At 43.1% G+C, this 72089-nt stretch overlaps 1 protein-coding gene across 1 annotated transcript; it reads right to left on the bottom strand.

Annotated features, from left to right (window-relative positions):
- Nucleotides 1-45759: 45759 nt before the first annotated feature.
- Nucleotides 45760-71080, bottom strand: zgc:100829 (uncharacterized protein LOC445149 homolog). Its single transcript, XM_061739819.1, has 6 exons — nt 71005-71080; nt 69817-70378; nt 61590-61734; nt 61350-61455; nt 57708-57987; nt 45760-46912 (listed from the first exon to the last, which is right to left on the bottom strand). Exons 2-6 carry the CDS (start codon nt 69995-69997, stop codon nt 46701-46703), a joined length of 924 nt encoding a protein of 307 aa, XP_061595803.1. The 5' UTR covers nt 69998-70378; nt 71005-71080; the 3' UTR covers nt 45760-46700.
- Nucleotides 71081-72089: the final 1009 nt, after the last annotated feature.

The raw sequence follows: 72089 nt of genomic DNA, 5'->3' as shown, positions 1-72089 counted from the left end.
GCTTGTGCTCTTACAACGCCATATTAAAACAAATTATAAACCACATTAACACTTCATAAAAACAAAGATCGAGGGATGAGGTCTGAAAGATCTGTTTTGAAACGTGGCTTAATACGTTACGCCACTGAACGCAACCCTTCCTGTCGCCGAGATAGGCAGCAGGACAAAACGTTAAAATAGCACTAATAAATGCATATATTGATCTTGTCCATCACATACATCTACTCACGATATAAATATACATTTTATGGTCACACTTTGTCTGTTGAAAAATGAGCGGATATATTATTTCGGAACCCTAATGTCAACATCTGTTATGAGATTCTGTTATAGTGGGAGGCCCCGCCCCCTCCGGTGTTGTCATGGTAACGTTTTGCCCCGACTGTTAAACAGGAAGTGCTGTACAGCTGATGTCTCGAACGTTAACCGTTGAACGTTAATTAAAGCAGAGACGTTCAATAAACTGTATAGCGTATCTTTGATTAAAGTACTGCTGAAGTGATAGAAACGCTCCATGTCTCCTCTCCATTTATTGAACACAAACAACATCTTAACCCTAAACCGGAAGGAGGTTACCAGAACTTTTGAACTTTTTTAAAAAACATTTTTTAAGATGTGTTTGCATAACTTAAACACACAGAAATGTATTAGCACTATGATATATTATACATTTGATCATCCTTGATCATCCAGGATCATCCTGTCAGACTGGGGAAGCGGTTAAAGGGTCTCTAAATAGCCATGTTAAGTTAATGGGAAAATTTCAAAAGGTGAAACAATCAGTATTTAAAGGGGAAAATAAACTCAGAACTGGTCCAAATAGAATAGTATGACTGTGTATAATACTATCATCGATATCTTAAAGAAATCTGGCCACAAAATACTCGTTAAAAGATTTTGACTGATTGTTTCCAGCTCAGCCCCTTAAATAGGTCTCTGAATATACAAGTCAAACATCCATGATCTGTACCAACAAGAAAATCAAACTTTGTCGTAGGACAACAGTGAAGACATCGTTGGAAAGGTCTTAACCTCAGGAGCAACATATGTCAATATGAGATTTGTGGGCAATTCCTGCTCCCCAGGTGTGCCCTTTGAACCTTGTACCTGTGACACTTTTGAAGGCCTATAATTCAACAACAAAATATGCTAGAGACATGGGGTCAACAGTTTTGGAAAGCTCTGCACCTCTACTATCATGCCCGACAGTAGTCCAATAGGGGGCGCCACTGAATAGGGTCAAAACCTATAAAAAACATGATTTCACCCTCTTACCAATACAAAAGTCAAAATCAGACCGAACAGGCGTGCTTCCCACCCTTAAAAACATATAATAAGCTTGCAAAGTTCGTGATCACAGTTTTATATAAGCGCTAATTCATTGGAACTACAAAAGCTATGACGTAGCACAATGCTGTGTATTGTAACTTGGCGCAAATTGTAGTTCTGTAACCTCTTCCGGTTTAGGGTTAAGATGTTGACATTAGGGTTCCGAAATAATATATCCGCTCATTTTTCAACAGACAAAGTGTGACCATAAAATGTATATTTATATCGTGAGTAGATGTATGTGATGGACAAGATCAATATATGCATTTATTAGTGCTATTCTAACGTTTTGTCCTGCTGCCTATCTCGGCGACAGGAAGGGTTGCGTTCAGTGGCGTAACGTATTAAACAACGTTTCAAGACCTCATCCCTCGATCTTTGTTTCTATGAAGTGTTAATGTGGTTTATAATTTGTTTTAATATGGCGTTGTAAGAGCACAAGCTGTTAAAAATAAGGGCAGTAGAATACAGCAGGTAAGTATTTAATTTAGGAGTGTCATCAAACCACACTTTTAAATTGAAGTACTGCTCTGATCGTCACATATAGACGGGATTACATTGGAAGTGTCATACAATTTGGTGTATTCTATTTGTGTCTGAAAATTTCTCGCTAGAAATGTCATCAAACCATCTTTTAAATTGAAGTATATGCATTTTTAAAAAAAAAAGAGGAATGGGGAAGCCGCTCGCGGTGATCACCTGCTCCTAGCGTCAAATCTAGCCGCAGACGGGATTACATTGCAGCCAATAGGAGCCTATTTGCGCCTCCGGAGTGAGACTGTGTTGCGTCATTAATCATTGTCTGATAATGTCTCTGAATGTTTGCTATAAACACTGGTTTGTGCTACAGGTGTATTTATTATTATACTAAATATTAATATTATGATTCATATAAATAATTAATTAATTTCTGCATTATTATTATTATTATTATTATTATTATTATTATTATTATTATTATTATTATTATTATTATTATCATCATTGTTATTATTATTATTAGTATCATTATCATTATTATTATCATCATTCTTATTATTATTATCATTCTTCTTCTTCTTCTTCTTCTTCTTCTTCTTCTTCTTCTTCTTCTTCTTCTTCTTCTTCTTCTTCTTCTTCTTCTTCTTCTTCTTCTTCTTCTTCTTCTTCTTCTTCTTCTTCTTCTTCTTCTTCTTATTATTATTATTATTATTATTATTATTAATATTACTATTATCATTAGCATTATCATTATTATTCGGGGGGATCCGTCACGTGATCAGGATCCCCCCTGTCACTCTATGACGTAGAGGGGACGCCCAGGGAATCCCCTGTGGTTGACGAAATGGGAGAAACTTTAAATATCGCCTGTCTCTTCTTAAAACAGCGTTAAAAACATGTTTTTACAAACTGGCAGTAAAAACCGTACCTTGCGCGCCAAAAACGCATAATTTAGCCACTATAACAAAGAATAATATATAAATAATAATAATGTCATAAAACGTGTATATATCACGACCACGCCTCCCATTGACTTTGCATAGTACTATATCCGTGGTGGTCAGATTAAAACCTCATTAAAACACTGCTAAAACAGCGTTAAAAACATGTTTTTACAAACTGACAGTAAAAAACCGTACCTTGCGCAACAAAAACGCATAATTTAGCCACTTTAACAAAGAATAATATATAAATAATAATAATGTCAAAAAACGTGTATATATCACGACCACGGATCCCATTGACTTTGCACAGTACTATATCCGTGTTGGTCACACGGAATTATAGCACTTTCCGTGTTGGTACCACGGAAAATAGGTCGTGGGCATTATCCGTGTGTATATCACGACCATGGATCCCATTGACTTTGCATAGTACTATATCGTGGTGGTCACACGGAATTATACCACTTTCCGTGTTGGTACCACGGAAATAGGTCGTGGGCATTTCCCAGACTTTTGTGAGATCAGGTTGCTTTGCATAGTAGGCTACTATATCCGTGGTGGTCAGATTAAAACCTCATAAAAACACTGCTAAAACAGCGTTAAAAACGGGCTTTTACAAACTGACATTAAAAAACAGTACGTTGCGCGACAAAAACGCATAATTTAGCCACTATAACAAAGAATAATATATAAATAATAATAATGTCATAATTCGTGTATATATCACGACCACGCCCCCATTGACTTTGCATAGTACTATATCCGTGGTGGTCAGATTAAAACCTCATAAAAACACTGCTAAAACAGCGTTAAAAACGGGCTTTTACAAACTGACATTAAAAAACAGTACGTTGCGCGACAAAAACGCATAATTTAGCCACTATAACAAAGAATAATATATAAATAATAATAATGTCATAATTCGTGTATATATCACGACCACGCCCCCATTGACTTTGCATAGTACTATATCCGTGGTGCTCAGATTAAAACCTCATTAAAACACTGCTAAAACAGCGTTAAAAACGGGCTTTTACAAACTGACATTAAAAAACAGTACGTTGCGCGACAAAAACGCATAATTTAGCCACTATAACAAAGAATAATATATAAATAATAATAATGTCATAATTCGTGTATATATCACGACTACGCCCCCATTGACTTTGCATAGTACTATATCCGTGGTGGTCAGATTAAAACCTCATAAAAACACTGCTAAAACAGCGTTAAAAACGGGCTTTTACAAACTGACATTAAAAAACAGTACGTTGCGCGACAAAAACGCATAATTTAGCCACTATAACAAAGAATAATATATAAATAATAATAATGTCATAATTCGTGTATATATCACGACCACGCCCCCATTGACTTTGCATAGTACTATATCCGTGGTGCTCAGATTAAAACCTCATTAAAACACTGCTAAAACAGCGTTAAAAACGGGCTTTTACAAACTGACATTAAAAAACAGTACGTTGCGCGACAAAAACGCATAATTTAGCCACTATAACAAAGAATAATATATAAATAATAATAATGTCATAATTCGTGTATATATCACGACCACGCCCCCATTGACTTTGCATAGTACTATATCCGTGGTGCTCAGATTAAAACCTCATTAAAACACTGCTAAAACAGCGTTAAAAACGGGCTTTTACAAACTGACATTAAAAAACAGTACGTTGCGCGACAAAAACGCATAATTTAGCCACTATAACAAAGAATAATATATAAATAATAATAATGTCATAATTCGTGTATATATCACGACCACGCCCCCATTGACTTTGCATAGTACTATATCCGTGGTGCTCAGATTAAAACCTCATTAAAACACTGCTAAAACAGCGTTAAAAACATGTTTTTACAAACTGACAGTAAAAAACCGTACCTTGCGCGACAAAAACGCATAATTTAGCCACTATAACAAAGAATAATATATAAATAATAATAATGTCATAATCCGTGTATATATCACGACCACGGATCCCATTGACTTTGCATGGTAAAATATCCGTGGTGCCCACACGTAATTTTACCAGTTTCCGTGTTGGTACCACGGAAAATAGTGGTGAGAGGTCGTGGGCATTTCACGGATTTTTGTGAGATCAGGTTGCTTTTTCTGCTCACGCCCCGCGATGTGAAGCCCAGACTTGGTTCTGGGTAAATCTCAGACCTTGCTGTTTGCAGTTCTGTCGGTGTCTGTGTTTTGTAATGAGTTGCAAACCCTGGTGCAGCACACAGGGCTGCCGAGGGAGCTGCACCCCCATACCTCCAGGCAATGCTCCAGCGCCGCGCGCTGCTCGTACGCCATGCTCTGCTTCCCTCTCTCGCTTGGCCCTTCCCCATCTGGTCAACACCCCGTCTAACCTCAGCTCTTCGACCCTGCTTACCAAACACTTAATGATCTTCCCTCGTGCAGCCGGAGCAGCATTTACGATCTGCCTTTGGATCTCGTGAGGAGAAAAGAGAAAACTGTAGCAGCAGCAGAATTCACCCTGAAAGAGGTTCATTTCATTAAATCTTTCTTAACCAAGTTTCTTTAATATGAGATATTGAATAGTCAGAACTTCCATGTCAGAACCAAACAGACGACCGCTCCAGACGTTGAATCCTCGGCCAGAAGGGCAATTTCATGTTACCTGATAGTATGTTGTTCAAATATGAAGAAGGCAAATGAGACTTCAGCTCCGGCAGCAGCAAGAATTAGCAGCAAAGTCCAGAAAATCATAGAGGATATAAGGAGAACGCCACCAAGCCAGAATCGAGCTAAACAAGGCAATCAGACTGGTGGGCTTAGGTGCCAGGAATGACTCACGCTACAGGAAAAGACTCGACACTTCTGCTGGGCTACTCACTTTAACCACCTCGGCCTCCTTTATTATGTCATGGAGCAGTTAATCTGCCCTTTCTTCCAGTGCTGTTACTAAAATATGCATTTGGTGTCATTAGCAGTTTCATGACTGTGTATGTACGTAATGATTCATCTCAAATGTCGCGGCCTTTCAGGTGCACGTGTCGAGGTTGGAGGAAGCCGCCCACTGATTCAGCTCTGTGAGCGAGCTGGGCGCCATTGTGATGCGAAGATACCTGAGAGCAGCTGAAACGTTTTAAAAGGAACCCTGGTTATTAAGACTTGTAGTCCCTAATTAGCCACAATTGTTCTCTTATACTAAAATATGTTGTTAGAAACACATAAAATAATCTAATTGCTTTAAAAATCTACAATGTTTATCACATATTTTGACCTGCGGGAGGCGCCATGTTTTACCTGCGTAATGCATTCTGGTGGCGATGACGTAGTCCGGTGGCTCTGGGAAGATAAGCCGCGTTAGTTTCACTGGGACAGGTATCCAAAACATAGTTGAGCAGCTCTCTCCCGGCCGTGGAGGCTGACGAGGGAGCCCATAAGACGTCTCGGTTCAGGCAAACTGGATCAAAGTTCTGTGATGCACGGGAGATCTGCAAAAATGATCAAAGTCGTGCGCATCTTACCAGTGCATTAGGCTACGGCGTCTACAGCGTAGGCTACGCCGTCTACGGCGTAGGGTACGGCGTAGCCTACGGCGTAGCCTGCGTAGCCGTGGCTCTATGAGCCTGCAGCGCACCGCCATCCGATCTCGCCGCCGCCGGGATGGAGACGCCGGTGGGCAGGATGCACGTTTGGGTGAGCATAGCCCACCCCTGCCCCCCCCTAAAACCGGCCTCGGTGACGGGTCCACCGTTTGATGACAGACCAGAGGCTGAGGGGACTGGTCCGGGACTTTGACGAAACGGGAGGCGCAGACTTCACGTCAAATAGGCAACAACATCTTTATTTAATTTAATGCTGGGGTTTTTATTGTAGCATCGGCTATCTGCTAGTTGAAACGTGTAGGTGGGCCGTCACCTTAATGTTTAGCTGTGTTTTGATCTGTGTTTCTGGTGCGCCGTCACCTGTTTAGCTGTGTTTTCATCTGTTTCTGGGTGTCAAAACAGTGTACGGGGGTTAGCAGGAGCGACCGTCTGACGTCACTACCCAGAATGTAAACAACAATGGCGACCTACTAGTTAAATTATATTTTCAAATTTTATAAAAACGAAGACATCAACAAGGTTTTTTATATCACATTGTTATAATTGATACCAACATTTATCTTTTAAGACCTACATGTCTTAATAGCCAGGGTTCCTTTTAAGGAGCACAAACAGGTTTCTGGCAAAATGAGAGGAAATGGAGTTTCTTTGACTTTTATAATCGCCTGTGATGTAAAAAGCAGCAACGTGGCCACTGATTAAAACCCTAACAACGGTTCAGGAATGAAACACTATGAAAATAAACATGTAAAAAAACTAGTTTAACTAATGATAATTGTGATTTAGTGTGTTTGTTTTCACTGAACTGATCAGCTTTAATAGACTTTAATAATAAAAGGTCGATAGTCGTCATGAAAACAGACCCCAGGCTAATATTGCAAATACTTTGTGCTCAGTTATTGTGCATTTGGATCCACAGGTATTGAAACAAACGCATTATTATTTTGCCCAACAAATACTTGAATACATGTTGCAAGTTGACTTCATAGTCTATGATTCAACACAGTAAACTGTTAGTCACTGTTTGCAGCAGCTTCCTGTCTGCATTCACATGAAGTCAGGTTTCAAAATAATGCCGTTCCCTCCCTGTCAGTGCACATGCTGCTACGCTGTCTGAATGTGCGAATGTGCGAGCGCAGCATCGTTATGAGGTCGCAGGACATGTCTGACGGTCGCCAGCCTCAGCAGCGTTCGGAGAGGTCGATGTCTCCACCAACAGTTCCTCACTTCTCAGTGAGCTCAGTTTTCTTTCCTGCAACTTCAGAGGCAAATGGACTCGTTAAAGAATGATGATAATGGTAAAAACAACAGAAAAAACAGTCTTAATGGGGATAAAAGTTGTATTCGTTTGGACTTCCAAGTGGGAAGTAGATATTTAACACATATAGTGTGACATTAATTACTTTCTGTGAACAGACATCCTTCATCGTGGTCGGTTAAGCTAAATTGAGGACATGTATGGATTCCAGGTGTATCGTGCCCATCAGTCGTCCGGTTTTCGCCGTCTGCAGCTCTCACTGACAGCGAGGGAGAAAATAGTCGGGTCTGAGTGGGCTCGCCTCTCACCGGGGGAGACAGATGCTTGTTTGCTGGCCTCATTATGTCAGCAGCTGTCCTGAGCAGGTCAGTCCGCGGCCCGCTGTCCACCTACCGAGCCACCGCCGTCCAGCGCCTGACAAGGGGCGCAACGTAAAGGCTTCTGGATATGCGAGGCGCTTGACAACCTGCTACTTAAAGTGCTGTCACTCGGCCCGTCGGCACACAAGCGCCCCGGCAGCATAAACCTGAATAATGGTGCCGTGTCGTTATTTAGAGTAATGAAATTAGTCTTCAGACCACGTGCACTTACAACACCGTGAAGGTTTGGTTGATACGACGGAGTATTAGGGCCAAACAAAAAAACAAAAAAAGGAAATTACGAGAATAAAGTCATAATGTAATGAGAATAAAGTCGTAAAATTACGAGAATAAAGTCATAATATTACGAGAATAAAGTCGTAAAATTACGAGAATAAAGTCATAATATTACGAGAATAAAGTCGTAATATTACGAGAATAAAGTCGTAATATATTATAAATATATAAATATAACTTCACAAGATGCTCAATATTCCTCATTTTAACACAGGGAGACGAAGCTCTTCCTGTTAGAGTTCTCATAAATTATATTCTCATAATATTACGACTTTATTCTCGCAACATTACGACTTTATTCTCGTAATGTTACGAATTTATTCTCGTAATTTTACGACTTTATTCTCGTAATATTACGACTTTATTCTCGTAATATTACGACTTTATTCTATTACGACTTTATTCTCGTAATTTTACGACTTTATTCTCATTATATTATGACTTTATTCTCATAATATTACGACTTTATTCTATTACGACTTTATTCTCGCAACATTACGACTTTATTCTCGTAATTTTACGACTTTATTCTCATTATATTATGACTTTATTCTCGTAATTTCCAATTTTTTTTGTCTTAGTTTGGCCCTAATACTCCGTCGTAGGTTGATGCTCAGTTTTCCCTTATTTTTTTAAATTTGGAGCTATGAGCTCAGATTCTGCAGGTGCAAGAAGAGAAATGGAACTTGGCTTCAAACAACTTTTTGCTTCATATTTTGATCACAGCAGCTTTTATCTGTTCTTGAGTTATTGCACAGGAATAAAAAGCGTTTGAATTGATTGAGGGTTGTGTGACCACTTTTACCATCTTGCAATGCTTTATTTTTTATTTCTCTGTTGCTTTTATTCAAACCTCTTGAATGTATAACTAAGTAGAAGTGATATCAGTGAAATCTGCATGTCCGTGTGCAGTAACAGCCTATTGCAGTCGTGTTTTTGTCCTGAACGCGTCCGTGATTGCTCTGTATTCCCTCACTGCGGTCCTCAAAGCTGTAATCCCCTTTATTGAAACCCGTGCCACCTGCCGCCTGTGCAGTCCAGCACCCTGGAAGCACTACGGCTGGCGTAGTGAGGGGCACTGCAGCGAGGAGAGAGGTGGGGAGATCATAAAGTCCTTAATTTACTGGTGTTGATGGGCTTTCGGAAATCTCGCAAAGTAGGGGTTTATTTCATGTCTGGGTGCAGCTACAAGGAGGCGACAAGCTGCACGACAGCAGGCGGATGAGACGGGGAAGGCAACTGAATTCTGAACGGCAGCAGCATGAAAACTCACGCGGAGCTTGTTTGTGGCAGCACGCCGTCGCCAGGACTGGCCGCGGCGCCGGCCAGCAAGGCAGCGCCGCGGCAAACATGTCAGCTGGGTGCTTATTGCCCACCGCTCCATGAGCGCATTAGCATTTCATCTCTCCTCGATGCTCACAGCAACAACGGGAGCGAGCGGCGCATTTTAGGGGTATAGAGGCCGAGGGAGCCCGAGCCATGGGGGAGGCGGAGAGAGAAGATGGAGTGAACAGCAGAAAGGAAAGCCAGGGGGGGAGAGGAAGAAGGGAAGATTGAGCAGAGGGAGCGCGAGGCAATTTTGCAAACCTGTGACACATTAATTATTAACAAACTCAGGCTACATGCGTAAACTCTCCCTCCTTGTTCATTCTCTCTTATCCTTTCTTTGCACTCACCTTCTGCAGAAAGCAGTCACACTCTGGAAGTGTGCAAACACACACGTTCATGGACACACACACACACAGCATGTGATGCCCAACGACGTGAAGAGCAGCACATCAGAGGGCTCGGCAAAGGCGTCGGGCGAGGGCCCAGAAGCAGTGACGGACAGGAAGGAAGGAGCCCATGAGCATGATGGGAAGCGGAGAGCGGACGGGGATTACAGACTTGATGTATAATAGTGCTGAGAGGCGGAGGAAGGCGTGAGCTGCGAAGTGAGAGTAAGACAAAGACGGAAACAGCGGGGCAACGAGAGACTGCGGGGAAGCGGAGAGACGCATTTGTTCTCAAAGTCAGTGTGGGGCGGATCTTTGTTTCCAGCTCTTTTAATAAAAGCCGTGTGGATGTGAACGCGTGCCGCTACTGTAACATAAAAGAAAAAAGAGGAGAGATAAATCTGAGGACGTGAGGTTTGAGCTCGTTCCACTTAATTGGTAGTCAGTCCATTTAGCTTTCGATATTGTCCAATCAATCGGCCTGAGTGTGGCTGAGGCGCTCCGTGTGTGTGTGTGTGTGTGTGTGTGTGTGTGTGTGTGTGTGTGTGTGTGTGTGTGTGTGTGTGTGTGTGTGTGTGTGTGTGTGTGTGTGTGTGTGTGGTAATGGGCGCTGCTTGAGCGGTCACTCTGCCCCTCAGGCGATGGTGTGTGTTTGGGAGGGAATGGATCCTCCCCCAGGAGTGCAGGGAGGAGATGCGAGTGGATGTCCTGCCGGTACTTCTGCTGCAGTCTGTCCTCCCTCACAACACCCCGCCGTCCGCCAGTTCGCCGAGACGGACGCGGCATTCACAACAAAGGTCAACATTGACAACCGACATCGTCTCAAACACTCATCAGAAGGAAGGTCCACAGAGTGGGATTAGTTTGGCCTTCTTTTTTTTGTTGTCGTGAAATAGTCTGGAATGATGATGTGAAGCCTGTTCGTGACAATAATGAGAAACCATCCATCCATCCATCCATCCATCCATCCATCATCCATCCATCCATCATCCATCCATCCATCCATCCATCCATCCATCCATCCATCCATCCATCCATCCATCCATCCATCCATCCATCCATCCATCCATCCATCCATACATCCATCCATCCATCATCCATCCATCATCCATCCATCATCCATCCATCATGCATCCATCCATCCATCCATCCATCCATCCATCCATCCATCCATCCATCCATCCATCATGCATCCATCCATCCATCCATCCATCCATCCATCCATCCATCCATCCATCCATCCATCCATCATCCATCCATCCATCATGCATCCATCCATCCATCCATCATCCATCCATCATCCATCCATCATGCATCCATCCATCCATCCATCCATCCATCCATCCATCCATCCATCCATCCATCATGCATCCATCCATCCATCCATCCATCCATCCATCCATCCATCATCCATCCATCCATCATGCATCCATCCATCTTCTGAGTGTGTTTAGTATGAACACACTCAGAGTGTGAAAGTATGAGTGTGAAAGTATGAGCTTCTGAGTGTGTTTAGTATATCTATCTATCTATCTATCTATCTATCTATCTATCTATCTATCTATCTATCTATCTATCTATCTATCTATCTATCTATCTATCTATCTATCTATCTATCTATCTATCTATCTATCTATCTATCTATCTATCTATCTATCTATCTCTACCTATCTACCATTGTGATTATCAAGTATAAAAACAGTATTTTATTGATTCCACTATGATAATTCATGTGATGCTAGCTCGTTAAGAGTTCAGGCCCAGCCGCCCACAGCGCCGCTCAGATCTCAGCGGCTAGCAGCAGCTAACGTAGCCCGGGGCCTCGCGCCTCCAGCCGGGCCGAGCGGGCTGCAGGGAGACGGGTCGGCCCGTCTCTCTCCAAGTCAACACCCCATGACTGTTTCCATTCGGCCTCGGCAGACCATGACTCACGTTACGCTGCTGATCACATCTTTTCAGCTGCCTCCTCTGAAGCCGGGAAAACTTTCTGGCTTTAAATATGCAGCAGGCCCCCTTCGATCCGTCAATACACGCTCAGATATACGGCAGCCAAGTTCTCCTCGAATGAAATGAAATCAAATCACTCGCGGGGAGCCAGCAGCTTGGATGCGTCATCCGTCCGAGGCTGGACGTCTTCCTTAAAGCGCTTTGTTACAGACAACTCACATCTTTAAAAGCACCTTTGTACTGATTCTACTTTTAGATAAATCATTTCTACATATGGAGTTTCTTGCTGAACAGATAGAAACTGTTATCGATATTAGAGATGGGCGGTATGGACTAAAAAATGTATCACGATCATTTCTGGCATTTATCCCACGATAAAAATGACGATAAAAAAAATACCAATTCAACTCCACCTTTTTAACTATAAATCTACTGTATCTCGCTGTCAGATCCGCCATGTTTGTTACACAAAAACGTAATCAACGGGAATTTATCCTCCTTCCTTCCTTCCTTCCTTCCTTCCTTCCTTCCTTCCTTCCTTCCTTCCTTCCTTCCTTCCTTCCTTCCTTCCTTCCTTCCTTCCTTCCTTCCTTCCTTCCTTCCTTCCTTCCTCCATCTTCCTTCCTTCCTCCCTCCATCTTCCTTCCTTCCTTCCTTCCTTCCTTCCTTCCTTCCTTCCTTCCTTCCTTCCTTCCTTCCTTCCTTCCTTCCTTCCTTCCTTCCTTCCTTCCTTCCTTCCTTCCTTCCTTCCTTCCTTCCTTCCTTCCTTCCTTCCTTCCTTCCTTCTTTCCTTCCTTCCTTCCTTCCTCATCTTCCTTCCTTCCTCCCTCCATCTTCCTTCCTTCCTCCATCTTCCTTCCTTCCTTCCTTCCTTCCTTCCTTCCTTCCTTCCTTCCTTCCTTCCTTCCTTCCTTCCTTCCTTCCTTCCTTCCTTCCTTCCTTCCTTCCTTCCTTCCTTCCTTCCTTCCTTCCTTCCTTCCTTCCTTCCTTCACGTACGTTGTGCGTGGATTTAACACAGAACCATAAATCAGCTTTACACAAAAGCGTCATCAACGGGAATTCTTCGTTTTTACCGTGAGATGACAAATTCTTACCGTGGGGAATTTTTTTCACGGTATATCGTGAATGGTAAAATATCACCCATTCCTAATCGATATAATATGATATTTAGAAAAAGCTCAGAAGTTCTTTATTTTTATCAAATCAGACATAATCCTTTGCTTATATTTTGCTGTTGTTGTGCCGACATGAGGCTGACGCTGATGCTGATGCTGATGCTGGGACTCCCGGGTTCACGGAGACACAAACATGACGACTCCACAGTTATCGTGGAAGAGTAAACAACATCCTCTGCAACATATTGTATTTAAAACGATGCACATCTCTCTGTTGCTGCTGCTCAAACACATCCTGCTTCCATCACCAACCTGCAGGCTATGACTCCAAGAATGAAGATGGGGGGGGGGGGGGGTGTAAGATGTTGAGCATCACTGCTACCTGTGGGGAGCGTTGCTGTTAGACGCTAGCTGCCAAACTATAATTATTACAGCAATGAAAACGCGAGCTGCCTGACAGAAATGTGACTCTCGCCTGGGCTTTGACGTAAGCCGGAGGATAGACTTCTGTGTGTAGCCTCCATGAAAACCATACGTCCTCCATGTGACCGTATATCTGCTGTGGATGGACTGATGTCCTCAACAGCCCCGAGCTGTGAGCAGACGGGTCCTGAAACAAGGATCAGAATGAAGATTCTGCGTTGTCATTTACAGACCACATCCAGACTTTGCATTAAGGGTGTCTGATCGCCATCAGATCACGCGGGATGCCTTCGAAGGGGCCGACCCAGAGCTGAGCTGTGACGCTTCTGGTTCGTCATCTCTGCTCACAAGATGCTTAAACTTCCAAAGCAGAGTCAGCCAATATGAACTAAGGGGAACATATGTTCAGGAAAACAAAGACAAGAACCAATGTTAAACAACAATGCATCTCAGTGACAAGAGTTAATCTGTGGAACAGTTTAGATACAGAAATGAAAATGTGTGGCACATTATTACAATTCAAAAGCACCTATAAATACAAAATGATTAATAAATATAAAACACAGGTATAATACACATAGGCATGTACCTATGGACATGTTCATATATGTATGTGTGTGTATGTATGTATATATGCGTATGTATATATACATTTATATATATATATTATATATATATATATATATAATATACTATATGCATGTGTGTATGTATATATGTATGTATTATTGTATTATATACAGTATATGCTATCTATCTATCTATCTATCTATCTATCTATCTATCTATCTATCTATCTATCTATCTATCTATCTATCTATCTATCTATCTATCTATCTATCTATCTATCTATCTATCTATCTATCTATCTATCTATCTATCTATCTATCTATCTATCTATCTATCTATCTATCTATCTATATATATATATATATATATATATACTATATGCATGTGTGTATGTATATATGTATGTATTATTGTATTGTATTATTGTATTGTATGTATATGCTTATATAAATACTGTATGGAATGATATTTATTAGTGACATTGCAGTAGTTTATAAAAGCTAACATTTTGTTTGTGAAAAGGGTAGGGGTCATAAGCTTAGGCTTCAGTCTACACCTTTTGGTTCTTGGTTTTTAACTAAAATTGTATATATATATATATATATATATATATATATATATATATATATATATATATATATATATATATATATATACCAAAATATAACATGTATAACACTGACGATTTACACCTGTACTTTGGGTTATTTGTGTTGTGGAAATTGAAAGGACCAATAAACTAAACTAAAACTCATCTACTGCGATATGCATTTTTCTCAAGAAGTCATGCATTCAAAGCCACAATTTTCCACGGCTGATTTGGAAACACGATACTCACACTAGGTCCGTCCTGTTAACATGGTCGCCAGCAAGTGTGTTAGCGCCATGGCGCCCGCTGCAAATCACGGCAGCAAATCACACCTGATTTCCTGATTGACTGCAAAAGTTGCGCTCTGAAAGGCATTGATTCCTCCGCTTTTCTAATCTCCTTATCGAGTAGCTCGGCAGCCTCCGTCTGTCATTCAGTCAGACCTGACACTCAGAGTCACCTGTCAGAGAGCGAGGGGATCGCCGGATGGCAGGTGAAGGGAAGGGAGGAAGAAGAAACTGATGCTGCAGCAGAATGCAAACTGCTGACACCTTTTTAAACAGTTTTAAAACTTAAAAATGATCTTGGAACTTATATGCAAATGTTTGTTTCTTCCCCTTAATCAGCTGTTACTGCGGTGGTAGTTGTCTGTCTGGGGCCTTGTCGTGCCATGTGTTATATTTTACTTTACGCTGTTGAATCACTAAAGTTTTGCATGTGGTCCTCTCTGAGATGACGTGCAAAATAAACTAGATATCAAACCAGCATGAATCCTCTTTGCCTTCCAGGACAACGGTGGTTTGATGACATAAACACCACCAGGGCCAGATGACAGATGCTGGTGGGGAAAACAGGCAAATATGACAATGAAACTAATGAAAATAAATCAGCCTGCAGTTTATTTCTTTTGCCTTTTCTTACTATTCAGCTTCATCTAATATCAATGATTTGTTTAGTTTGTTACTGATGTCAGATCATGTAGTTTATGCACTTTGTAGTCTCAACGCTGAAGCACCCTGGGACAGATTCAGGGACAGTCTACAAAACTAACGTCATCGTCGTAGGTTACAACTCAGTGAAACTCATTCAAGGACTGATCTTTGTGTGTGGAGGGCTGCTGCTTTTTTCGATTAAAAATAACGATGCATTAGGTGTTTGCACATATAGACAGGAAGATGCATGGGCCTCATTTAAAATGGAGTGCGTAGGAATCATACTAAAAGTGCACGTACGCTCAAAAGCCGAAAATGCCGGGCGCAAAAAAAAATCCGGATCAATAAAACCATGTGCACGCAGATTTGCACGCAACGTTCCTTTATGAATCACAGACCTGCGCAGCTGAATCCGCCTCTAATCCCGCCCTCTACACGCCCATAAATGCATATGGATGAGCCTACTGAGCATGCGCAATGGCTTCCTTCAGCCTGTTTGGCGTCAGAATGAATTAGAAGTAGCAGCCACCGTGACACTGACTTTCACGGAGACAGAGATGTTGTAGATGATGTGGAGGACAGGAAAACCACATAATTTGGTGGTCACAGTAAAAGTTAGAATAACTATATAAATAGTATACAATAAAATAAAGCGAGTGAGTGGCAGCACGCCGTTGCTGCGCTAAACGCCGTGAGTTCCCCGGCGCAACAGGGGGACACACGTCCCCCCGTCTTTTCAAAATCATGTTTTTTTTCCCCTTACTTTTTACAGTTTAAAAACTAACGGTAGGCTCAGCCTTAAATTGCAAATTATCAAGACACTGTATGAAAGCGATACGAGAACGGCCCCGCAGCCCCGCTTCACCCCCTCCTCCCCCCGTCTCCCCTCAGAGCTGCTCAGGGCGGGTTTATGGTCCCGCGTCACCAACGCAGAGCCTACGGCGTATGTGCGCGTCGCCGCGTACCCTACGCCGTAGGCTCTGCGTCGTTTTAACGCGGGACCCTAATTTAGGCACCATACACCTGCACGTAAAGGTTTCACGCGCGCGTAAAACTCATATATATGAAAATAAATCTGAGTCCCTTTAGGGGCTCCGTGGGGCTCCCTAAACGCAGCCCCTCATTTGTTCTGTCCTAAAGCGGGTGAAGAAGAGGCTGCAGCACCAGAGTCCTGACTGACTGAGCTTCACACAGAGGAACACGATCAGCGCTATTTTATTTTATTTTATTATTTTATTATTTTAAGTCTGATATATGTTGTGATGTGAGATGACATTATTAAGAGTATGACATGAATCTGGCTTCATTTCACCACCTCACAGCCTGCGTCGCCAGTTCCCCGTGTCTTAAGTACATTCTTACGGGAGGGTCCTAGTTGCCGTAAAGATAAGCAGATTTTTCGGTTAGTTTTTTCTTTTTAGATCCGAGGATTTACGTAGAAGGTGGCTTCCGCAACTTTCAGGCGCTTTTTCTGCGCAAGCAAGCTTTATAGATGAGGCCCACTCGGGGTGCAGCGGGTCACATTTTAAACATTTAAAACTGACGTATCGAGACACATGTGAGGTCTAAACTAACAATGAACCTTGATGTAACATTTGTTTTTGTTCATTTTGTACATTTTTGTCTGAAAACAAAAATAACGATTAGTAAATTAGTTCTAATGAAACATGTCATATATTGTATTCACGCACCCGCAAAGGACCAAACACGGTTGTTTACACACCTCACAATACACCCTGAAGGAAACATTATTTTACATCACAATGAGGTCTTTTAGGTTACAAAAGCTCCCGTTATTCTTTCAGCAGGGTGTATTGGCATTTCAGTGATTTCCAGGGAGGCAAATGTTTTGTTTCCTGTTGAGATTTGCATAAAAACCATTCTGTTATAGTGGATCGCTGCTGGGACTCATGCTGTGCAGTGCGTATTTTCAGTCCTACACATGCAAAGATATCTGCAGAGTCTGCTTCCAGTTTCATTAATGTGATACAGTCTAGTAAATTAAAGATGTATACTAGATCTCCATGAGGATGTGTCAGCTGTTCAAGCAGATTTTGACAGGGAAATGTTTGAGATTACGCTGCAAACACATGTATTAAAAATCTAATCAGATGTTGACATCACACTTACAGATCTTCATGTGCCGTACATGTGTTGGTCGCAGCATCAATCTGAGCTCAGTGAGTCGCTGCAATCATCTTAACAACTTAATCATGATGGTTCCTGTTGAGAACATCAATAAGTGTGTGTGTATGTATGTATATACTGTATATTTCTTTTTTTCTTTTTTTTATATATATAGAAATATATATATTTTTTGTAATTAATAAAAAATTTTTTTTTTTTTTAAATGTTCTAATATTTTGTTTATATATATATATATATATATATATATATATATATATATATATATATATATATATATATATATATGTATATAAATATATCCCATTAAACATTTCATATACCTACTGATGTTTAGAGGAAAAAAAAACATTCCTTTTCCATTTAAATTTTTGTTTTTCCTGTTTGCGATGATCAACAACGTCTCTCTGTGGAGAGGAGTTTGGAGCCGGTACCTGTTTCCCGTCCAACTCCGCTGCACTCTGTGGTTTTTGCCAATGGAAGCAGTAATGCCATGTTGACTTTTACGCATCAGAAAACCTGGCCGGCCTTCAGCTGGTCAGGCACTTTGCATGACCTGAGAGCGTCACATCACGGTCGTAGCTAAATAGACAGAGAGATAGAGCGTCTTGTGTGGACAGTAGGGAGCAGTGGTGAATGATACCGGTTAACAAAAGTGTGCTACTATTTAAAAGAAAATTAATAGTAAAAGCAACTGTTGAAGTAATAAGAAAGGCTTTTTTGTTTTTACCAAAATCATGATTGAACAGAAAAGTGACCATTTAAATACAAATAAACAAGCTTCATTCATTGTTATGTCTGTACTGTTTTGCTGTTGAACAACGTTCCAGTGCAGCTTGTCCATGAGCATGGAAGGCATTGGGAGAGTCTTTTTCTAACACTAATGCTAAAAAATTTAAATCCTAACAAATAATACAGACAGATGAACTTTTATCATGTTCAGCTCTGAATTTCCCCTCACAGGGTTGGAAGTAAAGTTGCTTTCTCAACAGTATTTACTCTTGTTTCGTCTCTCGTCAGCCTTGTCATTCTTTCGTTTTCTCTGCTTTGCTTCTTCTGTTTCTCGGGTCTCTTAGGCTACATTCACAGCGCCTGCGTGCGCATAAGACACAATGACGTCAAACACAGTTTGTGTGGCGTACAGATGTCGCAAGGATGCAGCAGCAGCAAGCCTGTATGATTTTTGAAGTTTTTGTGCAGTGGAAGTGGACAAATTAATAAATTAGTTATAATGAGAAAATAATATTAAAAGTAGGGTAACATTTTAAACGCAGGCTTTGATATCCGAACAGAGAGGGGTCAGAGGCAGGAGTTGTGGACTGTGACATGACCGGGTTCACTGGAGCACATTTCATCCAAAAATGTCCCGTCACTGCAGATTTGTGATATTAATCACATAACAGTGACATCAAAGATGGAGGAGAGGCGACCTGACAATTCAGACTTCAGTCGCACTGCAAAACAACAGATTTATATCCGATGTAGGACCATGTATGAAAGTGACCCAGGTCTGATGTGAAAAGAAATCAAATTTTGTTTAATTTCAGCTGTTCAGACTGCCAAAAGAAAATCAGATATGGACACAAATGAAAAAATAATACATTTCTTGATTACAAACATTTTTCACATATTTTAAGATCCACATAAATATGAGTTTGGACACTAGGTGATAACTCATGGAGAGGAAGACATTTAATCTGTAAATCTAATTATATGAGATGATGTCAGCTAAAAAACATACCTGGTGTGATCGCCACGTGCATTGAGCCTCACTGAGTTGAATACTTCATACATGTCATTTCAGTGTCATGAAAGCAACTGTACTTCCAACCCTATAAGAGGAATTTCAGGTCTGAAATGATCAAACTTTCTTTTTGTAGCTTCAAAAGGTTATCTAAGACCTCAACATAATCTTTCCCTCCTTGTAAACAGACTCAGGTCACATGTCCATCCCATTCAGTTTTCCGGGTGAACACCCAGATATCTGCGGTCCTCCGCCTGCTGTTGCAGCAGCGTTCCTCCTAACGTCCCTAATCATCCCCTTTGTCTTGTTCCTATTCAAGATGAAGGGACTGTTAAGCACATTAGATTATTTACTAATCTGTAGTTTAGATGCTGCATAGATGGGTGGACTCGGTGCACACCTTTGTGTTACTTTTTATGATTTTGGAGGTATTCTGTATTCTGTTTGTAGCTATTTGACTTTTTCATAGTGATGCCAGACAGACTGGGCCCTTTTCATTGAAGAAATGTACGAGGAACAATAGAGGGAATGCATTGATGTCACTTTCCCACTGGACCAAACCCCTTACTCACACTGAGTGGCAAAAATGGCTGCAACTAGTGGAGAAGACGGGATAACAGCCGATTATTGGCTTAAATTAAAGGCAGTTGGACTTGACAGTGACCCGTACAGTTACCTTAAGAATCAGTGATCCATGGACATTAATATTTGGCCACGAATTGAGTTTCCTGATATTTATATGTACTTAATTTCTACGCCGGGGAAATACACGGAGCAAAGCTTGAAGGCTTACTAAAGTCTTGACGCTTGGTCCTACTTCAAGGCAGGATTTGTTGGTGAAATTAAAGTGATGAGGACACCGAACTTTATGATTTGCAAATCCACGTTTCGGTGCCTGGAATCCAGTTGTTTCTGTGAATTGCAGCGATCCATTTGTCTCTCTTAAGCTTTTTTTTTCGGCAGTCTTTAAAACGGTAACTCCGATTTCTTGCTAAATCTATGAGTAGAGTCGATTGCACAGCAGCTCTTTCCCATTTTAGATGTTTTCTAGTGGCTCAAACTGAAAGTTTACTCTGCCACTCAGTGGGCGTAACCCGCTGTGATGTCGCATCTGTGACGTCATGCGCATTCCCTCTATACTTGGGAACAAACGGACAGATGGACGGATGGACGGATGAGGGACAACGAAAGTGTAAGCAGATGTGGCAGTACTAGCCTCTGGAGACCAGGCTGCTCCTCCGTACATAACTACACAACATTGATTTATTTTGCTGCTTTCAGTTCTGATGTTACGTTGTCAAAAACCACTTGGTTTTCTTTGGATAATTCTTTTTTGCCAGTAAATACCTGCTAGATTTTCATGTTTGTTTTTTGGATGTTTGTTTTTTCTGCATGTTGGTTAACAGAATTCTCTGTTTTTTGTTGTATTTAATTTTTTTTGTCTCTTGTGAATTCTGAGTAGTTTTGCTTCCATATGTCAGACCTAGATTCAGTTTCTGAATGCTCACACCTGCTCCTGATATGTGATTACCTCCTCTGCACATTTACTGCCCAGATTTATTTGTTTTTCACCAGATCATGTCTTTTCACCAGTACTTGTTTCTTGCTCAGTTAGTCATGTTCTTTTTTTCAGTTTCTATTTCCATATTGCCACAGTGACTTGGGTTTTGGTGTGCTTGCCATTAGCATTAGCTTGTTCCTCTAATTATTAGTTTGCATGTATGCTCACTTAAACTATAAGGAAGCAATTGCTTTTGGAGATCTTATGTTTTGCTTTCACCTTGTAATCGTTGCACTGAAATCAATATGCTGGTTTGACTTGTACATTGATGAAAACCCATTTAAAAAAATGTTTTTTGGTTAAATTTTGCAACTAACTAAATTAAGTGATCGAGTTCATTTTACTATTCAGTCTTGCAGAAGAGCCGTTGACATGGAGTTGTTCTTTGCCTTGTGCTGATATAAGTGCAAATTTTTATCAGCAGTTATAAGCTTAGTTCAAAGAGAGAGAGAACACCTGTGCAAGTACTTTAAAAACATATATTTAATTATTAACATATATATAATTCTGCTTTCCCTTTGTATTGAATGCACAATATACATGGTGCTAGCTGGTGTTCAAATTCAGTTCAATTCAGTTCAAAAATCCTTTATTTATCCCTGTAGGAAAATTACTGATCACTTCAAAATACAACAAAACATGGATGCTCCATCCATCATGTTCAGTATACCCTTTTATTATCATTCATGGTCCAGAGATCTGCTTTGAGCATATCCCACCTCCCTTTGGGCAAACGTCAGGGGTACAGCCTGAACGGGTCACCAGTCCATCACAGGACCACATATGGACAAACAACCACTCACACTCACTGCTATGGGCAATTTACAACCACCCGTTAACCTGACATGCATGGTTTGGGATTGAGGGAGGAAGATCGAGTACCAGGTAAAAACCCCACACAAGCAGCCGCATGCAGACTCCACCCATTTCAGCCAGGAACCTTCTTGCTGCGAGACAACAGCGCTAACCACCAAGGCCCCATGCTGCCCTCCAAACATGTTCTGCTGTGAAAATCGAAAACAAAAACAAATTCTTCTATCACTGTTTGAATATCACTTTTCAAGACAAGGCTGTCATAGATTTCTTTCCACAAAGCGTTTCTCTATATAATCTCAAGTGTGTTTCCAGAGCCACATACAGCCACAGCTGTAATTAAACCTCTGCTCTATGAACAACAGGCCCATCTCAAACCTCCCATTTTTAAGAAAGATAATTGAAAAAGGGTTTTTTCAACAGCTTGATAACTTTTTAACACAAAATAACTGCTATGATGCCTTCCAGTCAGGTTTTAGACCACAGCACTTAGACGTAGTGTTTAATGACATTTGTCTGAATACAGATGGTGGAAACATGTCGGTCTTCACGATCTCAGTGCTACATTTGATGAAGTTGACCACAATATTTTACTCAAACGACTGAAGAACTGGGCAGGTCTTTGTGGACCTGTACTAAACTGGTTCAAAACATACTTGGAGAACAGGAAGTACTTTGTGTCAATAGGTAACTTTACATCTGAGCAGACAATAATCTTATTTCAACTAGTGGCAGAGTTGGCTTCAAGAGGAGACTAAGAAAGGAAGTTCAAAAGAAACTGGTTGTTTTAGATTGTGTCTAATGGTTTTAGCTTATTGATTTAATTGAGTTAGGTGTTATATAAATAAACATATTTTCTTGTTCTGCATTTAATTTCAATTCTTAGTATTTTATTTTGCTGAGGTTTTGTGACGTTTCCGGTTATTTTCACTTTTTTTTTATATTTTCTTCTATTGAAATACGTTTCTTTGTTTTTGTATTTGCCTCATTTAGTATGAACTTATTTATCTTTAGTTGTACTTGCATTTATCTTTAGTCTATCTGTTTTTGGTTGTTATTTGTTATTTGTTTTTTTCATTTTCATTTTTTTTCATTTAGGAAAATTCATTTTCTTTTTTTCATTGTTTTCTGCTTATTATTATCTTTATTTTTTATTTGTTTTTGTTTTTTGTCTTGTTTTTCTTTTTAGTTGTTCTTTGTACTTGTTATCTACTTTGTTTTATTCTGTTTAACTAACATTTTATATTGTACTGTAAAAGTTTTATAGAAATGTATACAGTATTTGTACTGTTGGACCCCAGGAAGAATAGTTGCTGCTGAGGCAGCAACTAATGGGGATCTGAAATAAATAAATAAATAAATAAATAAATAAATAAATAAATAAATAAATAAATAATCACATGTGGAGTTCCCCAAGATTCCATCCTGGAACCTCTTCTGTTTAACATCTACATGTTCCCACTGGCACCAGATAAAGAACAACAACTACCATAGCTATGCAGATGACACACAGATATATATTATAATGTCACCAGGAGACCGAGGCCCTGTACAGGCTCTTACTAAATGCATTGAGGAGATTAATGACTGGATGTGCCACAACTTTCTCCAGCTAAACAAAAACAAAACTGAGGTAATTGTCTTTGGAGCCAAAGAGAAATGATCACAGGTCACCACAGAGCTTCAATCTATCTAAAAATTACCAACCAGGACAGAAATCTGGGTGTAGTGATGGACTCAGACCTGAATCTGGAAAAACACTTTAAGGCAATAACAAAGTCAGTCTACTACCAGCTTAAGAATATATCTGGGTTAAAAGATCTTCTGTCTCAGCTGGACCTGGAGACACTAGTCCAACATTCATCTTTAGCTTGATTATTGTAACAGCATCTTTACGGTCCACCTTAAAAGTCAGTCAGACAACTGCAGCTCATCCAGAACTCTGCTGCTCCAGTCCTCACTAGGACCAACAAAGTGGACCACATCAGTCCACATCAGTCCAGATCTAAGGTCTTTACACCGGCTGCCTGTCCCTCAGAGGACAGAAGTTCTGGTGCTGGTCTATAAAGATGTGAATGGTCCAGGACCAGAACACATCAGGGACCTCCTGACCCAGTATGAACCTTCCAGACCCCTCAGGTCATCTGGATCTGTTTTTTATCAGTTCTCAGAGTCAGGACCAGACATGGAGAAGCTGTGTTCAGCTTCTATACTCCACATGTCTGGAACAAACTCCCACAATGCCTCAGATCATCTGAAACACTCAGTTGATTAAAGTCCAGGTTGAAGACTCACCTGTTCTCAGCTGCACCTGAATAAAGCTCTAAATTTGATCTATTCTTCCCTTTTTCTTTCTTTCTTTTTGTTTGAATTTTAAATCATGCTTTTTACTTATTTGAATGGTTAATGTCTCTGTAAAGCCCTTTGAATCACCTTGTTGTTGAATTCTGTAGCTTTCGTGGCAAGGCCATGTCACCCAGCCGTAAAAACAGAGCCACAGTTCCAAATAAAAAATGAAATAAATAAATAAATATAAACCAGCCCTTTAAGGTCACTCTTCCGCAGCCCATCACACATGGATGCCTGTAGCAGACACGTTGTAGCCTACTTGGACAGCGTCACCACGGCTCTCTGCAGGCTCTGCCGCTGCAGCGATGGTCCCAGCGGACACCATCTCCCAGGACTTTTCATTCTTTCAGCTGCTGGCGTTCAAGATAAAAAGAAAGAAGGGGAACAAAGTCACAAGTAGCCACTGGATATGTGCAGTTCTTTACCTTCGTCGTGAGAGCGTAAACCTAATTGTTGAATGTTTATGTAATTATAAACCACCACAGGTGTTCAGCAGCACTTTCATTAGGGGCAAATCCATGGCATTGACCATGTGGACTGTGAAGATGGTCTTTCTGAACCCAATAGCCCCGCTCACCATGGCAACGCTTCCCACTGAGCGGCCCCGCAGCTGCATTCGTTTTCTGCACGCTGCATGCAAACCAGGTCTTTTACATCCTTTACATCAATCAAAAAGTGCACGCACACACTTTCAAACATGTATGTAATCACACCGAAAATGTATTAAGTGGTTCGGTAATATTCAGAAAGTCGTGAAGTGAAAAGGACGTTAAAAGAGCTGTGTCAAAGGGTTTTATTTGTTTGAAGTGCTGGGTGTTTGGTCGGTGACGCCAAGCGAGCAGCTGCGTGGAAGCGGCGGTGCTGCCGCCGCAGCTCGGCCCAGAGAGGCCACGGGCTGTCATCTGGCCAGAAGACCGTTAAAGTCCACCCATTCCCATCGATGGCTTTTAAACAACGTTCAGAAACATGTTTTACTACATCAGCCATGTAAAGTGATGTGCAAAAGTTAGCATTACGCTCTTTTATTCCTATGATGCGTCTTTGTGTAGAAACAGACCTGAATAATGTGCTCATAGTGACAAATACAACCTCAGACAAACAATTTTTCACTGTACCATCACTTAAAGTAATGGTTAAAAATGAAAAGCCAAAAGGTAAAACAATCACGTGAGAAATACAAGTACACCCAAGATTCAACAGTTTGTGGTTTCAGCTTCAGCAGGGATAACTTCCTCATATCGTCATTTGGCCCAACATTAAGCTAGTAAACTGAAGTTTGTTTATGTGCAGTTCTTATTTCAATTGTGTTGAGGTTCGGACTTTGACTTGTTCTTTCCAAAATCTTTAATTCAGCCATTTTGATGTAGATAATTGCTGTGTTGCCAAAGTCCCGTGAAACGGCTGTACTGCTGTTAACTGCAGCCGTTCTGGTCGATATGAGTGGTTGACCAGAGGCGGTTGAGAAGAGTCCCAGAAGTGTCCATCGATTCTGATCCACCAAAAATATATCCCTAATCTGGCGCTACAGCATCCGTTTACACACAACTAATCGACACAAGAATGGCATTAAGAAGTCGATGAATTTTCAAAATAAAAGAACACAAGAGGGCTCTTACTCCGAAACTGACATTACATTAACTTGTGGATAATCAAATCAGAGGGTTTCAGAAGAGATTTCAACCCGAGGCTCAGGGAAGAACATTTTATTTGAAGTGTACCCTGGTGTGAACTGAGGACGAAGCAAAACTGCTGCAAAACTGGACCGGCGTCTCAAATCTTGGTAGGACCGAAGAGTTGCTTGACACAGTTTTAACTAAGCTTTAGCTGCTTTTTTTTTTTTTGGCTTAATATTTGTTGAAAAAATTACACCAAAGTGAGAAATAAGTTGAGATTGGGTTTGTTTCAGAGCCACTGTTTTATTATGAAAGTACATGTACATGCACACACACAAAAACAACGGTAAGACAGAGTGATTTCAGTGCATTTCAGTGTTTATTCTCTTTTGTTTTGACTTGTTTTATTGATTTTGAGCCCAGTGATCCACTGCACTTCTATCAATACACAAACATACTTTAGATTAAGACACAGCTCCCTCATCATTCCTCCAAGATCGCTGGTAAACAATTAATCAGAACATAATTAAATTGACAGCCAAGTTGGAGAAAGGAGCACTTGCCCGGAAAAGCGTCCTTAGTCGCTCACTTTCAGAGGATGTTAAATTAAGCAGACGATGAAGTACATTACGAGGCATCATGAATAATTGAGCTGACCTGGAGCCCTGACCTGGAGCTGAACTGAGGCTTGCTGGGGCCACGACCCGGACGAACTGCTGCCTCATCAACACTCACTTATGAAGATGCTCCATTATGAGATGTGAATATCATCCGTTTGGGGTTTCACCCGTCACAGCGAACGTCCGTGGAAGGTTTATCTAAACCGCCACACAGGTCTTTCAGGGACTGTGATTTGGGGAACAGCAGCAGAGCACACAGGAACCTCTCATACAACTTATGCACCATCAAACATCCTCTATAGCTTATATCTGACCTCATTAAGTTTCAATAAATAAACATGCAATGTTGCAATGTCACCGCCGAGTTTGTGTTGATTAGGAGACTTTGTGTTGGCTTTTTTCAACCCAAATACAAATGATACCAATTCAAAGATGATTAGTTTCTAATGGCAAAATGACAGACCTAGCTATAAAACGAGAAGCAACGTCTATACCCAGATAGGGATATATATATATATATATATATATATATATATATATATATATATATATATATATAGATAGATAGATAGATAGATAGATAGATAGATAGATAGATAGATAGATAGATAGATTTTGCAGATAAACTGGTCAGGATCCAAAGTGTGTATTATTACTATGATGATGCCTTAATTTAGGAGGTGTGATAACAGTTTTAGAGAAGCTTTCATCACTCTTTAAAGTACATCCAAAATGACATGACATGTACATTTGCATACCAAACATTAAAGTGTTTTAAAGGTATTTAAAGGGATATTTCTTGTTTTTCTGACCTGTGGTTGTGCTACCGGCTGTCATTGGTTTGGAGAATCAGGGATCCAACAGCTACTCAGACTGAGGGTCATCTCAAGCAACATTTACCTCATGACTTCCACAGCGAATGCTGCATCGTGGCTTTTACGCTGCATCACATTTGGATGGGACAGTTTCACGGCCTGGATCTGCATAACTTGGTGTGTCGTCTGACACGTGTTGAAACGCGGATGTTCTGCTGCAAAGAACATGTAGCGACAAAGTAAATATCCGTCTGGTCCAAACGTTACACGGCACCAATGTATGTCATTTCATCATTTACTGTAACTGCTGACATTTATGTAAATACTTCATTTTCAATCAATTTGGGTCTTTGACATGTGAATTTTAAAGATTTAAAGATGTTAGTTTTTGTCTTTTTTTGATCATTCTGAACTCCATCCGTCCATCTGTTTTCCATACCTGCTCGGTCTTGTGCGGGGTCACGGGGCCGGCTGGAGACGATCCTGCTGCCCCCGGGCAGGAGGCAGGAGGCAGGGTAACACCCAGCACACGTCAGCAGTCCGCTGCAAGCCCGTCTATCTTAGCTCCCAGTCTGGACCAGACCCAGCTGAAGGGCCCGGCGTACTTGAGAAATAACGTTTCCTTTTTCTGATTTACGTCATGTTTACGGTGAAGCAATAAGATTAGTCCTTTGATTCTTTGCAATTTAATCTCATAACTTTTGAGAAAACAGATCCGTGGAGATACAGTTTTTTTTCTGCCTTACTTTTTCTATAACATTGAAAAAAAAACACTTATTCTGCACTAGATTTACAGTGCTGAGGCAAACTGGGTATTTGTGTGATTGTACATGAATATATGGTACACGTACAGTGAATGTTTTCTACCACACTAAAACCAGCAGGCCTCTTCCCTTCAGACTGGTACCATGTACTGGAGGTTAGCCTCAATGTAAATATAATGACAAAGTTTTTGTTTCCCAACTTGACATAATGTGTATGGCAATGATAAGGATTATTAAAGTAGGAAATGTATCATTAAAGATGATAGAAACCTATTTTCTTGAGGATTTATTGAATCGATTAGTGATATTTTCCATTCTGTTCGATGCACGGCTCTCGATGAACTAATGATAGCTCTCTCTCACGGATTAAAAGCCATTGGACGGTGGTCCGTCTGATTGGTTGGATTAACGTACTGCTGCATAAGAGGTAAACACATACGTACGTGATCAACTGCCAAGGTCCTCTTAAAGTAGATCAAATACACAGTGACACAGACACACACACACACAGACACACACACACACACAGACACACACACAGACACACACTGAGCCCCTGGTTTGTCCCCCTGCCCATTTCCTCTGCAGCCTGTGGTGTTTCCGCTGGGGTGAGACGGTGCCAGCTCCCTCCCTCTGCTTCCCAGTGGGGTCCTGCCTCCCGGCATCTGTCAGGGCAGCTGTCTCTCCTCTCCACTCTGCACTGCACCACACTATGCCAGGCCTCCGCACACCATCGCCAGCCGCACGCGTGCACACTCGTATTAATACGCATGAAGACGAGATGGGAACGTGCCTTCGTATTTTTATTAAGGAAGATAAACTTGCTTTTAACCCCCTCCTCCCCCTCCTCCCTGAAAAAAGATGCAGTAAACTGATTAAGATCTCTTCAGTAGACCTGTTAACACTGTCTTACTCAAGAAGATGCTTCTAAAATGTTGCTTACTTATAAATAACCCTCATGCTCACATATGATGGCAGGATAACTATCTTAATACTATTCAAAGAGAATAAGGCATGAACGTTAGGACGCTTTACTGATAATTAAAACCGGACCGGAGTACGAAACCGTCGACTGAGAGCACCGGGGACGAGCTGCTGTTCTCTCTGGAAAACTGCACGCTGACTGGACCGCGGTGCATTTGTTAGTCATATGAACAAAACTGAGAAAAGACTGGGGATATACCAGCCAAAGGGGGGGGGGGGGGGGAGTAAACAAACTAGAGAGCAGAGATGAAAGAAGGAGGGATGGGGGGGGGCAGCTCAGGTCCAGGTGTGCAAGAAGCTTCACAAGGTAAACATAAAGGAGCTAAGACACACTGTGCTGATAAATGACCCTTGTCCCAGTGTGTGTGTGTGTGTGTGTGTGTGTGTGTGTGTGTGTGTGTGTGTGTGTGTGTGTGTGTGTGTGCGTGTGCGTCAGGAGCAGGGGAGGTCAGGCGTGCAGCCGACACTAAAACCAGAACAATAATATGGACATCGAGGAAGACAGTGGACCAGAAAATGTTCCCCGCGACGGGTCCATCTCTGCTGGCGAATACTCACGCACACAAGATCTGACACACACGCCGTGCACTCTCACAGGTAGCCATCCGCCCACATGCACACACATCTAAGATGTGAGTGCATGCAGACAAAAACACACTCCGCCCCCTCCCGTCGGGGTGGAGGTCCATCCAACACAGATGTAGTCTTGATTAATTGGGCGCAACGCAGGGAAGTGGGTCTGGAAACTACCTGGCAATTTCCTGCAGCCTACCCCCCCCCACCACCTTTCCACCTAAACACCCCCCATCTACACCCTCCCCTCCCTTCCTCTTCCTTCTCAAATTTGGATCACGTAAGTCAGCAGGTGGGCTGCTGGGAGGAGTGTCTGCCGTGCGGCGTTGATATTCTGCCGGCGTCCAGCTCGCTGGGCGCCCTACATTGCAGGCACTCCCTCTGGCAATGCTCGCCTTGGCTCCGGGCTGAGTGCTGGAAACGCTGAGCGTCTGACAGACTCTGTGGTTGCACATGCAGGTACAACACACACACACACACGTATGCACACGACGGATCGCTCTCCATTGGCCAGCAGAGCACATCATAGAGGGGAAGAAAGATGGAGCACTGAACGGAAAGAGATTGCAAAACAGAGGAGTTGGAGGCAGAGAAATGGATACACATACTTTATTTAGCTCACACTTTTGCGGTAAAGCACGTGGATTACCCAGCGCAGCACAGGGAGGCTTTATAATGAAAGCACAGGAAGGGGGCAGCAGCTGGTGGCATGTGTTTGAGCCGGGAGGATAAGACCCCTTGCGTTGGGCTTGCCAGCTCTCGCCGTTTCTCGCTTTCCTCATCTCCAAACGCTCCCTTCATCCTGCCACCCCACCTCCCGTGGAGAATGGAGTCCTTTGTCCGCTCCACTCCTGCCCGTCCTAGCGTTGGGCCGCGGGGGCCGCGGGGCCTGCGGGCCAGCAACAGGACCAGAGGAGGACGGAGCTGAGCCCCTCACGTCCTTGGCTTCAGACCGACGCTGCAGACCAACGCAGGTCCCCAGTCGCCCTGCTGGGAGAGGAAAAGGGAAAATGAGCTAAACGGAGAGAGACGTCAGCAGAGCACTTGGACGACACCAGCGAGAGAGACAGACAATGTAAATGCAGAGTGAAAATGTGCAGCCAAGACCATAGCGCAAGATAAAAAAAAAAGGAGAAATTCAGCGAACGCCGTCCAAGCACAGGAGGCTGCTGACGGCCAACTGTGACTGAGTCGTCTATAAATTATGTTTTTATTTCCTTTACTGCTTTTTAGTGAGTGGAGCAGCATGTTCCCTGTAAAGAAAAGACGAGAAAATGTGTCACATAAAAAATATTACTGAAAATACAGTCCCAGGGTATCGTCACAACTGTCAATCATTTAACTATGAACGATAAAAATATTAGAAAAACAACAACAAAACGAAACTGAAAATGATTGGTTCCCCTTACTAATTGGGTTGCCGCAGAGCCGCCGCAAGGGGTGTGCGAACCGTGCGACCGCACGGGGCCTCGCAACCTTTTTTTTAGTTTTTTCCCTTATAAATATCAACAGTCATGTTCCATTACAGACCTAAATGTGTACTAGTCTGTGCATATCAATAAATATATGTGCAATGATGCGCGTGTCTGTTGTTCAATACAACTGATCAGACCAAGCGCAGACACAAGGTGCTCTGATCCAGACGGGTGGAGTTGGAACAAACTGTCTCACAATGTCGAGAGAACGAGACAGATTCAGGAAATTTCCATCAGGGGATGAAAAAAGAAAAAAAACTAAAGAAAATGGAAGAGTTTAATGCCTCTCTTAAAGGCTCGTTTGATAAATTTGTTACAAAAATCACCGAACCGACCGGGTCTCAAGCAGCCATGGGGCCCCGCGTCGAGGCAAGCCAAATGATGATGAGGCAGGGGAAGGTATCCAGTATTTTGCTAATTAGAGAGTTAAAATTGCGGATATAGACACCCGATCCGACCCGAAAAACCCAAAAATTTCGCACGCGGGCCCCCCCCCCGGCCATTTCGCACAGGGCCTCGCAAATCTCCCAGACGGCTCTGGGTTGCCGGGTTGTAGCAGTTTTGTTATTTAGTTCCTGTTTTATTTTGAAACCCCTGTCTTTGTGTTTCAGTTCTGTCTTGACTTCCCTTGTTCCCTGATTGTCTGCACCTGTGTCTCGTCAACCCTTCTGTGTATATCTGGTCTTGTCTTTCCCTCCCTGATGGTCCGTACAGTTTCCTTCCTCCATGTGTCACATTGGGTTTCCTGAGGTTTTTGTCATGTTCATGTTCTGGTTTTTGAATCCTGCTCAGCCAACACAGCCTCACTCCCGACTCGTCAAAAGCCGACGCTTGGTCACGAGGACCCTTTAGCGACACATACTGACGCAAAAGGTACCCATCTGCATCTCTCTCAGACGCAAGTAGAATACAATTGACTTCAATGTAATCCCGTCTGCGGCTATATGTGACGCTCAGAGCAGGTGATCACCGCGAGCGGTTTCCTCATTCCTCTTTATAAAAAATGCATATACTTCAATTTAAAAGTGTGGTTTGATGACATTTCTAGCAAGAAATGTGCATTTTTCCCCCACAATCTCTCTTCAGTGAGTGTATATCATGCATGGTTTATTAATCGTTTACTAATCCATCCTACTGCGGGTATACTGAACTAAATGCTCTTGTTTGGAAGTCACGTCATATTAAAACAAATTATAAACCACATTAACACTTCATAGAAACAAAATAGATCGAGGGATGAGGTCTGAAAGATCTGTTTTGAAACGTTGCTTAATACGTTACGCCATTGAACACAACCCTTTCTGTCGGCGAGATAGAGCAGCAGGACAAAACGTTAAAATAGCACTAATAAATGCATATACTGGTCTTTTCCATCACATACATCTACTCACAATATAAATATACATTTTATGGTCACACTTTGTCCGTTGAAAAATGAGCGGATATATGATTTCTGAACCCTAATGTCAACATCTTAACCCTAAACCGGAAGGAGGTTACCAGAACTACAATTTGTGCCAAGTTACAATACACAGCATTGTGCTACGTCATAGCTTTTATAGTTCCAATGAATTACCTCTATTATATAAAACTGTGATCACGAACTTTGCAAGCTTATTATATGTTTTTAAGGGTGGGAAGCACGCCTTCAAAATAAAACAGGAACGAAATAACAAAACTGTGACAAGGGTCTTTGGTAGGAAGGACTGCATTGAAAAGTCTTTCAGTTCAACAGCTCAGGGTGATAGTCCAAGTCTGGGATATATAATATAATATAATCATGTTGCATGTGAGAACTGTTGTGTAGAAGCTCAACGTTGAACCTGGAGCCTTGTTTGAGACAGATTGGCTCCAAGTTGCCTGATCCTGCGTACATATATGAAGATAAACACTCATCTCATGTAATCCTTCTCTTATATGTAGAGTGGGTTTGATCATTACGAGCACACACAGGAGGTTTCTGTCAGTCCCAGAAGCACTCATCATTCATTAATCAGGCGTTAATTCCCTTGTTTTACGTCTCTCTTGTCACGAATGCTAAACCACCGCTTCAGTTTAAGGTTGCCAGCATGTGAAAACTAGTTTTGTAGTTCTCTAGACCCCTTTTTTGTGGTCTTGGTCTTGTTTCGGTCTCGGGTCTCTCAGACTCGGATAACTGAGATGCCGTTGCAAGGTGACAGAATCTCGTGGTCACCAGTTCTTCAGTGTAATCTGGCTTCTATAATGGTAAATAATGTTATTTCAAGTCGATAATTGTATCTTTAATATTTAAAATTCAGGTTTCATCTCCAAATTAATTCCAATTTAAATCAGTAACATTTACTATTCATTACTTTTCTGAGGTGGATGGGGGTGTTGGAGGCTGGTTATTCTGTTAGAGGACTTTGGCACTACCGTATTTTCCGCACTATAAGGCGCATCGCATTATAAGGCGCACATTCAATGAATGAGGTATTTAAAAACGTTTCCATATATAAGGCGCACCGCATTATAAGGCACACCAAATATATGGTAAAATACCGTACTATAGTGGCTGGGGTTGAGTTACGTATCTACCTGATGGAGCTGCGCTACAGGAATTGCTACAAAATCCTACAGTAAATGCAAAAAAAAAAACAAGGAGAAAAGTACCGTATGTCAAACTTTATTAACAAAATAAAAACCAGCTTTGCTCCGTCTCGTCAAAGTCGCCACTATGTGAGTCAGCGTCGCTCCTGTTGTCTTGAATGTCTGTGACGATTCCTGACATTTTTAGCGCCGTTACTTCGGCGACACCAACTACATTACCCACAATCCCCCTGACTACATTACCCACAATCCCCCTGACTACAGTAACAGAAATTACCGTAATTATCATATATAAGGCGCACTGCATTATAAGGCGCACTGCCGGTTTTTGAGAAAATTAAAGGCTTTTAGGTGCGCCTCATAGTGCGGAAAATACGGTAGTTAGTAGTCATGTCAATCCTTAAAAGCACTGGAGTCAATCCTCCAATAGTGTAGAAATAGCGGTAGCGCAGTCGCCACACATATCTGATCTCAGCTGATGGATGAAAACATTTATAGTGAGTTCAACATCATCATCCACTTCTCTGTGTTATTGTGCTGCAGTTGAATACAAGCTCATATGGAAACTAGCTGAACCAGAATGGAGCTGATGTTCTACAATCACGCAGGATCAGGAAATAACTAGGTTTCTTTCTGGTCTCGGCCTTGAGCTGAACTAGTCTTGGTCTTGACTTGGTCTTGATACTCTCTGGTCTCGGTAGTGTCTTGGTCTCGGTTTAGGCGGCCTTGACTACAAGTCTAGTGAAAACATCAGTTGTGATGCAAATAATGCAAGAACAGCATAGGTAGTGTAAATCGGGGGGACGTGGAAGGTGTCTATATGTGTATATGTGTTTTCTTTTTTGGGGGGAGGAGGGGGGTGTTTCTGCTTGCTGAGCTCCATTAAGATGTTTTCAGTTCATCTGAACAAGTCAGATAAATTAGCCAGAACAATAGGTTCAATACAGACCTCCACACTTCACTTGGATCACATTCAATAGTGCCATCATTAAATAACCAACACCATAACCCCCCCATGTTGTGTTATTTCTTTCAAGCCGTGTTTTTTAATACTAGCAGTAGTTTTTTAGTGTATATGTTACGGTTAATGTAGAAAAACAGCTATTTTTCAAAATAGCCGGCTAATGTGCAAAATAACCGGCAGGGCGGCTAATGTAGAAAAACGGCAGTAGCCGGTTAATGCTGTGGATGTGTCAGACCTGACACTTTTTCGGGGAGTGTAATGTTAGGCTTCTTCAACAGCCATAAATAGCCTTGTCAACAACAAGCATGTGCAGCATATGGGCTTCTTCCATTGGCTGCTACGCACCAACTGCACTGATTGGCGACTGTAAGTGACTGGTTTGAAGCGCGAATTTCATCCATTCAACTGACCTGTAGGCTATTCTGTAGTGTAGTAACGGACTCTATCTACCAAATGAATTACGATTGCTTAGTTTGTTTTGGTTTCATCAATTTGTGCAAATGGAGGAAGAGGAGAGACCTCATCTCATCATGCGCGCGCTTCAGGTTTGCGCGATTCGGGTTTGCGTGATTCGGGTTTAGGAGCGCACCTTCCATGAGAGAGACGTAACAACTGTTTGTCTGTTTTGGAGGTGGCAAAGAGAAGGTGGGAATAGATCTTTCTTCACAAAGACTGTCACACTGGATATTTGCCAGTACATTTCCCAGACCTATAAGGCTGGTAGAGGTGAGTGCACTCCACTGCGCTTTGCCACCTCGGTGGCAAAGCTCTATTCTGGGGTGCCAATGACGTGATCTGTAGTTTGCATTATTCGTTTTGGAATACTCAATTGAGGAATATACTGTATGGAATTTGGACTCAGAATAATTGCTATAATTGCCAAGGCATGCCACGGTCAGCTCGAGACAATTGTCTCGAGCTGACCGGAGCATCGAGACTGGAGAGATGATTAAAAATGTGATGTCCGCGCACCATGAGCTTAAAAATATATGTACTTTGCAAAAAAGCCGTTTTTCTACATTAGCCGCCCTAACGCCCTGTTATTTTGCACATTAGCCGGCTATTTTACACATTCACCGTTTGGCCAGCTATTTTACATATTCACCGCCCTGCTGGTTATTTTGCACATTAGCCGGCTATATTGCAAAATAGACGTTTTTCGACATTAACCGTAACATATATACATTTATGTGTTGTGTGTGTGTGTTTGTTGGGGGGGCAGCCTAGCTTTAAATCTTAGGTGCCAACATCTGATTCTATTTTATCTATTGTCTCTTTGCTTTGTTCTGCTTTTACTCATTTTTTCTTTTTCTATACTAATTTTTATGTACTATTCCATCAACCTGCCCGGGGACTACAGGTGGAAAATAGCAAAATGCTACAATCTGGCACAATGCATATTCTCTTGTACAAGATTAATGTCTTATTGTGCACTGTCCCTGTTTTGGAGGAAATAAATTACAATTACAATTTCTGAGGAGCGTTATATGAGGAATTTGCTCAACTTTTTCTGTATTTGTTTTAAATGCTCTCCAACCCTGGCTCGCCTGGCCTCCCTCCAGCCACTCCCTCCGCCCAGCTCAGCCCGCCCAGTGCAGCCAACCGGTGTCTAGATAACACGAATGCATGCTTGCACCTTGTCACCTCGTTCTCCGTCGTTTTCATGAAGCACTGAGGAGGATAAACTGACTGTGCAGGAGGAGGCTCCGAGGATCATGGGCTTCTGATTCTTGGCTGCCACGACTGGTGAATTAGTTTCAGTTACAAGGAGGAGAACTGTCCAGGACGCCCCGCGTCTCAGGTGCCGAGGGTGCCCCCTAGAGACGGGGGGAGACATCACCCGCCGACTGATAACCAGTTTTTCTTTTCTATATGCGTATCTATGTTTATCTATCTGCACGTCCTCCTTAAAAGTCTGTTGAAGTATTGTCTTGCAGCACAGTAGAACGAGGCCGGCAACAGCATCCACTAAGCTCCAGCCCGACAACCATCTCCTAGCAACGTGGGTCCTCTGCCCCAGGAGGAATCTGGAGGTCTCTGCTCTGCTGTCACACCGAGCATTTCCTGGAGGGCAATCAGCTCTTTCCTCATCCCTTCCCCGACTCCCTAATGCGCCCGCCCTACCTCTTTGTGCTTCTCTCATCTCACTGCTTCATTCCAACTGGCTAAGCTGTACTGGAAGGAGTCTTTCTCTGGGATGAAAATAACAAGCCCAAAATATTTTTTAACAAAATGGGGGGAAAATAAATTAGCCCGAGCGCTCAGAAAACGGCTTGGCAGGCGGCGAGCGAGCAGAGCAGGACCCAAGCCGAGATCCAGGGTTTTTTCTCGCGGTCTCCTCGGTTTTATTGACTTGTACGTTACCATAGCCGAATTACCGAAATGTACAGACCGGCGTCACTTATTTTGAAAAGATTTCCTGTGAACTCGTGTGAACTTTTCAAAACTCGAAGCAAAAACAGAACAAAAATGTCGTGAGCCTTGTTGTGACACGATTGCAGCGTCTGCGTGTTCCCGCCAGCCACATCACCACAAACCACCGTTCCCACAGTATTCCCATGACTCTTTGCAGCCCCCCCCCCCCGTCTCGGCCCCCGGCCCCCGTCCCTTGAAGGGCCCGTACTTGATCACCAGCAGGCAGGAGGGCTGCGTTGGCGAGCAGCGAGCCGCTCTAGCCCACCTTCCTCACATCTGAGAACCTCTGTGAAATCCTAATCCCCGGAGCAGGGTGAAGCTGCGGGCCCAGCTTGCCTGACCTCTCCGGTTGCCATGGATACAGCGCACTATAAATAAAACAGAGGGGGCTTTTTTTTTTCTTTTTTTTTCGAGCAGTTTGGCAGGGATGTGTGGCCCTGCTCGCTGGTGGGGCTTATTTTCTCTCTCTCTCCCTCCCTCGTTCCGTCTCTCTTCACTCTCATTCTCACTCCCCCTTTCACGTATTCTCCCAGTCATTGAGTGTTCTCTCTTGCGCGTCCTCCCTCTCCAAACCTCGCCTCCGTTGAATACTTTCATTCACACCACACACATCCAGACACCTGTGTTTCAAACCACACCTGTAGGGATACGTCAGACAAGCCATCGCTGCCATGTAAACCCTCAAAACTACTGAAAGTAGACTTGTTACTCTACCTCTGAGAAGAGCTTTTTTTTTTTTGCAAATATTTTTATTGACTTTTTCAATTACAGTACAAAGACACAAAACAGAACAAAACAGAACAAGGCACATTAATACGTACAAGTAGAGATTTAAAGGAGCTTGAGGCCGGATTGAGGCAGAATTTATGAAAAAAATTTGTATACATTTTAAGTTTTCTAGTAATAATGTCAGATGAAGCGTTCCAAACCCAAAAGAATGAGCCCTCTAGTGTATCTCTCCTTTGCCTTGAACAGGCTGTGTGCTGCAAAATGTGCTGCAATTCGGTCCCGAATTTCCCGCGCTGGGCTGCGGATGTGACGTCACATGACGCTGCATGCACGTTCTCCCCGTTCTCCCGTGCCGGCTTCACTGTTGGCTGCAGTACCCCCGACTGCCGTCGTGGTGAAGGGTGGCGCTAGAGAGTCTCATTTCTTAAAAGGAGCCTCATGCTCCTTTAAGTGGTATATTTTACTGTTGTGGAAAATGACTGATTGTCATCATGGCGTTTAGGGAAAAGAAAAGGATAACGTTAATGAGTGACCAAAGATGGAAACACATTGTGTACTTATAGAACGCTCCCACCATCCAAAATGTGATCAGTGACCTTATTAGAAATAAACAATAAGTTGCATATATAAAATAAGAATAGAAAATATATAATACAACCGTAGACTTCAAAGCTGCAATAAAATCCTCCCCCTCCAGAAATGGCATAAAAGAGCCCCAAATCTTCTCAAATGTGTTATATTTCCATTTAACAACATATGTAAGTTTCTCTAAAGCAAGGCATTGCAGTAATCCCTCAACCCAACTCTGCCTACTTGGTCTGTCAACAGATTTCCATGACAGTGCAATTTTATGTTTAGCTTCTAGAAGACAAAATACCACCATCTTCTTCCTGCTATCGTTTAAAGTACAGCTTGCAGGGAAACAACCAAAAATACAGAACTACTGTATTTTCTGGACTATAAGCTGCACCTGCATATAAGCCGCATCCGCTCTATTTAAAAAAAAAAAGATCTGCAAGCCGCAGATATTTATGTTGTTAGATTAGATATATACTACATGTACAGAAGGATTTTGAACTGTAAATAATGTACATGTTTGTACCTAAATAGATCCTTTCCTAACAGTGTCTTTTAACACGGCAGCAACTTTGCTGATTAAAACGAGACAGAACCAAGAGAAAATAACCGGTATTTATTTATCTATTTAGCTATTTGAAATCTGCTTCTACCTACTTCTATCTGCTAAAGAAGAAGTAGCGTATTCTTCTTTACATTTATTCTGTCTTAGTTTTGATTCTAATTCCGGTTAGAGCGCCCCGAGCGGTGGAAGAAAAATCCAAAAAACCTTTGTATAAACCGCATGGTTCAAAATCTATGAAAAAAGTAGCGGCTTATAGTCCAGAAAATACGGTAATCTCTTTCCAAAATACTTGAATGAGGGTACATTCCCAAGCTACCTCTCTGTATACCACACTTGACACAAGTATCTGGTGTATTAGGGTCTGAGAAGACCATTTAAAAAAAAAATAAAAGTAGACATACTCTCTCGTTGACGACACAGCGAGAACAATGCGGCGGGAAGGCTGAGCTCGGACTCCCCGGCAGATTTTTGTCTGGCTACTCAAATCTCAGGAGGGTGGAAAATAATTTGGTCATGGCTGTGGGAGGTTGCTGGGAGTGTAGGAGGAAGGTTTGAGGGGTGACTGCTCGGCGGGAGAAGCAGGACGAGGGGGTAGGGTTCTGACCGTCTCGCTGCGGTGAAAACATGCTTGACACTTCATTCCTTTCCAGTTAATGTAGAGCGGCTTGCAGGATGTTAACCCTCCGCCTGCCTCGTGAGCCTCAGAAAACCCGTCCTCACGGCACTTCCTGATTTACAGCAGGTCGGGGCTGAAACCACGCTAGAGAAGACACAAATCAAGCCCGCCCTGAGAATACTGTTACAGTGAGCGTTTCCAGTGTGACGTCTGCATTGAGGGAGTTTAATAACGTGAGACGACGTGATAGGCCTGCTGGGCCAAACCTTCAGAAGCTGAAAAACCCGGGGCCCGCCGCCGCGTGCCAAAATATGCTTTGTCTGGTAGAATTTTAAAGACCAGGCGTCATTTCCTGGACCATCTGCCTCATGTGAGCCGCACAAAAGGGAAGACCAGCATCAGGAAATATCCACAATGTTGCCTGGGAGACAGAGGTCACATGAGATGATGAGTCACAGGAACCCTGACTACCTAGAAACCAAGACTATTGAACGGCCTCACGTCACGGCGCTCCTCGCTGTTTGGCGACATGCAGGAGGATTAGTGTCGTGTCAGTGCATAAATGACAGCGAGATGCTGCCCTTGGCACAAGACAAAAGTCAAACTTTGAGAATCGGATACCTCAGTAGGAATCCGCCTCGGTGCCAGTCACGATTCCCTACAGACACACACGCACACGCACACACACACACGCACGGCATCAACCTGTGTCTGGCCGAGGGTCGGCTGCTGGTTCGTGTGAACCTGGGGAAGAGGGAGTTAATGCAGGCAGGGCTGTGGCAGTCTTCCTGCCCCTCAGCCAGATTAATCATGCAGGAGAAACACAGCAGGCCCCCGTTCATTCTGCCTGGGGGTGAAGTTGTGCCCGCATGCTCGCCGTATCACATGGCCCTGGCGCCCCTCTCCATTCTCCCCTCTCTCACTCTTTTGCTCTCCACTGGGGGTGGTTGCAGATGGGGCTGGTGTTGGAGGAGGAGGAGGAGGAGGAGGGGGTGTTTATTGGCGGAGTGCTGGAACGCCACTGCACCGAGTGTAGCCTTCTTTCTTTCCTCCACATTGTTGTTTTTCTCCTTTCCCTTCTTCCCCCTTCCCTTCCCCTTCTGTGGGTGTGAAGCGAGCGAGGCGGAGAAGAAGAAAAAAAAAGTGAGAAACAGGCGTCCATCTCTCCTGCAAGGAGACAACAACAGCTTCTTTTTTATCTCCCGTCCGACGGGCCTGACGACAGCAGTGGCCAGGCTCGCTGGATGAAGAGGAGAAGTGTGTGGGGCGGAGGAGGTGGGTGGGATTGTGGGTGGGTTGGGGGGGGGGGGGGGGGTACATACCAAGGGACTCGCCACAGATATCTCCTGGAAACTGCTCGACGATGTCTCTGCGCATCAGAGAACAGCCACAGCCATTGTTGGGCTCATTTGGAGATGGAGATCTAGGCGGAAGAGCACAGATGCGCGCTTCAGCTTTTTCAGCGTGTTGCACAAGAACCCAGTGTGCTCAAGAAAAACTATATCATGATGTCTTTTATCTTAGGTCAATTTTACAGAAGGCCACAGGAACTGTGAATAGTAAATATAAGAAAAACATAACGCAGTTTAGCATGAGCCTTCTTATAATTTGGACATCCATGTTTATCTGGTGTCAACATTATTATCAGCCCTCATGTCCTGACCTATGAAATGTCACAAGGTCATTTAAAAAATGTTCACGTTACCTTTAATATTGTAATATGGGCAAAATGTACTTATCAAAGCAGTCGTTATCGTGTGGAGAAATGTGCTGTGATTTTTGTGTTTTTGCTTTTTTTCACAGTAATTATTGAACTTAGCTTGCATTGATTTTCCAAAACTCTTTCTAAAATCAAAAATTCAAAATGTCCTCAAATGAATCACATTAAACAAACATGATATGCACGGTGATGGACTGGCGACCTGTCCAGGGTGGACCCCTACCTCCCCCCTGTAATGAACTGGGACAGGCTCCGGCAGACCCCCGTGACCCTGCATAGGATTAAACAAGTATATGGATGGATGTAAGAAATATAACTGCATTTAAAGGGAAGCAAGACAGAGATTGTGTGAGATTATAAAAATTAGAAAGCTACAACAAACTGTCAGTGAAGACACATTTCCCTATTGGACAAATTTAGCATGCAAGCCAGGCCTGGCGATAAATTTGATATTTCATGGTTTGCATTAATGGGCGTGGCCTAATGGCTCAACAGCGCCCCCTAGAAAACTTTGTGCCTCAAGCCCCACAATACGGTTTGACGTACATGCACGAAAATCGGTACACACCTGTATCATGTCGCAACTTAAAGAAAAAGTCTCTTGGCGCCATGGCCGAAACCGAACAGGAAGTCGGCCATTTTGAATTAATCGTGTAATTTTGGCGCAATTTACAGTATGCCATTTCTTCTGCCGTTAATGCGGCCTGAACCGTAACGTGCACCCAGGTGTGTTATACATCAAAATGTGCATCTCCATCCTGCGACGATGGGCATTACTTTTCTCAGTCAAAAGCTTTACCGTGGCAACGTGGCCAAAAAGCGCGCCCCCCTTTCATCTGATTGTACCATATTTGATACTTCCTACTTTCTGCCATAACCTTTGAATGGTATGACATACAGAGTCGTGGGTGGTGTCATCGGACTCGGTTTTGACTCCTTCACCTTAATTGGTGCAAATTAGCCCGGCCCCTTGTTCTGATTGGTCGATATGTGATAGTTCCTATTTTCTGCCATAACTTTTGAATGGTTTGATATAGAGAGTCGTGGGTGGTGTCATCCGCTAAATGTCCAGGCCTGAAGAATCTACATGCAAGTCATACAAGCGCTTCCACTGTAGCACGCCTGAACGTGCACAAGGGTGCGAGGGCCCGTTCATCGCTGCTTGCAGCTTTAATTGTTGTTTTGGATTTGGATACAGGGAGAAGAAGCGGAAATGACAGGAATTGCGTCATGACGTTCTCCGTGTGTCGCTGGTTTGATCGAGATCCCAACTGATTACAATTACCATGTATAAAAGTGATAACCCTGTTTTCTCACGCATGTTAGCAGATTATTCCGAATGTTTCAGTAACCGGAATATTGACCTTAATCCGAATTTTGACTGCATGTAAACGTAGTCAATGTTACACAGACATACACATCTGCTCACGCACCTACATACTCACTCTGCGGTTTTTGGGGGACAGATAATCGCAGTAGCCTAGTTTTGATTCAGTTTCAGGGACCTGAAATGGTTGCTGCTTATGTCCCTGCTTGTTCTCATGTCTGTTTGTTTTTTCTCTTACTCTTAAAAATACATACAGTCAGTCCGGAAAGTATTCAGAACGCTTCACTTTTCCCACATTCTTTTATGTTACAGCCCTATTGATAATAGGAATAAATTCATTTTTTTCTCAAAATTCTACACAAAACACCCCATAATGACAACATAAAAGAAGTTTTGATGAGACTTTTGTAAATTTATTAAAAATAAAAACAACAAGAAATCATATGAGCATAAGTATTCAGAACGTTTGCTTAATACTTTGTAGAAGCTCCTCTGGCAGCAATTACAGCCTCAAGTCTTTTTGAATAGGTTGTTACAAGTTTGGCACACCTATTCTTGGGCAGTTTTGCCCATTCTTCCTTACAGACCCTCTCAAGCTCCATCAGGTTGGATGGGGAGCGTCGGTGTACAGCCATTTTCAGATCTCTCCAGAGATGTTGGATGGGATTCAGGTCTGGGCTCTGGCTGGGCCACTCAAGGACATTGACATGGTTGTTCTGAAGCCTCTCCTTTGATATTTTGGCTGTGTGCTTTGGGTCGTTGTCCTGCTGAAAGATGAAGCGTCGTCCTAGTCTGAGGTCAACAGCACTCTGGATCAGGTTTTCATCCAAGATGTCTCTGTACATGGCTGCATTCATCTTTCCCTCAATCCTGACTAGTCGCCCAGGTCCTGCTGATGAAAAACACCCCCACAGCATGATGCTCCCACCACCATGCTTCACTGTAGGGATGGTGTTCTCCCGGTGATGAGCGGTGCCTGGTCTCCTCCAAACACGACACGTGGAATTCATGCCAAGTAGTTCAATCTTTGTCTCATCAGACCAGAGGATTTTTTTTCTCATGGTCTGAGAGTCCCCCAGGTGCCTTTTGGCAAACTCCAGTCGGGCTGCCATGTGCTTTTTAGTAAGGAGGGGCTTGCGCCTGGCTACTCTACCACACAAGCCTGATTGGTGGATTGTTGCAGAGATGGTTGTCCTTCTTGAAGTTTCTGCTCTCTCCACAGAGGAACGCTGGAGTTCTGACAGAGTGACCGTCGGGTCCTTGGTCACCTCTCTGACTAAGGCCCTTCTCCCCCGATTGCTCAGCTTAGGCGGGCGGCCAGCTCTAGGGAGATTCCTGGTGGTTCCAAACTTCTTCCATTTAAGGATGATGCAGGCCACAGTGCTCACTGGGACCTTCAAAGCAGCAGAAATGTTTCTGTACCCTTCCCCAGATTGGTGCCTCGAAACAATCCTGTTTGGGAGGTCTGAAGACAATTCTTTTGACTTCATGTTTGGTTTGTGTTGCAACATGCACTGCCAACTGTGAGAGCTTATATAGACAGGTGTGTGTCTTTCCAAATCAAGTCCAATCAACTGAATTCACCACAGGTGGACTCCGATTAAGCTGTAGAAACAACTTGAGAGAGATCAGTGGAAACAGAATGAACCAGAGCTCAATTTTGAGCTTCATGGCAAACGTTCTGAATACTTATGCACAGGTGATATTTATAGTTTTTTATTTTTTATAAATTTACAAAAATCATAACAAAACTTCTTTCATGTTGTCATTAAGGGGTATTTTGTGTAGAATTCTGAGAAAAGAAATGAATTTATTCCTATTATCAATAGGGCTGTAACATAAAAGAATGTGGAGCGTTCTGAATACTTTCCGGACTGACTGTATATGCCTTAGGTTTTTACCAACATGGTATTAACCATTACTATATATGTAGACAAAAAATAAATTACAGTGGACAAATTATCAAAAATGTGTTTTATCAGACATACATTGCTCCTTTTATTAAGTTCAAAATGACTAAACTTGACAGCTACAGGGTTTGTTTTGCATACACAGGGCCTGGACACCTTCCAGGAGATGAGTCAACCGTGAACTCCTGAATGCTGAAGTATTAAAGAGTCAAATGTGAAGCCATCTGTCCGACGGCCAGAGCTTGGCTGACACTGAGTCATGACTGGGACGGTGATCCAGAGCACAGCAGCAACTCTGCAGCAGAATATCTGACAAATCAAAGACTCTAGGACTCCAGGAAAGTCCTCACCTAAACCTAAATGAAATGCAGCGGCAGGACCTCGAGAGAGCAGAGCATGTAAGAATTCAAATCAACCTCAAGGAACTGAAGCAGCAGCTTAAAGCAAATTGAGGTTCTGAAAGCTTTTCAGCCATGGAGCGTGCTTTGTATTTCCACTACTGCCATTGCATTTTGGTTTAGTTTTTGGTTAAATAGGTACAAGAGGATGCCACAGTGAATTTTATTTACACACAGCCTCAGAATTGGAAGGTGTGCTTTCTTGTTCACGTTGTGTGGAGTTGGTTTTATGAATGCTGCTTCTTGAGCAAAAAGAGACTATGAATCAATGACCTCTGAACTTGTGAGTAGATGGAAGGAACATCAATTTTACAACACAAACCGCTGCACATATGAAAAGGAACACACACATTCAGTCCTGTGGTGTTTCTTGTAGAGGATACCGTTGACTGTTGCACAAGTGGTGCAATGAAACTTGCCCTCATGCCCTTCATCTTACTGCAAACATATGTGCACATGTGTGTTTTCTTATGTGCCTGCATGCGTAGATGTTACCTGTCCTTTGTGTATGTCCTTTAAAATGCCACACAGAGACTTTTGTTGTTGTTGTTTTACACATACAAATGTGAAAATATCTCTTAATTTGAGCATTTCCAAAGATTTCTATGTCTTCAGCCGACTTGGAGAGCACTACTGGAAGTTAAACGTCTGAAAATAACAACATGCACAGAAGAGGAGCCTCGCTGCACTTCAAATTAAAGTCTTACGCTGACCCTGGTCAAGCATGCAGGTCGACATGTTGAGACTAGAAATGTAAAAGGTGCACACATGCACTGGAAACTAATCTGCATGACGTGCTCTTTGCAGCAGCTGAGAGAATAAATAACATCTTTATAGTTATTTGGCTTCAACTCGTAAGCTGCGTGATAGACCAAAGAAGAAGTGTGATGTAACGGTGATGTGAGGACAACCTTCAGCTAAACATGCAGAGATAAACTTGAGAGTCCCACAGAGAAATTAGAGACACAACACACAAGTAAGGCAGTTTTATTGTTTCCTCGACTGCCCTGGTCCATCTTGACATCAAACTTAAAAGAGGATTGTGCTTACATTTCCCATAAAAAAACAAAGAAAAAAAAGTGACTCCACATATAAAAGCAAAAAAAAACAGAAAAAAACAATAACATCCAAACATCCAAGCACACATCTCAAATCTCAGACTGATAAAAAGAAGAGAAAACTGTAACACGTAGTTGGATTATTTGGCAGCAACCGTCTAACTTGCCAGGATTTGATCCCCTGGGAGGGACGGGTTTGCTTTTGGCACCGTCGTTGGTCCCCAACAGGTTGCAGTCAGACATCAGACCATAAAACAACGGAACAATAGGACGACAAGATCAGGGAGGACCAGTCACCCCCACCCCGCCCGCCCGCCCGCACCCCTTCTTTGTTCAACAGTTCAGAAATCAAGAGGATTATAAGTACGTGCAAAAACCAATGTAACTGTCTCCTTATTGGCTAGAATATCTCAGCAGGTGAGCTGACGTGTGCAGGTTTCAGGAATTAAATGCAAAACTGTGGAAACACATAACAAGGTGTTTATCGTTATCACGAGTCTAATGAATAAACAGGAATTTGGTTGTCGATTTCCTTGCAAAAGGAGGAAGGGGTTTTCAGAAAACACCCCCCAAATAAAAAAAAAAAACCCAACATAATATTTAAATACATACAAATAATTTGGAATTTCTTTCCCATGAAGCGTGTTTACAGCACGGCAGCAACCAAACATGAGAGAAACCTTCAAGCATTTCCATGAAGCAGGTTTGGTGGTGGCAGCAGACGTGTGAACGGTCCTCTCTGGTTCTCCACCTCCTCAGAACCGCTCCTCCAGCTGAGGCGTCTGACATCGTCCATTGTGACTTTTAAAGCACTTAAACACTTGGGTGGGTGAGTGTCCGTCTGTTTTCAGGGATTACCTGACGGTGGGTGTGGTTGTTAGACGCAGGTGACAGGGTTTGGTGGGGAGGGGGGGCTTGACTCCCCGAGGAGGGGTCTGCGTTGGGGAATCAACACTGAAGGTTTTCATCAGCTGAGCCACCCGGCCACGCCCTGCGGAGACGGGTGCCGTCCCCGATGTGCCGGCGTCCTCCGAGGCCGCCCTCCGAAGTCCTGGCGCTGCAACGTCTGCAGGAGAGAAGGCGAGATTTACTTAAAAGCTACAACTTTTACAGCTATGTGAACTACAGGTAGGTGAAGCGAACACACTATGAAACATAAAGTTTATTACAGTTTCTTCCCCCAAGCTGTTGCTCTGATGAACTCTCAACACTCATAGAGTTTCAGAGAAATCAATCAATCACCGTGCAATAATAATAATAACAATTATTATAACAATCATATGCTGTGACAACAGAGAGATTTGCGAGGCCCTGTGTTAAATGGCTGGGGGGGGCTTCGTGCGTGAGCGCAGCGAGCGTGCGCGAAATTTTGGGGGTTTTTCGGGTCGGATTGGGTGTCTATATGCGCAATTTTAACTCTCCAATTAGCAAAATACTGGATACCTTCCCCTGCCTCATCATCATTTGGCTTGCCTCGACGCGAGGCCCCGTGGCTGCTTGAGACCCGGTCGGATTGGTGATTTTTGTAACAAATTTATCAAACGAGCCTTTCAGAGAGGCATTAAACTCTTCCATTTTCTTTAGTTATTTTTCTTTTTTCATCCCCAGATGGAAATTTCCGGATTCTGTCTCGTTCTCTCGACATTGTGTGACAGTTTGTTCCACACTCCACCCGTCTGGATCAGAGCACCTTGTGTCAATGCGCTTGGTCTGATCAGTTGTATTGAACAACAGACACGCGCATCATTGCACATATATTTATTGATATGCAAAGACTAGTACACATTTAGGTCTGTAATGGAACGTGACTGTTGATATTTATAAAGGGAAAAAACGATAAAAAAAAAGTCCCATAGCGCGAGGCCCCTTGGGGCGCGAGGCCCCGTGCGGGCGCACGGTTCGCACACCCCTTGCGGCGGCCCTGTGTGACAATGCACCTTCCAATAATCATATCTACCTCATTCTGCTGCACCTTTCACTTTTAAAAATTGTATATATGTTAATAAAAGTTATCATTTGTCTATTACCTATTTACTGTACAGTGAGCGAAAATCAAATTCCATGTCTTGTCTGACCTGACCTGGCCAAATAAACATGATTCTGATTCTGATTGGTTTATTAGTTAGGATCCCCATTAGCCATCACTCCGTTGTGGGAGTAATGGTTATTCTTCCTGGGGTCCTCACACAGGACACAATTATATACATAATAAAAACATACAGAATAATAATAAAGTATAGAATTATACCTGGTATACAAAACTACAATATTAAAATAATTTACCACAGTGTCGACTAAATTGGAAAAGATTGTTAAAATCTGTTTTCACACCAACTCAATACCAAGGCTTATGAAACCAAAAAACAACAAAATCAAAAGCTTACCAAGAAACCAAGAAGTCAGATATTAGTCAGATATTATACACACACCTTTCTCAAATCATCTTTTTCAGTTTGTTTTTAAAACTACTTCTGCTTTCAGGTAACAAGAGCTCAGGTGGAAGCCTGTTCCACTCTGCAACAGCTCTGTGTTATTGGTTGGCACTAGTTGTAAATATAAGCAGTTAGGTTTACCAACAGAATACGGTATATATTCTTTATAAACAAAATAAGACTGCATGTCAGTCTGTCTATTACCATTAGCCATGATAGTCTGTCATGCATTTCTAACACATTGTCTCTTATGGAGCACTGAAGTACAAGGAGAGCTGCTCTACTTTGAGTTAACAGGAGTTTGGACATTTCTTTTTGTGATGCACGAGACCAGACTGTGGGACAATAGTCCAGATGTGACAGGACTAGAGACTGAGTAACGATTTTTAGACATGACTCATCTAAGAGACTACAGTAGCACTTCTCTTGCTGATGGAAATACCCCGACTCATTTTCAAAATACTCAATGTGGGATCATCGTGGGAGCCTGAGATGCCAACAAACCAAAAACTCTGATGTAACAAAACCCAGACCCTTTGCTTGGGGTCACCTAAAGTCATAAAAGATGTTGTTCAGAGCACCGTTCGGGATTCCTAGATCAGACTAGCTTCAATTATATAACACACGCCCTACAGAAGGAGTAGTGGCGTGGAGAAATTTTAATATTTACGATATTTTCCTTGGGGGATTGACAGCTTTGAGTTGAGTTAAGATAAGATAAGATAAGATAGTCCTTTATTAATCCCCAGAGGGGAAATTCAGGTGCTACAGCAGCTCAAAGTTGTACAACATGAACTCAGACTAAATAAACGATAAAGATAAATTATGAGTATGAAAAATAAAAACATAAAAAAATACAGTAAAAAAAAAACTGAACAAGTGTACTGTAAAATTAATAAATGTACTATAAACATAGTGATTACAGTATAATAAATAGTGTAATACTTATATAGTATAAAGGAATAGTGTGCAGTTGAGTTGAGTTGAGTGGAAAAGGCTGTTTCCACCCAAAAACCAGCTACAACAGACGGAGCAGCAAGGACTGAAGGGTAGCTGTCGTACTGCACCCTTCTGCTAATCTGACCTTAACCTGCTGCAGACACTTCGCCACACTCAATAATACCATATTAGCTGGCAGCGCCACATCGACGGGGCTAATGGACAGGCGATTAACAGCCCTATAATAGTGGCTCCACACGTTCCCTTCCCATCCAAGTCACTATTAAAACCATAAAAAGTCATATTGAAATAAGAAACTAGATAATCTCTTGGAAGAACATGGTTTTGTTTGATTTAAGAGGGAGAAAAGGGTGAGATTTAGTTACCAAACCTATTTTTTTTTTAAGGAAAAGCCCGTTGTTTGCAGCCTGACACGACAAGAAACAACAGTAGTTTTATTTTAGACTGTGAGAGAAGTGCATGTGAAATCTCCCGGACCAGGACTCGTCACCTTGGCAACCACGTCAATGAAGGTGAAGCTGGCTGCTTTCCGCGGTACCAACACAATTTTAACGCCTGGCTGTGCGTGCCTGCAGCTCGTGATGCCGTGTTAAGAGGTCATGGTCGTTTCTCTGTGCACGGCCAGCGGAGACGAGGTCCGCGCGAGCCTCGCCAATCGACCCACGGGGAATCTTTTAACACGGTAGCCCACGGTTACCACCAAGAAGTTGTGTACTTCCACGCCATCATCCAAATACCACTGATGCTGTGAAACTGAATAAACCGCCTGAGAAAGCTGCTTTGGAGGGAAATAATTGAAAACAATCAAGTGCAATAAAACCCCTGATTCCTGCATCATGAGATGATGAATGCTTATCAATAAATGAGTAAATGTTGTAAACAATGAGACCAACAGACTGGCTTTTTGCAGGTCTTATGCATTCATTTCCCCTCACACTTTTTCTACCTTTCCACCGTGTTTACTGCCCTTTCTCTCGGCTTCCCTTCGTGCCGCTCGGCCCGAACCAGAGGTCATCTGCAGTGGAAGTGCAGTCGGGACACAGCTGGGTGTAGTTTGTGCGTTGCGTTTGGAAGAGGGTGTAATTGAGGGAGGAATGGAGGAAGCGGGAGTAACGGAGGGGAGGGATGGGAGAGGGGAGGGGGGGCCACAGGGACGCAGTGGAGAGCAGACAGACGCTGCTCAGACACCAGAAGGCTTGAGGAGCCACATATTTTTAGCGTCATCCCCGGGGGACAGAGATATGTGAGAGTACCGGCGTGCACGGCCACGGACACACACCGAAACACCACACACACACACACACACACACACACACGCGGCTCCTAACAGTTGACTCCAAAAAGACACGCACGTTCTCGTGTTTCACTCAGGTCTGTGCATGCTCTCACGCACAGAGACACAAACATGCGCCGTCACACCCCCCTCCGGCGCACGGATTCAGTCACGCATGCCACCATCTCTGACTAACACCGCAGCGCGGCGCGGCGCACGCACAGAGGCGGAGCGAGCCAGAACCAGACGGCACTCCTGGGGCCCGGGAACCTTTGCAGCCCTTGATGTCTCGCAGCCGAGAAAGAAAGAAGGGAAAGCTGAAGTCGCCTTTAAGCTGGTTTTTCTTTATTTATTTTGGTCTTGTTGTCCCCCTCTCTCTCTCTGCCGCCACCTTCCTCCCCATCCTCCTCCTCCTCCTCTTCGTCGGCCCTGCCTTCCTCTGCCCCCTGACCTGCGGTTCCTGTGTTAATGTCCTCTCGCCGCACTGCGTGGGCTTGCCTCTGATTGTCTCGCTGTGTTGTGCGGTCACCACGGAAACCTTGGACGGGCTCCAGCGACCGAGGCTGACACGCATTCAGGCACGCACCGAGCACACATGCGCACGGAGGTGCACACAGAAACATGCACGGGCACACACACACACCCAGGGTCAGAGGTTTTTCCTCGCGGGGGGGACTGGGGGGGGCTCAGTGGCTTTGCTGCAGGTCTGAAAGGAACGCTTAATAGAGACGGTGGGATGGAAAGAAAGAGGGGATAGCTATCACATTTAAATTGAAACAAAATAACAAAAAAAAACAGTCCCACCTTGCAGACAATAGCCGTCCCTGCAGGTAACCTGCCCAACCTGTCCCAACACACCCAGGGCGTGCTCCAGCTCCACACCTTTCCACCTGAAACGGAGCAGCTGCACCCTGATCTCCGTCTGCAGAAACAGTAATTAGGGATACCTGCAGAACCCCCCCCCCGATACGGGGAGCCATGCCTGCGTTTAATCCATCATCCCGGCTGATTAATCTGCTGTTGGAGCGTCTCGCTTCGCACTCATCATGTCTCAGTCCTGCCCATGAAGGACTGGGGGGGGTGGGGGGGGGTCAATGAGCAGGCCCGCATGGAAATCAAAGACCAGCCCGTCTGTATCTGTGTGGGGGGGCAAGGTGTGGGGCGGGAGCGGGGGCAGAGGGGGCTGAATGCTCAAACAGCAGGGCTGTGGACGGGTGGGGGGTGGGGGGGGGGGGCAGGAAGGAGGAGGAAGAGGGGGCTGGGGCCCCTGTCACTTATCAGCTCCGGCTGAGCGTCGCCCGGGGCTAGCGTCGGGAAGCAGCGCAGGAATGCCTGTCCTTCCCTCTGAAGGTGAAGATAGAGGAGAGGATTTCTCCACACAATCGTGCGTGGAAAAGCCTGCTCACCAACGTTTATCCTCCACCCGCAGCCTGCACGCGCCGTCACAAGTAATCCCTCTGTAGATTTACTCTCTTTTCTTTTTTGTAGGAAATAGGAGCTATTACACGTTAAAGAGTTGAAGTTTTTAGTGACCCACTTCTGGATGGTGAAGTTACAGATCTGCCAGAGGTATGAAGATGAGGATGAGGGAGATGCACCGCACTGATCTTCAGTTGTGGATCCAGGATGAAGAACAGCTCCAGGGAGAGAGCTGCTATCAGTTATTCAGTTCCTATAGCTGCTGTGGTGGAGGTTGGGGGCAGGAGTCTTCCCCAGGGGTCATAAGTCCACCCCAGACAGGTTACCAGCCCATCAGAGCCTCGCACAGGGACAAATAACCAACAATGCTAAATCTAAAAGGAATGGACGGTATTGAACCCCCATTAGGATTGGGCGGTATGGACTAAAAGATTTATCACGATAATTTCTGGCATTTATCCCGATAACGATAAAAATTACGATAAAAAAAAAATACCAATTCAACTCCACCTTTGTAACTATAAATCTATCACCACATTCAGTCTTTGGAGCCAAATCACTGCTCTAAAAGATACTAAATACTAAACTACACCAATTAAATTGAATTAATAAAAACCAGTTAAATTAGTACACCTGTACTGCAAAACTGTAATGACTCAGATCCGCCATGTTTGTTACACAAAAACCTCATCAATGGGAATTTATCCTTCCTTCCTTCCTTCCTTCCTTCCTTCCTTCCTTCCTTCCTTCCTTCCTTCCTTCCTTCCTTCCTTCCTTTCTTCCTTCCTTCCTTCCTTCCTTCCTTCCTTCCTTCCTTCCTTCCTTCCTTCCTTCCTTCCTTCCTTCCTTCCTTCCTTCCTTCCTTCCTTCCTTCCTTCCTTCCTTCCTTCCTTCCTTCCTTCCTTCCTTCCTTCCTTCCCGTACGTTGTGCGTGGATTTAACACAGAACCATAAATCCGGCTTTACACAAAAACGTGACCACGAGATGACAAATTCTTACCGTGGGGAATTTTTTTGACGGTATATCGTGAACAGTAAAGTATCACCCATTCCTAACCCCCATTCAACTCCTGTTGCATGAATTTGGACTTTGGGGGGAACCCAAAGTCCAAATTCTTTGTCCACTGACAAAGAACTGACTCCGTCCAGAAAACCGGTTCCAAGGTATTACCAACTCTTTGCTGGACCAGAGGAAAGAACCGCTTATGTCAGCAACACACAATATCAACAACAATTAAAAATCGCACAACACTGCAATAGTTAATACAATGAACAATTAATGATCACAGATTTGAGACGTTTTAAGCCTTTCCTTGAGATTTCCCTTAAAGGACGAGTATGAGGGACAATCCCTTCTTGTAGATGGGAGGCTGTTGCAGATTTTCCCGCTTACAACAGATAACACATTCGTGTGCCTCAGTCCCGGCTCACACGGTGCAGACGTCCTCGCCGTAACCCCCCCCCCCCCTCAACACCAACACAACAAAGAGGAGAAGAGCAGCTGTTGCTGGAGCGTCCAGTCGCCTCCTCTCACCCCTGAAACGGACCTTTGCTGCTGGCAGGGACGGACACCCGTCCAGACTCGATGTGTTCAGCTTTGAGCCCACATCAGCTCCCACTTTCACCAGCTGCTGCCTCGCCTCAACGTTTCCTCGAGCTGGGTTTTCTGAGCGATCCGCAGAACCTCCAGGGACATCAATGAACCGTCGGGAATGTCCAGCGAGGACCACACACGAGCCGGTGGTGAATAACAGGGACTGTTTCCTCATCAGGCAGTAAAGCTGCCGGTCCAAGAGCACACCGTATAACTACGGCGTGCTCATCCTGTTTTTGATTCATGCATCACTTGTTAAACATGTTTCTCATCCAACCTAACTCATTACACGTTGTTCCCAAACTATCAGAAACGGTTTTTCCCTGAAACTCCTGAGCAGAGCGACGTCCAGGAACTGCTCAGCAGGTCCGTCAGGGAGGTGTCAGGGGTGCAGGACCAGCCTTTATCCAGCAGAGGGACCTTTTGGAAAGACCTTTTTGTTTCTCTCCAACTTCACTTTCCCTCCTGCAGTTTCACTGATTTCCACTGGATGGTGCTAAAGTCACCCTTTACTGCGGCCTCAGTAAAAGTAATTGGGTCAATTTATGAAGATGAGATTCGCTTGAAACTGGGTACTGGATGCAAAACATCTGGCAAGACCTAGTTAATGTGATAGAAAGGAGTCTTTTCAGAAGAAGGAAGTTGAATCAAAAGTGAAAAGGTTTAAATGCCATATTTTAAGCTTTATTGTTCTATACTATTAAATATCATGTGTCCAGGGTGTGATCTAGGCCCGTTCTATGTTGTGCAGGGAACGGGGATCTGCCTGGAGTGTCATTACAGGGGACCGGCAGGACGGGTCGCCGGTCCATCACAGGACCAGGAACCCTCCTGCTTTGAGGCTAAAGCAATCTTGTTTTATTTTATTTACCTCTTTATCCAGAATACAGTGAAGAATTGTACCGTTGCAGCTCTTCTCAAACAAGAAAACAGAGAAGCTACCAAACATGTGTCTTTGAAGCCAAGATGTGGTACCGAAGGGGGGGGGGGGGGGGGGAATTCACAGCCACGAAAGCTTTCTACTCCCTCGGCAAACCTCTTTCCTCCGCCGGTCTGTAAAGATTCCAGCGGGCTGAGGTGCTACTTGGCAAGCGCAGCGGGTTCGGGGAAATAAATCCCTCTTCCTTGTTGCCGGGCTGAGAAATCTGTCTAGTGTGAACTTTGCTCGGGCCGGTTCTGCTCAGCTCCCCACAGCCATTATTACTCTTCTAGAGGAAGCAGAGGGATCGGACCGGCTTCTCATATCTGTGGCCAGTGGGGACTGGCATCCGTTCTCAGCCCGTCTCAGTGCTCAGACCCGGCCCAGAATCAAGGATATTCCAGACCTTGTTTATACATGATGACACAGCCGGTCACTAGCATAAATGAATAGAATAAATGCAGGACTTGACAAATAAATAAAATCATTTGAAAAGGACAAAAAGGGAATAATTTTCCGGCAAGCTTGATTAATAAGAATAAATGAACCTCACTGAGCTGATAATGTGCAGTATGACCTGAGAAAAGGGTTTTAATTAGGGATGTCCCGATCCCATCACGTGATTGGTAATCGGGCCAATCACGTTGTTTCAGATTTGATCGAGATCGGACGTTGCATCCTGATCAGCGATTGGATAAATATTTTATTCTCATTATTTTGATCAGTGCACCAAAACAGATGATGGAAAACATGCTAAACAATTGGTGTATCAACAAGCAACGGGTCCACGTAATGTTGCGAGACAATGCTGCTAATAACAAAAATGCTATGGGGAGGTGGGGTGCGGAGAGGGGCCGTGTCACGTAAAGTGAGTTCAATAAAGTTGTTTGTTTGTGGTGATCTGCACATACGCACAGCAGGGGTACAGCGGAGGCAAACAAATAAAAGTTACGTTTGCCAACTTCGTGTGCACAATAGTGATGTTGGATACCAAACGATTTCCTTTCCGATCTGATATAGAGTAAAATTCAGGCTGGTATCGGCGATACCGATCCGGTACCAATACATTGTGCAAATACACCCAATGTGCCGGTAAATCTATTTCAGATAGCTTAAGAATACAAGACATCAGATTTACTAATTTATCTATTTTAAAGTCAGAAGTGTTTGAAAAAGGTGTTTCCATCACTAAAAAAGAAGAGAGATAATAAGGAATGATAATAAACAAAAAGAGAATAATAAACAAAAATAGGAACTACTATAAAAATGAAAAGTAGTTCCTACCAGCAGCGTGTCATTTAGACAGAATCTGAATAGTTTAGTTACTTTCCACAATATTCCTTAATGATAATGTTAATGATATACTTTACCACAAATGAAGTATGAAGTATCAAAAGTATCGATATTTTCATTTGAGCATACAGATCTGGTATCGGAAGTATCGATATTTCAGTATCAATCCGCACATCAGTAGTGCACAAGGGCAGCGTGATGGACACCCTGGTACCGCGGGGAGATTGTAGGTCCTTCAAACACAAACATTTTATTCTTTAAACCAGAAAAGGACAGTAAAGGCTGGATTATGGTTCTGCAACAAATCGACGCCGAGCCTACGCCGCAGGTTGCGCCGTGTCGTGCACCCCACGCCGTACGCCACGCCGTGCCTGACGTGCACCTCCCACAAATTGTAATCTACGCGTCGAGAGGTCGCAGACCAACGCAGACCGAGAGGGCTGTGATTGGTTCGCTTGGTAGCAACGCATTTCCGGTTTCCCCCTAGCGCTCACCGGGGGTACTGCACTGCGGTGAAATGGAGTGACGGAGAAGTCCGAAGGGTTCACAACGGTGTCACGGCAGCGGCGTGTGCTCTGCGTTGGTGTAACGCAGAACCATAATCCAGCAAGTAAGAGTTCAGTCTAAAAAGCACATGCCTTACTTTATGACACTGTTGCTCTTTTATTTGCTTATTTGTTTACATGCCTGCTGGGTATTTTAAGTTGAGCTGCTGTTTTTATTTAATTGGAATTTTTACTAGTTAATAGTTGCACTGTTATTACTTGATTGTTCCAACTAGCTCAAAGAAAACTGTACTGTTTAAGGCCAACATGGTAAAATAAGGTTAATAAAATAAAATTTGCATTTGTGGTGTGCTTGTGTCGGCAGGGCATTAATACGTTTTATGTTTGTATTTGTTTTATGTAAAGCACTTTGTGCTGCATTCTATGCATGAAAGGTGCTTTATAAATAAAGTTTGATTGGATTTGATTTGTCAATTTTTTTAATGTGTTACGAAAGTATCGTATCGGGAATCGGTATCGGCAGATATTCAAAATCAAATGCCTCTAATCGAGGCCAAAAGAACCTGATCAGGACATCACTCATTTTAATACTGTCTGGTTGTTTTTGATTGATAACGACGAGCACACTAGCGATGGACATCTCCCTCGGTCCTTCACTTGACATGCAAATCAATATCATCGGTGATTGTGGACGTTCATCCTGCCGCCATCTTTACGTGTGTCATCGATGCTTCACCAATCAGAAGCTCCCGATTCTGTGTTTTTTTTCTTATGATTGAGGGATTATACTTTTTTTCTGTTAGTTAATTAAAAAAACAACAACTATACTACTAGTTACAACTATATTAAGTGGTAAGAAGTATATCTTGGTAAGTTTAACCATCATGTACATTTAAAGGGGTCCTATTATGAAATACACATTTTCTCTTGCTTTAACATATATAAAGTGGTCTCCCCTCAGCCTGCCAACTTAGAGAAGGAGGAAAGCAACCAAATTCTGCAGTGTCTGTACAGCCGCCCGGATGAGCCGTCCAGTGTGATGTGGCTTCTACGAGCCGTTCAGATTCTGCTCCCGTCGTTACGTAACCAAAATGCGATTTACATCGGTTGGCCTCCGATGCGTGAAACCACGCCCACAAATAACTCCGCCGGCCGGAGCTCCCGCCATTTTTTCATAGCGGTGTATCGCGTCATTCAGGCAACCAATCAGCACAGTGCCTCATTATCATAGCCCCGCCCACTCAGAATCCCGCATAGATAATGAGGTTAGAGAATGAGATGATAAAGACACGGTACAAAGGCTGAATTTCTAACTTATTTAGCAAAAACAATCAAAAGCTTGTTTTTAAGACATTCAAGGCCTGTTTAAAATAGGTATTAGATGCCATAATAGGTCCCCTTTTGATTTTGATAAAAAACATCTGGGCCGGCGTTTACGCTCTTCTGGTCCCCCGCCCTCGCTTACCTTTGCCCCCCTGCGTTTCTCTGGGCGTCTGGGGTTCCCTGGCACACGGGCCGCCTTTGCTCTGCGGCGCTGAGCCCGAGTCGGCGCCGCTGGTGGAAGCGGACGGCGCCGTGGCGTCCAGCCTTGGGTTGGTGGGACCGGGCCTGGAGCTGACGCAGCCCACGGTGGCGCTGGAGGAGGCCGGTCTCACGTTGATGGGGCTCACTCTCATGGGGGGCCGGGAGCAGACGGAGGGATGGGGGACCGACTTCTCGGCGGCGCCGCCCGACTTGGAATCGGTCTGCAGGACAGAAGAGCGCCATCAGTGCTGACAACTGATTCACACACAGTGGAATTACTGTCACCGCTGATTAAATCATGGGACGAACGATTAACCAGATTACAGGTCTCCATCGACGACGCCGGCCCATGATGCAACAGAACCGCTGATTGAGAAAATTATAAGGTGACTTGAAAATCAAGCTGTCTTGGTAATCTTCCTTCCTGACCCTACGCCTCCTTAATCAACAGCCCAACTCCTGGTGGAGACTCCTGGTGGAGTTGTCCGCCAAGAGAAGGCTGCAGCTTCTCCCTCCAGCTGATTATCTCACAAAATCAACGGGAGAGAAACCTGCAGCAGATTCAGCATCAACCACGTGCAACGCAGCGGCCCAGGCCTCCTCCCGCTTCCAGAAACTATTCATACAATTTCCGTGAAAATTATTCAACAAAGAGAAGTGAGTAATGGTGAGGGGAGGCAGCGACCTCTTCATGTGCTGCTGCCACATCAGCATGGCTACAGCAGCGATGCCGATAATACGGAGAGGCTGGTATAGATTTAAGGGATGTGAGGGAAGAGCCATTTCCTTCTGTGGCAAAGAGAAGAGAGGAACAGAGAACAGAGGCGAGCTCACGCGCCCAAACCTCAAGAGACGATCCCACAATCCCATCCATCTGCGACTGACGCATTCTCTATCTCTGGCGTTTTAATTCCCTGATCAAGTTCATCTACCATCTGTTCCAGGGCAGTCCAGAAATCCTGCCTTGCCTCTGTGATTCAGCTGTTCGTGCGGAGTGTGTCACCTGCACACACACACACACACTAACACACACACGTTTGCATGCACATAAACACAGAAAGGGTGAGGAAACCAGGGGAGGCAGACCCCCCCTTTAACGACGCGAGGGTGGAGGGATGATGGAGCCAGTGGGAGGACAGTTCGGCTCAGCTGTCCCCAAGTGAGCTATGAAGGGTGCGGTGGCTCACATGAGCCGGAACACCAGAGCGAGGGAGGTTGGGGGGTGGGGGGGGCGCTGGGAGAAAGACGATCTGCAGAGGAGGTTGTGAGTGAGGGGACAGCTGGCCCTAACCACCACTTCCTGTTACACGGAGAGGGTGGGACGCCCCGGCGCTCTAACGCCACATGTCACAAGGCCCCAGGAGCCGGCTGCTTCAGCATTAACCCCATTTCACTGCTATAAAACAACAACAAATAAAATAAAATAAAGTTTTATTAGAGCAAATACCTTGTGGGTGCCCAAATTAAACAAATTAATAGCAGATCAAAGCCAAATACCAAACTATCTAGTGGTTAAACTTCATCACAGGTGACATAAAGAGTCGTTTTGACTCCTGGATACCTTTTCAGCCGCGGTGGCTGCTGGGTGCTCGCTCACTGACACCTGTGGGTTCAACAAAGACACTGCATGAGTTTCCAGGCTGTGATGCAACCCGCGAGCACGCAGCGCGGTCCCGGGGTGCAGTTCCGCGGAGCCGCCGCCAGAGGGCGCAAAGTGCTCGTCTCCGGTGCGCGTCTCCTGCTGGCGGAGACGCGCTTAGTGGCGAGCGAGAAGCGACACGTCAGCTCTCCAACTTTGACTTTTTTAAGAATATTACCCTAACCCAATAAAAAGATGGTATATCCTAAAGGAATTTGAAGTGGAAAAGATTAGAAAAATAAGAAAACATTGCATTCAATATTTCATTTCCACTTCCACCGAAAATAAAAGAGGTAAACTTCAAAATTTGAAATGAAATTTACCAAACAAACGAGTTTTTAAGATTAAAATGTAATTTTGAATTGAATAATTGTGTTTTTTGTGAAAGGGAAATTGAAATTTTGCAACATCTTTTCTTTACTTGTGATTCAGTGCAATATTTCTGGAGTGAGATGCAGAGCTGGCTACAGTCCAAGGACACTGAGCTACATTTAACAGTGAAGACAGTTATATTTGGTGTTTTTGTTGAAGACAAGAATTTGGACTTTGTCCTTAATAATTTGGTGTTATTGGGGAAGTTCTTCATTCACAAATGTAGATATTTTAAGACCAAACCGTGTTTGACCCATTGGAGAAATGAGCTAAAGCTCTTGAGTAAGTCCTTGAATCTTGTTAAAGAAAAGAAAGCCCTTAAAATGTTTTCTTTACTTGAAAGATATGATTTCATATGAGATGGCCCTTGTGAATTTTTTTAAAATTTAATTTAATTTTTATTTTATGTTGTACGATAATTAGATTCTCAGTGTATATTTTGTAATACTGATGTTGCTCAACCCAAGGCAAAAGTTTGTAATTCTGACACGACTATTATGTGCCTTGTTTGTTTGTATCTATGTTTCAATAAAAAAACAAAGAAATTAAAAAAGGAGCTCCTGCTCCTCTCTGGTGAACAGCGCTGAGCTTCAGCTCGGGGAGACCGTCATGGTCGGGCCAGCTGAGCCCATCACACCCTGTGTGCAGTTGCCATGGCAACACAGCAGCTCTGTTTGAGAGGCAGCGCCCGCAGCATCATCACCCCCCCATCTTCCACCCAGGACCTCTCAAAAATCAACACGCTGCGCTCAGCGACAAGCAACCACCAGCCCGGATAATTATCCCCAAACGAGCACGTGAGTGAGGATGAATAGGTGGAGATTATTTAATAAGTGAGTGATTTTTATCAACAAAAAACCCCAAATTAAATAGTTTTCTCACAGAAGAGCCGCGTTTAAGGAGGAAAGAGTAGCCCATGATGAAATAACAGGAAAGATCATGGAAGTTAAATGCAATGAGGTCTAATACCATTGTTTTTAAAAAATATACATTTTTTCATTTCATACCTACTGAAGCTGCCACCGCAGTGAAAGAAAAAATATAATGTGAAAATGTATGTATAAACAATATATTTTTCAAGTTTGTACAATATCTTATCAGGTTATTATAATATTGTTTCTCAGGTTTGAAGAATATGATATCAGGTTATTACAATATACATTTTTATCAAGTCATAATGAAAAACCTTTCACGTTAATACAATATAAATATATTATTGTAAGAACATATGTTTTAGTCCTACATGATAAATATGTATATTGTTATGACGTAATGATATATTATTCAAACATGATTTATATATATTGTAATATCGTGATAAAGTGTAAAAACATATTGTTAGAACATTAACATTTCACATTATGACGTGATATGGCTAAGTTTCTTTTAAAGATGAGGGCTGTTCTACGCTTCCGTACGTACCAATAACCTTCTGATGTTTTTAAAAGGTCAATGTTTTGTGTTTTTAATCAAATAACGACAAAGGGATATGACAGTAACACGTCTTTGGAGCAGAAAAAAACCCCACAGATTTATCCTCTGAATACATTTCCAGGTCCGGCAACAACAAACCTTCATGTTCAAGGAGATCCCAGGTTGGGTTTTGGGAGGGAGGTTCTCTCTCTCGGTTCTGACGTCTTCTGTGGGTTTTTTGCTCTTCTTCATGATACTTTCATGGCTGTAAAAGATAAAAGACAAAGTTTCCTTCATGCATACAAGCCGGGTATCTTCTAACGGTGAAGTTTACAACAGAAACAAATCTCTGATGTTCTTATGCGCTACTCGTGATCTAAAGAGAGGAGAAGTTATTACTATGTGCTGCTCTGAAGACTCTGCGACTTCTTCTCTCCGAATCCCGTGCAGATGAATCTGGAGGTCAGCTCATCCACCTCCCCGATCACGATGACCGCCACATCTCCGTCCCGGCCCAGTAGCCAGCTCACGTTCTTACTGTTTGCTAAAAACAACAACAACAAAAACATGTTTTAGGTTTTTATGTGGATGATAGAAGATAATCACTTTTCCACACAAAATAATCAGCACATATCAAGACTATGGCCCTGTCCCAATACACCCCCTACCCCTCGTTTTCAGCCCTACCCCTAAATTTTGCGCGTCCCTGTGAGGGTAGTGGTGTCCCAATTCCTCTTTTCACCTAGGGGGAGTGGAGAAAACGAGGGGTAGTGGCTATGAATTGTCCCTAAGGAGCGAGGGTTTTGCGATCCTCACTCGCTGACCTAGGGACAGAAACATTTCCCAGAATGCTTTTCGTCGTCATTTGCGGACTGAATCCAAAAAAAAAACATGGCGGACATTTCTTATTTTTTAGTGAATGAAATCAATATTTTGAGTTAGTTTCTGCATAAAAATTAGTTTTGATCAAATTTCTAGCGAGAAATATATATTTTACTTTCATAATATTCACTCAGTGAATGTACAGTTTCACTTTTTTGCCCGTTTTTTGCAACCTCGCCAGAATAAAGGCTGATTTATGGTTCCGCGTTACACCAACGCAGGCCTACGGCGTAGGTTACGTGGCGACGCGCGCCATACGCCGTAGGCTCTGCGTCGATTTAACGCGGAACCATAAATCAGTTCCCGAAGCCGGCGGGCAGACAGAAATCCCGAAATTTTCGGAGCAAATTTCTTGACAGGCGTAGCTACAACTGTTAGATTTAATCTATTAAACCAACATTTATCTTCCTAAATGATTTATTTCAGCCAGCGGTAATTCTCCACAGAGCTGCAGGTTTCTCCCCGGGACGACGGCGCAGGTTGACCTGGCGATCAATCCTGTACTCCGGCTGCTGCTGCTGCTGCGCCCCGGTCTCATCATCGCCGAAAACATCAGATCAAATTTCTTAACAGGCGTTATTTGGATAAACTGAGCACAGGTTGGGGATCTTAAAGGTTACTTTTACGCCTGAAAAAATATTAATACTTAATAAAGTGGCATATTAACAGCGCTACAACTGAAATTAAAACAGCTTTTGGCTCTCAGCTTCCTGATTATGATGAAGGCCATGCCCCCTTTTTCTCTTAAAGCCCAGTTCTACACCCACACTCTTCTAACGCTCCTTCTCTCACAAACAAACAAGCAAGATGGCAGATTTTCTTTTCTAAAACATGTTCAGCATGATTTGCATGTCAGCTAAAAGACCCGGGGAGGCGTGAGACCGTGGCATGCCCTCTGATGTACCAGCCACCCTCGTATTAAACCTGTGTTGACGACAGGCCGCAGGATGGCTCTCGTGTGAGCGGATGCAGGGTTCATTATTCACTGACGGTTTCAGATTTAACGTTTTGATCTAACTTTATTCACCGATAATGTTTTTCAGAACTCATACTCAGCAAAACAGGCAACACTATGCAGTTGCATCTGTTTTAAATCCAGAGCAATGTGGTCTAAAAGAGCCTCGGCCCTTTTTTCCAGAGGTTGACCAAGTTTCCTGACGTCTTCATCTGTGACATGTCGGTTTTAGGGGGTGGACCTCAGCTCCTCTATTACCCTCCTCCCTCTCCAGGGTGTGCCCTTTTAAAATTAGCGTTGCATCCCTGCTACCCACTCTGGAGGTCCAGCACACGCAGCATGATGTAAAGCTGGGTGGAGACGAGGAGACGGATCATTCTTCCCTGGTTCGGTAATGTCACGCCACCCTCCGGATCTGGACTGCTCCTTTCATGTTTTAGCCTCAAGTTTCTCCAAAATTAGTTTAGAGTCATAGATGGTGAGCATACTGAAACCCTTTCAGTGAGAAACATTGATCTAAAATTGTTTAGCTTTCCCACAGGGGCAAACCCTTTATCCTCCTGGTTTCCTCTGAAACACAGTCCAACTCCATGCACATCTAAATCCAACTATAGCAACAATCCAGCAAACAAAAAGGATTAAACTGGTGTTTTAAGAGAAATCCAAGTAAACATGTACAAAAAGACAATATATTATTCCAGCTCCCGCTGTGTCTTCACCTCCAGAAGGGGGGGTCCCGGGGCGGTCAGTAGCTCGGCTGAGCGTGGGTTGGTATACATGCTGGAATAACTCGGATTAGGACGCATTATCTGGCACTAAAAGCTCGACTTCAAGAGCTTTGGTTCGGTTCCACTAGAGCCCAGCTAAGGTGAATACACAGCTTTTAAAAATGCAATATCGGTCGGATTAAAGCAACAATTCAAAGTTTATTTAGACGGGACAATGCATATTCATGAACACTACATTAAGCAGTGTAAATACACCAGGTTTTAGCAGTCCCCACAAACAACCATACACACTCACACTCACACCTACGGGCAATTTAGAATGATCAATTTACCTAGCTACCTAGTTTTTGGACTATTGGAGGAAATCTGAGTACCCGGAGGAAACCCACGCAAGCACGGGGAGAACATGCAAACTCCACTCAGAAAGGTCCTGCTGGGCCTGGGAGTCGAACCAGGAACCTTCTTGTGAGGCAAGAGTGCTAACCACTAAGCCACCGTGCTGCCACAAAAAAGGAACAAGAATCCGTCAGAGTTGCTCTTTCACAGATTTCCTCCTCCTGACTCAGACGTCTGACTCCAACCGCCCGACCAATCGGTGTCCTGTAGTGTGATGATGTCAGATACAGCCGACTCTGCAGCTTAGAACCTCGGCAGAATAGTTACAGAAAAGTATCTACTATCTAGCAATTCGACTTTCTGTTGCATGTCAACGTACTGGATCCTTTTTTCAGTCCAATCTCCCTGATTGTGAGAAGTTCCACTTGGTCAAACCTCCTTATTTAAACATTTTGGATATTTCTCGCTGACACACACAACCCTTCTTTAAAAAGCTGCACTCATACATACTACTGGTCCAACCTTTTTACTTTTATTCTGCCTGCTCTGAGCTGTGATGACATGGACTGCAGCTCTGATCAGCCAGACAGGAAGCTGCAGACACGTGGACGACGTATCCGTCTGCTGCCAACAGCTGACTGGGCTCAAATAGCGTGACACGGCTGCATAAGCATCCACACACAGATCCACACACGCACACCAAACTAAAAGTCTGATAACATTGCTTTGGTTTCATTAAATTCACAAATACTTTAGCTATACACTTAATTATTTTGTATATTTCATCTTTTTTATGAACAAGTTTTGGCAATAGTTCACTCACTGGGTGCACTCAGTTAGTTGACTCATTTATTTTGTCACCTTGTTGATTTGGTTATTATTCTATTAAAGATAGATAGATAGATAGATAGATAGATAGATAGATAGATAGATAGATAGATAGATAGATAGATAGATAGATAGATAGATAGATAGATAGATAGATAGATAGATAGATAGATAGATAGATAGATAGATAGATAGATAGATAGATAGATAGATAGATAGATAGATAGATAGATAGATAGATAGATAGATAGATAGATATGAGTTAAGGGGGGAACATAATCTCAAACAACCAACAGTTAAAACAACACTTAAAGGTATGTGTATTTCAGTTACAGGGGTTAAGTTGTGGAATAGCTTGCCAGATAATCTGAAACAAAGTAAAAACATCATACAGTTCAAAAATAGTTTAAAACACATCATGATTAGTAAATACCAACAAGATTAAAGGATAAGACGCAAGAGAGAGAATTATGGAATTATGCACGTAATAATTACTGATCTTTTTGTCCTTGTTTTAATCAGGACTATTTACTATTTACTTTTCCTTTTTTTTCTTTTCTTACTGGTTCTTTGTTGTTACATATATTTTTCTTTCGTGTTTGCTTCTTTTTTGGGTGGAAATGCTAGAAAGCATTTGTTATAGAAAGTTTAAATAATAATAATGTGAAGGTTAAAGGGTAGGCATTTATAAGCTCAGAGCTTCAGCCTACTCCTTTTCGATCCAAATGATTACACGGCATGTTATGAATGAGTGTACCATACTGAGCACGTGATCGAAATAAAAAAAAAAAAAAAAAAAAAAAATAGATAGATAGATAGATAGGATGAGGTTAGGTAACTATAAAAACAGACTGTACAAAATGTACAAAATAAAATATCAAGATATAATAAAATAAAGTAGCAATCAGGATTTTGCACAAAGAGTATATGCAGTAAATGGCAGTGTGTATAGGACATAAAGTGCACAGTAAGTTATGCGCTGAAGGGGGGGTTGCCAGGCCCGTTGAAAAGAATCCCAGCTGCTACAAATCTGTTCAAATGAGGCCTAATTGGACTAATCCAGTATTTTTGTAGATAAGGGTTTAGGAAACGTTTAGGTTTCCTATTTTTGTTTGTTTTTCCTTTATTTGGGTAGTTTGGTTGTTTAGATTAATTTCCTCATGGGTTACTGTTTAAAACTGTATTGATACATATAGTTTTTTGGTTGTAATATGTTAAGTAAATATTCTGTTTTCCCCTTTTGTGTCAACAGGACCTGATCAGCCAGTATATATGTCAACAAACTGACCCACCCTAACTGACACATGGTGTATATATATATATATATATATATATATATATATATATATATATATATATATATATATATATATATATATATATATATATATATATATATATATATATATATATATTTAAAGTTAGGGGGGGTCAGTTTGTGCTTCAGTTCTCGAAGGTTGGTTTTGTCAAAGTTTTATGAGTCCAAAAGTTCTTTTATGTTCCTTTTTTTAATTTTTGGCAAATTAATGTTAAAGAATCTTTTTCTAAATCGTCTGAGCTGCTCTGATTTTTAGCTCGGTCCCTCACATACCGCATCACAGATGTAGGAGGGAAGGCTCTCGAGCTCTTATCAGGAAACGTGGACAGTCGTCTTCTCTGACGCAAGAGAGCGTCTCTTTTTCTTTCTTCAGCATAATCCAGATTCCTTACATATGTTTACATGCACACAAGTACGCGCCACTGCCCTGTGATGGAGTGAGGGAGGGCGGGTGGGAAAGTCACGGCGTTGAGAGAGAGTCAGCTGACGTACGGCCCCGGGTGAGAGGTCGCTGTTTAAGAACACACAGTTTCACCGGGAACCGGTTCTGCCCGTCTGCCCTGTGGATCCCTCTCTCAAACCGGACGCACCGGGACGACTGCAACGACAGCGCATGCAGAACACAACAGGCTCCCAGCTGGGCCTGACAGCCTCACCGTCTGGGTCTAGGGCTGTTCGATTAATCGATTTGGTAATCGCGATTTAATCGCGATTATGTAATTAGAACGATGTTAAAACGTGAAAATCGTAAAATCGATTTTTCACTTTTTTTTTTTACCTTGTCTGCACACATATTAATGATTGATACCATATTAATGATTGATGGAAATACCTCTCAATACCTGGGACAAGTGCCCCATGGGAGAGGCTCTTTAGTGTAGGAGGGGGCGTTGTAACATGCCACCGGGCATCCCTCAAGCCAGATGCTGTAGACCGGCTCGTGTTCCTTGCAAAAAACTTGCAAATGTGAATAGCAAATGTAATGACTGACATTACACACCTCTACCTCCTTCATGGGTTGCATTATTATTTAGCATTCAAAGACCCAGTTTAGTTTAATTAGAAAATGTCTTGTTTTATTTAATTGGAAATATAACTTACTGTATGTTTGCAAGTGCTGATTTGCTGATTTTCTTTTCAGAGATAAAACTTTATATTTTAATATATTTTTTAAAACTTTTTTTCAACTTATTTTACAGAGTTTTGCACTTTATTCATTCATTTTTGGTTTAATAAGAGCAAAGTTTGCACTTAAAGCCCAATGGGGCAAATGTTCAATAAAAAAACAGCATATTTGAAATCATTTCTTTGCCTTTTGTCAATTCACAAAATAATCATAATCGTAATCGGAAATCGGATTTTGAGACAAAAAAATCGAGATTTTATTTTTGGGCAAAATCGAACAGCCCTATCTGGGTCACGTGATCAGAATCACGGGTCAGCTTGACGTGTTAACATGGTGCATGCTGGGAATCCCACAACAAGAGAGTTAAAACTCATTTAAAACACTGCAATAATAAAGAAAGCAAACGGCATCTGTAGACGTCAGCAGCTTTGAACACAAACACAGACCCAGTCAGCACCGGGACACCAGTCATCTCAACCACGAACCGTCCCGTGATCAAACATGCTGTTTCTAACAGAATAAACCCAACACGCTTTCTTCAAGCCTTTCAGGGTAAATAAAAAGTCTCCCTTTGTTTTGCTGATGCATCCATTTCCTGCAAACGTCCTGTTTTGCTCGGCGTGAACTGCTGGAGTGTTTGAGCCTTGACTCATTTCCTACATGGCTGTTTCCTCTGCTCAGAGAGAGAGAGAAGAGAGAAAAAAGAACAGGATCCTGTGTGGAAAAGCTGCGGTCATGTGACCTCAGCTCGCAGACTCCACGCAGCCTCATAAGGGACAGCTGCAGTGGTCATTATGGGATAGAAAGTTCCCTGTTCTTTCATTCTGCCCCGCAGTTGATAGTGAGGGCTTTGTGATTCGCCGGGTCCGAGTCAGATCACATTTCTCCCTCCGTCAGCCGGAGTTAATGCACCAGCGGCGCTGTTAATTGTCTTTAACTCCTTCTGGGAGAACTCGAGACTGTAAAATAAAACAGCAGTTTCTCACGCCGGAGTTGTTGCACAACACTGGGACGCACCGCCGGGACGTTGCAGGGGAAATGCAGGCCGACAACATTCTGCAAGTTTGCGTCAAACCAGTTTCGGGAGCGACTTGTGACTCCCAGAGTTCCCGGCTGCACTAGTTCCCGTGGAGCATCTGATAAACTGTTCTGGGTATTCAAAGTGCTCGTGTTCCCCCGGCTGCTGGGACTCTTTGTGCCTGGCCTGCAGGCGGTTTCGTCCTAACCTGTGTTCACATGCGTGAGCGAGGGACTGTCATTTCCTGTTGCTCTCAGAAAAGTGATCTGATGAAGAGCCTGAATGCCTCACGTGTGCTTGTGAACAACATTTATGACCTTAGTCCTCCCCTCCTTCGCTCATCGCGCTCCTTTAACATACCGGCTGCCTGCCGGGGGTTTTTATGGCTTCTTAACAGAAACATTTGGGATTTTCATGTTTATAATCGTCATCATTCAGCTGTGATTGTTAAGGATTTGAGGTCTGACTCATGTTGCACGTTGAGTTGCTTTCGTCAACGAAAATTATGACTAAATATCGTCGTCAACCAACCTTTTTCAATAACCATGTCTACCTCATACTGCTGCACCTTTCACTTTTAAAAAAATGGTATACAGTATATGTTAATAAGAGCTGTCATTTGTCTATTTACTGTACAGTGAGCAAAATAACCAGAGTGAAATTCCCTGTCTTGTTTGACCTGGCCGAATAAACATGATTCGGATTCTGATTTGTAACGAGACGAGACGCAACGAAAAGGCTGGTCATGTGACGATAACGATAATTAAATATATAATGCAATATTGTAGATGAGTATCTTCTCTGGGGCTGGGAGAAGAAGAAGATCCATCTTTGGATACACTTTCCTACATAGGCGTGGAAAAGGAAAAGACGGGGAGAAATGCAGAGAAATAAATATGTTGTAAACTCAAATTAGAGTCTGTATCTGGAATGAATGTATTCTTGAGTCTATAAGGTGACAATAATATAATAATAAAATAACCTTGTTTGAATTGTAAAATGGGTTTGGCTAAAAACTAGACAAAAATGGTCCTGGACAATTCTGACTAAAATGCTCAGACTTTTAGTCGACTGAAACTTGACACGACTAAAAGGAGAATGAACGTGACTAAAACTAATAAAAACTAAAATGATAGCTTGACCCAAAGACTAGACTAAAACTAAAATTGAAACAGGCTGACAGAAACAACACTAGTTGCACGTGTAAACACTCAACACATGGTTCATCGCCCCCCCTTCCCGAGCTTTGTGATTCCCAGTAAACGTATTTTAAATCAAAGCTGAGCTCTGAGGAGAACATGACGGTTTTTCTCTCCCTGAACTTGTGAGTGTACCGGCTGGACCAGCCTGAAGCTGCTCCCTGTCCGTCTGGAAGAACAGGAACCAGAGCAGTGAACAGAAGGTGAGACAGAGGTGAAGAGCTGGAGCGGTTTACCTTTCTTCGGCCGTCTGAAGTCGTGCTCCCCTCCTTCCCTGTCCAGCTTCTCCTCCCGCTCTTTCCAGCGCCGAACCTGCTCCTGCCGCATCTTCAGGAACAGGGTCTTCTTCTGATCCTCGTTGAGCGCCTCCAGCACGTCCGGCTCGATGTACATGTCCTTCAGAATCTGCTGCAGCATGTTGGCAGTCGGGTGTGGGGTCAGCTCGGGTCGGCTCGGGGTCAGATGGGGTCGGCTGGGGTCGGCTGGGGTCAGCTGGGGTCAACTCGGGGCCGCCGGGGCAAAGCGGTGGGCAGGTGGTCCTTGAGCTTCTCCCGGCAGGCGCTTTATAGCTTCATGTTGCCTCCCAGTTTCTTTATTCTGTCATTTACCAACATGAAAATGACTTATGACTGGAGGGGCATGACAACTGCAGCACACACACACACACACACACACTCACACACTCACACACTCACTCATTCACACACACACACACACACACAGTCCGGTTTTCTCTTTGTGCCCCCGTCCGTCCTACTGGGATGTCAGTTGTGCTTTAGAGGCCATCTCCCAGACGATCTGCAACAGAAACACAGAGAACACTTGAAGGATCATCTCGCTCCCTTCTGACGTTGTTAGAAAAACGGAAATTTACGTCAGAAACTTTGTCATGTTTCATTCTGATATTATAAAATCTCTTTCAGTCGGTTTTCTCGTCCTTACTCAAAGCTTTTTTGTCTACTCTGACAGAAACTGGAGTAGAAAACAGAGAAATGGGAGGAGATTCCAGAGGAATGGGACTGTTTGTGTCATCACTCCTTCCCCTCCCCACCAGACGTCTCTCCCAGAAACCCCTGTCCCCTTCTCCCCACCAGCCCCGCCAGATAGCGGCTTCACATGCTCGCTGGGAGATTACGAGACAAAAACAAAGGAATGGCTTGGGTCAAGGCTTCAGAGCCTCCAGCCGGGGGGGGGTGAAGCAAGCTCCTCTGCTCTAAGAGTTCAACAATGGCTACCACATCAGGAGCACTTGGAGGGAAAGAGAGCTTTTCTCAGGCTCTCACACTGGTGGAATACACACTGCTGTCTCTGGGGTGGAGATAAGGAAGCCCGGGACAGAAATAGGAGAACGAGTGGGAAAAGTGAGAGCTGCTAAAGAGAAAAGGAGCCGTACGAAACAGGCAGGATTTTGGTGTAGTACTCACAGTGGGATGTAGACAGCGGCGCCGCAGCAGAGAGCTAACTAAGAGAGTCAGAGTGGTTCCTCCTAGTCTTTGTGTGTGCAACTGGGCTGATGACATCACAGCATTCCACGGTTCCCTCCCTCTCCTCACACTCACACACACACACACACACACACACACACTCACACACTCACACACACACACACACACACACACACACACACACACACACACACACACACACACACACACACACACACACACACACACACACACACACACACCACACTTAAAAATAGGAAGAGTAGGAAGAGTGGAGGCTGGGTTTACACTCAAAATACATTATCATGGCAAAGAGCTGAGCGTGGAGCTCCATCAGCACATGCAGACGTAACACTTATATGTGACACTTGTATGTCAAACACACCGATATTAGTTAGAGTTTCAAATAACAATAAACTATACAGCAAATTACACATTATTTTCAAATAGCACATCAACATTTATAAAAAAACAACAACTACAATGTAGAAAATAAAAGGCCGTCAAGCAGAAATATGTAAAAATACAAGATAATTATGTATTTGTAACATTTTCCTAAATAAAAGACCATCCAACAAATCACAAAATGCAGCATTTTATACAAAAAAATCCTCCCAAACAGTTCTGAAATCTGTCGTCATGTGAAAAGTCACATTTTTGTCTTCGCCATCATTATTTCTGAAATGTTTCAACATGTCAACCCCGCCTATTTCAACAACATGTAGTGATGAAACTGGTTCTGTGTTAGTGGAACATGACATATAATCTGGTTGAGCTGGGTGAAGTCTGTTTTATTTTTCATCATAATGTCTTCAAAAACCATCTGAGAGAAAAACATGGTGATGCATAAATAAACCAGATCTTAAATTTAAAAGATAAGCACATCTTTTCTGAAATAAGAAATATGTTTGATATATACAGTATATATATATTATATATATATATATATATATATATATATATGTATATATATATATATATATATGTATATATATATATATATATATATATATATATATATATATATATATATATATATATGTATATATATATGTATATATATA

The sequence above is a fragment of the Cololabis saira genome, chromosome 14, assembly GCF_033807715.1.
Source record: "Cololabis saira isolate AMF1-May2022 chromosome 14, fColSai1.1, whole genome shotgun sequence".
In the NCBI taxonomy this organism is placed as follows: Eukaryota; Metazoa; Chordata; class Actinopteri; order Beloniformes; family Belonidae; genus Cololabis; species Cololabis saira.
Note: the sequence above shows the minus strand (reverse complement) of the source record. Positions and strands in the feature narration are given on the sequence as shown.

Coding starts and splice junctions, on each gene's coding strand:
- zgc:100829 (XM_061739819.1), bottom strand. CDS start 69,997: ATGCTGCAGCAGATTCTGAAGGACATGTACATCGAGCCGGACGTGCTG. Junction 61,735..69,816: donor CTTCAGACGGCCGAAGAAAG/GTAAACCGCTCC, acceptor TGTTGTTTTTAG/CAAACAGTAAGAACGTGAGC. Junction 61,456..61,589: donor AGTCTTCAGAGCAGCACATA/GTAATAACTTCT, acceptor TATCTTTTACAG/CCATGAAAGTATCATGAAGA.